The sequence below is a fragment of the Blennius ocellaris genome, assembly GCF_963422515.1.
Source record: "Blennius ocellaris genome assembly, chromosome: 1".
Taxonomy (NCBI): Eukaryota; Metazoa; Chordata; class Actinopteri; order Blenniiformes; family Blenniidae; genus Blennius; species Blennius ocellaris.
This window is the reverse complement of record NC_137650.1, coordinates 30,242,398-30,303,345: the sequence shown is the minus strand read 5'-3', so window position 1 is coordinate 30,303,345 and position 60,948 is coordinate 30,242,398. Positions and strand designations below refer to the sequence as shown.

The 60,948-nt window shown below is 42.2% G+C and overlaps 3 protein-coding genes across 3 annotated transcripts in view; 2 read left to right on the top strand and 1 right to left on the bottom strand.

Annotated features, from left to right (window-relative positions):
* Positions 1-5,605: 5,605 nt before the first annotated feature.
* tmod2 (tropomodulin 2) lies at positions 5,606-21,353 on the bottom strand. The gene is made up of 10 exons (XM_080499317.1): positions 21,249-21,353; positions 16,679-16,881; positions 15,280-15,436; positions 10,614-10,736; positions 10,201-10,275; positions 9,988-10,118; positions 9,801-9,908; positions 9,520-9,663; positions 8,465-8,609; positions 5,606-7,803 (listed from the first exon to the last, which is right to left on the bottom strand). Exons 2-10 carry the CDS (start codon positions 16,802-16,804, stop codon positions 7,772-7,774), a joined length of 1,041 nt encoding a protein of 346 aa, XP_080355443.1. The 5' UTR covers positions 16,805-16,881; positions 21,249-21,353; the 3' UTR covers positions 5,606-7,771.
* A 2,538-nt stretch (positions 21,354-23,891) lies between these two features.
* Positions 23,892-35,265, top strand: leo1 (LEO1 homolog, Paf1/RNA polymerase II complex component). Its single transcript, XM_080506498.1, has 14 exons — positions 23,892-23,964; positions 25,936-26,084; positions 26,263-26,633; positions 27,527-27,756; positions 28,486-28,590; positions 28,709-28,803; positions 29,043-29,191; positions 30,219-30,303; positions 30,438-30,532; positions 30,649-30,783; positions 32,469-32,604; positions 34,315-34,519; positions 34,613-34,710; positions 34,960-35,265. The coding sequence occupies exons 1-14, from the start codon at positions 23,907-23,909 to the stop codon at positions 35,077-35,079; spliced, it is 2,031 nt and encodes a 676-aa protein (XP_080362624.1). The 5' UTR covers positions 23,892-23,906; the 3' UTR covers positions 35,080-35,265.
* Positions 35,266-58,508: 23,243 nt separating this feature from the next.
* mapk6 (mitogen-activated protein kinase 6) overlaps positions 58,509-60,948 on the top strand; it is an 11,477-nt gene continuing 9,037 nt past the window's right edge. Inside the window, exons 1-2 of the mRNA XM_080501406.1 lie at positions 58,509-58,635; positions 60,278-60,948. The exon at positions 60,278-60,948 is cut by the window's right edge and continues 210 nt beyond it. Of these exons, the coding sequence (XP_080357532.1) occupies positions 60,922-60,948 (27 nt within the window). The 5' untranslated portion in view covers positions 58,509-58,635; positions 60,278-60,921. The remainder of the gene's footprint in view (positions 58,636-60,277) is intronic.

Sequence of the window (60,948 nt, the reverse complement as noted above, 5' to 3'; positions counted from 1 at the left end):
GAGATGAGATCCTGTGGTCCCCAAACTGGACCCCCTCCAGCCCCCGGCTGTGCCTAGAAATTCTGTCCATATAAGTAATGAACAGAACCGGTGATAAAGGACACCCCTGCCGGAGGCCAACGTGCACTGGGAACAGGTCCGACTTACTGCCGGCAATGCGGAACAAACACCTACTCCGGGAATACAAAGACCGAACAGCCCTCAACAAGGGACCCCGGACTCCATACTCCCGGAGCACCCCCCACAGGACATCTCGGGGGACGCGGTCGAACGCCCTCTCCAGATCCACAAAACACATGTGGACTGGTTGGGCGAACTCCCACGAACCCTCAAGCACCTGGTGGAGGGTATAGAGCTGGTCCAGTGTTCCACGACCAGGACGAAAACCGCATTATTCCTCTTGGATCCGAGGTTCGACTAACGGCCGGACCCTCCTCTCCAGTACCATGGAGTAGACTTTCCTGGGGAGGCATAACAATAATAAACATGAATTGAAAATAATAATAAATAAAGTGCATTTTTGACTCCGTTACACCAACTCCTTGCTAAGTGTAGGTGCCATATTAGTTGTTAAGTATTTCATGGTAATTTCAGTTCATGGTACAGTACATTTTGGATTTATATTAGTTTCATTATTTAATTGTATTTAAAAATGTTACTTTAAGTTGTAAAATATAAATATTTGCAGTACTGATGTTGCACACGAACGTTGATATTTCATGTTTTGATCTCATAATTATTTGTGTGGTGGATAAAAATAAGAGCCTGTAGCTTCAAGGAGTTAAGTTTCGTTTTGGGGCTCAGGAGTTTTAGGAGCGAAGCGATGCGGATGACTTGTGTAGAGGAGCTCACGGTTTTTCTGACCGTGTTAGGACCTTGTTAGGACCGTGTACAAAGTGTTTTGGATCGTGGAATTTCGTGTGGAACATGTGCTTGTCTTTTTGTATTTTTTGGCGAATAAATAATGTAAAAGAGAGACCACTGTGGAGGACACACTTTTTTAAAACACGTGTCAGTCATAAGCTCCGGTAGACAGAGAAAGGTTTTATTGGAAAACCTACACAAAGAGTTACTCTTAGACACTTCTTGAGTCGTTTAAAGGTAAGAATTCCTTGCTCGGGGACTTTTACGCTAAGATAAGAGTTCTCTGAGACACATGGATACATTGTTTTCAGTCTATGATGTGTTCAAAACAACCCAAAACTCGAAAGAAACTCCACTGACTTGTTAAAACCATAATGAACAGTTTTAGAGATTTAAATTCTGAGTTTTAAGTGGTCCTTGAATGCACCACATGATTACACACCTGACATAATCGTATCAATCCGACACAAAGAGTAGCCAGCGGCTGTATATTTTCAGTCACCTCTCACGTATCACCACAATATCACAATAGATAAATGAACAAGAAGGCCGTTGCTCGGCTAATCCCCCGCCGGAGGGCTTTATATTTTCTCATAAAGCCAGCTCTGAGGCAGCACACTTGGTACACTAGAGGGTGTTCCATGGGTCCTAGTAGATAATTATGTAGAATCTGAAAGGTCTTCTTCATAAGCTATGTCAAAATACGTCTCCAGAGCCCAAAAGGTGTTTTTATGCACTTAGTGACCCTGTGACCTGATATGCAAATTAGGTCATGGTCACCATGGTGCCCCTTCTCCCCAGGTGGAGTGTCCATGTGTGAAGTTTGGTGACTGTGTGCCCAGGAACTGCTGAGAAATGAGGAGAAATGTTTATATGAAAATACATGTGTTTTGCAACCATGACGAGCAAACTTCAGACCCTACCAATCTTCAAGGTCAAGGTCAAGGTCAGGTCACTTGGTATGCTGGAGGGTGTCCCCAGAGTACTAGTAGGTGTGTATAAAATTTCAGAGCCCTAGCTCAAAAACCTAGGCCTCCAGAGCCCAAAATGTGTTTTTAAGCACTTCGTGACCCTGTGACCTACTTAATATGCAAATTAGGTCAAGGTCACCATAGTATCCCTTCCCCCTCTCAGATGTATCCACATGTGAAGTTTGGTCACTGTGGGCCCAGGGGTTGCCGAGATATAGGTAGAAACGTTCGAAAGGATGGACATACGGACGTACGGACATAGATACGGAGACTGTTTCAAGATCCCCCTTCGGGGCCCATCGGCTACGGCGCGGGATAAAAATGGTTAATGATTGTGTATAGTAACTGATTGAAAACTAAAAACAGTACATTTTAGCACGTATTTATTCAAAGTGAACAGACTGCAACTGGCCATGTGCCAAGAAATAAAACATATTTTAAATGCAAATACTGACAAAATAGATTATCACACATTTTGCATTGAAGTGTAAATCAAAGGCACACAAATATAAACTTGCATAAAACTAGCTAAAAAAAAAAAACGAACAAAGGGAAAACAAACTCTTAAATTGTATAATTATCCGTATTTTTACTTGTGACAGTGTGTTATTGTAACTTGTGTCTCATCGCGCTTCTATGTGGCTTAGATAAAACTATCGGGCTGCATAAGTTTCTCATACTATGCATCATGTCGTCGTCGTCGTCCCCCCCCCTAGGTTTTCAGCCGCCCTCCCCTTCTGTACTGAGCTGGACCCGGGACTACAACAAGTTGACGAGACATGATGACATGACACGTTGACAAGGCGAACCGACAAAGACAGAGGAAGGGGGTTTAAATACACAAGTAAGGGGTGGACACAGGTGCAACACAATGATAGGAGCACACAGAGGGAGAAGGCCATTGGTTAAATGGAAACGCGAGGTGAGACACAGAGACCTGACACACAGATTGCAAAATTACACATCATTCTTTATGAGACAAAACAAGATTTCTCCAACATTCCCTCCTGTATTCTCTAAGTATTGTCAGGAGAATTGTGCTCATTTCATACGACAAGAAGAAGATTCCCTCACTCCCCCATAAACCCATCCGATCAACCATGGTGAGAAGTGTAACGCCAACTCTAATGCTAACTAACTAAATTTATTAAAGTTCTAAGCAAAACACATTGCTATAGTGCCAATCAGGAGACATTGTCTAAAACGTAATAAAATGCCAAAATAGCAGGTTCAGTCAACACCGCCGACCAAAGGCCTCTGGTCCTGCCTAAACAATCACTGGCCCTAAAAAATGTAATTCAAATTTTTTTTTCTCCTAAGCAGTTACTGCAACAGAAGTATTAACGACCCTGCCACAAAGTCCATCAGATAAGCAGGCTTCTGCTTGGCTCTCTGAGGTCGATCGTCCTGCTGGGTCACTTCTTCAGGTGGTACTTGTGATGCACCCAGCTGGATTTCCACTTCTTCACTCTCTCTCCATCCTTACTTGGTGACACCTGCACAGGCGTAACCCACAGCTTCACAAAGGATTGCATGACGCATTATCTTCTTAGCATTTCGTTCTAGAATGAGAGAAGGTCCTTACACTACCGTGTAAGGTTCCCTTTCAAACGGTGTTGACAGTTTGTTTTCCTTTTTCTGGCAGAGAAGAACTTTGTCACCAATTGTAGTGTTTTATTATGATTGCCTGTGTATATGGATACAATGATTGAAACCAAAAACAAGAAACTATTGGTAGATTTAAGAGATCAAACTAGACCGATTATTCATTGAAAAAGCAAAATGAGCCTTTATTCGTTCGAGAGCTCGATGGATTGAAGAAGGAGAGAAAAATGCGTCCTACTTTTTTGGCCTAGAGAGACATAGACAGTTAAAAACGAAAATAAATAATCGAAATGTCAATGGACACAATAAGACCAAAGTCTGATTACTAAACATATTACAGAGTTTTGTAGAGATTTGTATCAAGCTAACTACTCTCAAAGTCAAAGTCAAGGTAACTTTATTGATACCATGGGTGCCCACCAGGTGCTGCAGCTGGGAAATCAAGACGCCATGGTCCACGGGGTCAATTGCAGCGGTCAGGTCCAGCAGAACCAGAACCAAATGGTCACCACGATCATTAGCCTGGGGATTGTCATTAAAAACCCTGAGCAATGCTGACTCTGTGCTGTGCAGGGGTTTTAAAACTAGACTAGAAAAACTGTTCCGCTCCTCTAGGTAGGCCTTATAGACTGATATGAGATTATACCGTGTAACAATTTATACTGCACCGCTGGCGGTCACATCTTGGCTAATAGTTGCATGTTTCCATGAACTGTAACATGCGTTTCATCAACAGTTTTGCTGAACTGCGGATTGAAGTGTACTGTAATCTGCCTGCACTTCATAAGCTTATCACAATTAAACTTTTTTTTTTGGGGGGGGGGGGGGGGGGGGGCATTGCTATTAGAACAACATCCACTCATAAGGCTGAGGGAATATCCCAACTGTACTCTCACTCTCAGATGATTCTGGCCCGAGTTGCCTATTTTTTTTTTCTTTCTTTCTGTGAAATTATGGCCTCTAGTATGATTAACAGACATAGCATGAACCCACTGTTCTAGTTTGTTGTTTTTTTTTACTCACAGAGTGGAAACACTTGAGTCATTCTGTCCTCACCGCCCCTTTTTCACTGGAGCGGCCTCCGATCACTGCCGGCAGCTCGCCGCAGCACTCTGGCACACGAAACCCAGAGAGGGATGGAGTCATCTCCATTACATCAGCTCTCAGGCATGTGCAAACAATCTCAGAAACTGGATCTGATTAAAGGCGGCTTACGTACGCCGCCCAGAGTTCCTCTCAAACCAGAAGGCCGGTCTGTCGGTCATTACGATGCCGTTTGAACTTGATACCTGACATCTCAGTGGTTACAAGCAGAGGTGGACTTTTTTTTTTTGGGGGGGGGGGGGGTTGTTGAAATTATAGGTGCATGGCTGGCTTTTGCTCATAATTCAAAGTGGGATATTTCCTAAAGGATTAATCTTACTCACCTCAACAACCAATAGGGGTTTTCCATCCTCCTCTATTGATTGTTTGCACAATAATCTAGTAATTGCCAAACACAGTGTAGGGATCCCTTTGTATTTCTTCAAAGTGGCAATGAATTGCGGTATTTTACGCTTTAGACATTGCCTCACCCCGACATGCCTGACTATAATGAGCAGGTGTGATCAATGTTGACAGATTTACCAGACTGAGGTGTGTTGGAACATGCAGGACCAGGATTAAACCATCCCAACGCCACAATCAGACCAAACGTAATGCAAATTAAAACCTAAACAAATACATTTAATGGGCTGCAATCCAGACTCAAGCTGGAGATAGTCACTGTGAGGCGCTTTTCTTATACGATCTAAATACAATTAATGTTGTAAATGGTGAGTTCATGTATCAAATACATAAGTGTTATTTCTTATAAACTCCTCCTCCTTTTCAGCTTGTTTCTTAACTGTAAAGCACAAGCTAAACATTACCATAATCCAACAGGTAATACAATTATTAAAAGCCTTGAGTTCATGAGTAGTTACAATATTCAGATCATATTATTTTACTCAATTTCATAAAAAACAACAAAAACACACACATTCCTGTACTAATGAGCCTCAGCCGTCCTGATTATTTTCTTAAAATATAAAATCAAATTCATACTATATACAAACATACATGATCCCATTTATTGCAGGTTAATGAGCCAAAGGCTGAATAGATGAAGACAAAGTGCAAAAAGAGTAAGTAAAAAGATTTATTGTTTATTTAATATTTAGCAGTGCGTTTTACCAGTCTTGTGGTGTTACAATAATACATATTCTTTATGTTAACACCTGGGTTTTGTTTAAGGTTGCAAAAAAACACCCCAAAAAAAACCTCAGCAGTGAAGTTGTGTAGATTTATTCGGCACACAGACACTCAAGTGTCTGTGTGCACTTTAACTTTGAGATGGCAATATACATCTTATGAGACACGTGGAATTATTGTGAAGCTAATGCACAGGAGTAGGTTTTCCATTCAACAGTGATGTAAAAAATAGAACAGTTTGTGATTTACTCGGGGACATGATGATAGGAGAAGGTTCACAGATAGAAGAAAAGAAAAGAAAAAGAAAAAAAGCTCTAAGGAATGAGAGTCTGATGAGACAACCGTTTTGGTCAAAAACATGACGTTCACAAGTCAAGACCTCATGCTGGCATATTGTTTCTATTACACAGCAACAACCCATCGCTAACCAGAGGATGTACATGCAGCACGTTTTTACTGTTACATAACTATGACGGACTGCTTGCCGAGACCTAAATCAAAGTGCGGGAGGGAGGAGGGAAAAACGTTAAGTTTAAGACTTTCATGTCCGAGAAATGTTCAAATATTTCACAGGATGTTGCAACCTGAGAAAAAAAGTTTCGCACAGAGCAACTTTATTAGCTCATAAAAACCCACAAAAGAGGGGGGGGGGGGGGGATGTACACAATGGCATAACAATGCAAAAATGTCCAGATTATTAAGAGAGAGACTCCTTTACCAGATCTGTGCTGCAATGAAGCCAAAGTCTGAAGCAGGAACCGCTAGGTCCAATATTAAAAACACTGTGTGTTTTGTCTTTGGCATTGAGTATCAAAGAAAGTGTGTTGAACAAAACATTACGTCATCAATAAGAGCAGATCAAAGCAATTTCAGTTAAGACTGGGGTTAATTTCATTTATTTATTTTTTACACAGTACATGTGACTTGATCCAAAATATACCTAGAATTTCCAGTAAGAAGATAAAAGTGATCAAAACAACAGTTTGAGTCTGAACCGTATCAAAAAACGAGTGCTTTCATGAGGATAAAAGAGCAGTGAGAGGCGTGTTACTAGCAGACTCTGAAGTCAAGCACCTGATCTTAGTCTGACAACTACAAAGGCCTAATAGAGCCACAGGAAGGAAAAGAATAGACTTTTATTTTTTTCCCCCTACCATCAAGGTCAAAATCGAGTTACGAGAATAAAGACAAAATATTCTCTTTCTTTCTCTGTATTGTATTTTGACTAGAATAGAAAATAAAAACTAAAAGTCCTATTTTTTTTTGTTTCTATCTTAATGTGGGTCCAACATGCCATCATAGAGTACAGTAACAACTAGGAGACTTCCTGCACACGCTAACCGTTTGCACACACACACCAGTTCAATGGCCATGCTGGCTTTACAAGGCAACTCAAATAATCAACACCTGCAAACCACCCTGCTGTTGCAATAGAACTACAATGAACCACTCGGCAAAAACCACAGGCTCAGAATCCTGACAGCACCAGGGACAGCTGTGCATATATAGACTGACCTCATCAATACCTGAGGCTACAGTCTGGGAAAAAGCTATTCAAAATCCGTCCCCGCGCTTCACGTGACACCTGCTGGTTCAACACAAATTCCACATAAAGATTTGATATCAACGGCCAACCACCAGAATGGAGGACACAAGGGGGTTTCTAAAAGTTAGTTAGTCTGAAAGGGTCTTTTTGTTGTTGTTGTTGTTGTTGTTGTTGTTTCTGGGACTTGGTAATGTTTATGGTTAGTTCACATAATCGTATCATTGTATAAAAGGAAGAAAAGCAAGTAAAAAGTCATGACAGATCACGCAAAGGCTCGAAATAGGAGCGGCTGAAATGAAATGCCTAAAAGCTAGTGACATTTACACCTTCAACAATAACAACATGACAATAAACATTATGTAGGGGAGAGGGCAATTCCAGTTATTTCCCTTCTTCTCAGACGTCTGTTCTGGTTGAGCATGCCTTGCCCCGCAGTTTGGCACAGGACAAATAAGTTTCCACACAGTGAGATGAGACCAGGGCATTGGCTGAAATTATTCCACAAGTTGAGATGAAGAACAGGATCGGCGGGGGAACGAGGCGGGCCAGGTCCCTACACATCCCCCTCCACTCGCCTCCTGCGGACTGGAGAGGACACGTTTCGTTAAAGCGAGGGGCCGGAAGCACGACGGCGGGCATGCTTTCAACCTCCACAAGCCTGTTAGTCCGTAAAGACGCGACGTGAGTCATCATGAGCTCTGCGGGCAAAGTTCACACCCATTTACCATTTTTTTTTTTTGGTTTCATTTTGTTTTCTCTTACGGCGTGCTTCAGCATGCACGGGAAAACGAGGAGTGTGACGTCGTCGCTCCTTCAGACCGCAACCGTGTGGATGCGCATACTGTTAAAAGTTGTGAACGCTCCAGTCAAACACCGTGAGAGGAATCACTGTTATCGTTGATGCACTCACACACACACACACACACACACACACACACACACACACACACACACACACACACACACACACACACACACACACACACACACACACACACACACACACACACACACACACACACACACACCGCATGCGCCAGACCTGAGCTACCGCGGCTCTGACGGGAGGCGGGGCTAAAAGAGAGAGCAGAGGTCGTCACTGTGGAGCGAAGGAGCTCCACACCTGCTTGGGAGATTTACGTCACGGCGCTCCCACGAGGACGGTCGGAAGGTAATGTGACTGGAAACGACTCACCCACGGTTTTGCAATAATGAATAGTTTTGTGTGTGTAAGTGTGTGTCATACCCAGATCATTGTTCTTGGTGATGGCTGCAGCCGCTCTGGACCGGGGCCCTTGTTGGGTGAAGTGATAGCCAAACTTCACTATACTGTTGTTCTCTTCCAACATCTTGGCTATGTCCATCTCTACACTCGTTCCCAGCTGCTGTCTCTGAAAAACACACACACAGACACACACACACACACACGTGTCAGGATCTGCTCACTGGAGTCAAACTCTTTCCCCGATGGCAGTAAAAATTCCTTCACCACAAATATTAGGTTTTCCTTCTTCTTTTTTTTCCCCAGCAGCTCAACTTACAGTATGTTCGACTCTGCAGTGGTTTGTGTTGGTCGACTTTCAACTGCACAGAAGTTAGTTTAACGGAAGAAACCCCCCCCCCCCCCAAAAAAAAAAAAAAAAATGTAATCCCTATAATTACAACTTAAGTTCTAAAAATAATTTATTATAAATAAAGGCTGAATGCAATGTGTAAGCATTACATCAATAAGTAGAAGTGATTTATTTCATGCTTGTTTTCAATTTGATGCCAGAAAAACCATTCCGAAAATACCGGTTTTGTTTTTTGAAAACTATGGCTGACAAACTTTTACACTTTTAGAATTCAATGTGATCCAGTGCAACAGCTCTGCCATACACTCTGAGCTCACAAAGATAATATTGATCAGATTTGACTGAGATTCATTCCAGTGCATCAATTTGAAAATATCCAATTTAAAGTTATTTTGGAGGTCGTTTGCACTGGTTTTACTGGGACAGGATTCTTCTATATGGTTGCGTCTTAAAAAAAAAAAAGCAACAACATTTCACCATTGCAATAATTATTGTATTAGTACGTTACAACTCTGAATAAAAAAAAACTCAAACAGCGTTTTGGGATATTACAGGTCACGAATAAAAGATAGATAGATAGATAAATACTTTAATGATCTCCAAGAGAAATTCACAAAAGAGAGTATGTTAAGGCATGTGTGAGTCAATGTATAGGATTGTTTAGCCGCAACACAAAAAAATGACCATAAAAAGGTTAAAAAGCTCAGCATCAACAGTGTAAATGTACCTGGTTGTCTATTTTGATTTCTGTCAGCGTGTCGTTGTCCCGCAGCGCGTCCGTCAGAGCTTGAACTCCAGCCCCGGTGACGAAGTTGGACTCCAAGTTTAAACTTCTCAAAGTCTTGTTTTCTCGCAGCATGTCACTGAGTGCCTGCAGGAAGAGGAAACAAAGAGCCCCAGGGTAAATGTGGATGTTTCACAAGTCAACGGAGCTTTTAAAAGCCCACAAGCAGCTCTCTCTCTCTCTCTCTCTCTCTCTCTCTCTCTCTCTCTCGGTCGTTCTCTCACCACAGCAATGGGGTCGTTGCTCCGTGTCGCCGCCATGCTGAACTTCTTAACGTGCGTGTTCTTCTCCATGGCTTTGGCGAAGTCCTTCAGCGTGGGAATAGGAATGTTCTGTGGAAACAAAAACACGTCGCCGTCGGTGCGAGCACAATGAAGGAGACGCGATCAGAAAGCTTGGGCTTCTCTGTACCTTAATGTTGTTGAGGTTGACTTCCGTTAAGGAGCCGTCGTTGCTTTTTATCCTCTGCAGAGTTTCTTCTACGTTAGTGGGATTGGGAGGCTCATCGAACACCGGGTTCATTTTCTCCCCTTTGACCACATCTAGAAAAGACACGTCATGGTAGTTTCTCTTTGGTTTTAGGAGCAAGAAAAAAAAAAAGGACAAAATCCTTGTTATACTCACTGTTGTAAGATTCTTTACTTCCAGTCCCATCGTATGTCTGAGTACTGGTGACCAGTGTGTGAACACCCAGGATCGCTGCAAACAAGTCAAATCAGACTCAAGTGCTGTGGTCAAGTCATCAGAAACATTAGCGGAGGCCGATTAAGCCTCATATTTTCACCAGGACTTTGAAATCTTGTGACCCATCACATATACGTCTTAAACTGATTATAAGCCAATCGACGACACATGAAGGCAAGACAACAAAGCGGATAAGTAATGTGACTTTACTCAATGAGCCTTTTTCACTCGTCAACACACAAAGAAAGAACCATGAGAAAACCAGGCGGAGTGAAAGGAAGCCTGTGTTTCGGGCGGCGCATGTTTTTGGAGCCTTCTAACAAAGAGGCTCAATGGTGTGTATTCATTCTCACCTGCGAGGTCGCAAAGTTCTGTGTCTGTAGCGCTGGACAAAGCCTCCTCTAGTTCTGGATCAAGGGTCGTGACTTCTTCCTGGCGTGCTTCTATTGCCTTCTCCTTAGGGACAAAGACCTTACCTAGAAGAGTAAGAGACATTTCAGTCGCATTGTCGTTAAAACTGTCGATCTGCTTTTATGTCTTTGAGATTTTTGAATGTGATGTACGCTACAGAACGTGTTATTTTCTATTACATGAAAACAATCAGGCAACAAAGAACAGCAACGAAAGAGAAGAAGCAGGTTTAAACCGGAGGGTGAATGTTTTACAAGATGTTACGCAACCTATTTTTACACAAATGCCCAGTTGTTAATGTGACTCTCTGGTTTCCTGCAACCACTTATTTGCTCATTCAGTCACAGGACTATGAGTGCTCAAGTAAAATTGTGTTTTTCCTCAAGTGGGGTGGCAACACACACCGAGCTGTGAAACTAAAAAGAGTATTTACAGCCTTTGTTTTCTCGTATGTTTGACACTCGTGGGTGTGGAAGAAAAACGATCAATACTGGTACATTAGCCGACAGAATATACATTGACAGAAACTTTTTTTTTTTTAACATGTACATTTTCATATTCAACCATTGTTTGTCTAATGTGATGACAAATAGAACAAATTTCCAGCCTCAGTGACTTTTTCTATGAAAGGATAGATGACAACACTGCGCAAGGCAGAAAGCAGGAAGTACTTTCAAGATATTTATAAAAGCAGCCTGTTTTCTTGTTGGTTGCACAAACGGTGGTACTGTTATTAGGGAGACTGGGAAATAAAGACTCAAATATCAGAAAAATATAAGTTCAAGAGGTCCAAGACCTCAAGTCCAAGACCTCAAGAAAACAAGAAGTTCAAGACCCCCCCCCCGGCAATAAGAGATACATTTTCATTGTAGTTGTTAACCTTCTTACCTCAGAGTTGATTATGGGCTTTAAGGCCTTTAAGTGCAGAGTCTGAAAATTCGCTATTTGCATGTGTTCATTTCAGCACGGGTTCTGCCCCCCGCTCACCGTCTTAGATTATTGCATGAATTAAAATGTCTGCAAAAAAAAAAAAAAAAAAAAAAAACACTGGGATGTGTTGGCCCTGTTATGGACCAGTGACTCTTTCCAGGATGTACGCTGCATTTCCACCACTAAGATTTGATCCAGCTGGCGCAACGCTCACTTAAGCAAGAAATATTAATACTTTCACTGAAATAATTGTTGATGGGATCAAATCATGTTTTGATATATTGCATTTAACTGCTGAGCTGTGTAACATACTTTATTAACAGACTGTTTAAAGGTCTATAGTAGTTTGAAATGCATTTTTTTCTATACAACTATTAAAAAAAAATAGGTTAATTCAATTTATGGGGATGAATGGCAGAGTGCCAGAAAAGTCTGTGACTGGTGTCCTGCCATAGTTGCTTATCGGTGGGGGGGGGGGGACGGAAAGTGTAAAGGAAGCTAAGTAACAATGCCTGGAGTCTAATCGAAACTCCACTGCTGAGCTAAACAACACTTGTACCAGACAGAGAAACCATCCAGTGGCTGCCATTAGCCGCTGTCCTTTATGCCGTTCCCCCTTCAAACAAAACACCCCAAGATCAGGCCCTCCCCTCCTTCCCTCGCCCTTAAAAGTCAGCCAAGCCTCTCAAATTATTCAAACTGGCCCCTTGTGGAGGCCCTGGCACTTCCTGAAAGCCAGTAAACAGTAAATACAGTCATCAGGCTGCATCCTGTGCCAGTCCCTCTGCAGAAGAGTCTTAGCCGTCTGAAACTATGGGAGACAAGAGCTGAGAAACGAGGCCGATTATTAAACCGGGCTTCAAACCTGTAAAACTGCTGCGGCAGTTAGTTGAGCATACAAAAACACTCAAGTGATGCTACTTAACGAAAACATGATCCAGTAAAAGGAATATGAATGATAACCGTTCATCGATAAAAACGTCACGTTTCAATGCATTGAAACGGTCGACATATTAGGCCAATCAGAAGGAGCCCCACTACCGGATGGTGAACACAGCTGAGGTCACAATAAAAGTGTAATTAAGGGGCAAGACAAAGAGTAATGTCAAAGCACAAAGAAGTGAATGTTATCTGCATAACTGTTTGCAATCATCACAAATCATATCATTACTGCCACACGAAACATTCATTCAATCATTCTTCATGCAGCCCAAATCAAGACGACTGCAGCAACAACATTTAAAGAGGTGGAACCTACAAACCAGCAAACCAAAACAACAATAATGGCTCGCCGCACGGGAATATGGCCGACCTGCTCACACACTTCACTGGGAGGCAGACACACGGTTTAAGCTTTGTGTAGTCGCTGACAGGGCCCGTTCCAGGTGTTTGACTTTCTTATTTAATAAAGATGAATGACGGTCTTTCCTTGACAGGAAGGAAACATCCAGTTTAACGTGATGCTTGGCTTTCAAGATGAATCGATGCCTCCATTTATGAGCTCTTTGCTGGAGCGAAAACTGGCAGAGGCGAACAGGCCTTGTGGAAATTTAGACAAATTGCTGAGCTTGCCTTTGAATGTAATGGCGAATGAAACAGACAGTTGTTTTTTTGTTTTGTTTATTTTGTAAGTACCCAATGTTTTACGCAGTTTATTGACTGACCTTTTGAGGGTTTTTAAAAAATATATATATATTTCAGACACTTAACTGATGGTAAAATGTGATCCAATCACAAGATACTGCCAAGTACGCAGTTATTGGTATTTACAATAAACATTTGCTTGTTTCTCTTCAAAGTAACTCAAGCCGGTTGGTGTACCTCACTACCAGATCACACCAAATAAGTTGGTGAGGTAATGAGAGGAATAAAGTAAACGATACGTGATGAAACAGTCGTTCTGAGAATAACACAATTGTTCCATCTTGTGCGGAGAATATTCACGAACCCTAAAAGGCAAACGTGTGAGCTATGAATGCAATTTGAAAACAAAAAACAAAACAATAACTTTTAATTTCCTGTAAAATGAAAAAAAAAAAAAAAAAAAAAAAAAAGCCCTGAAAGCCTCCATATAGTATTGTTTTGTTTAAACACTTAAGGATCACTCTGCTGAATGAAGAGTCACAACTTTATGTTAAGGAGATGAACCACCACAGAAAACCCGGACAAACGAGGAATGAACAATAAAAAAAGGATTGTTGAGGCACAATAAGAGAGACCGCTCCAACGCAATGAATTTAATTGGCGTAAAGGCTCCAATAGTTGCTCCGACGTTTAAGCAGGCGGTTTTTTCCTCGGGAATTATGAGAGTTATTGAGGCAAGAGACACAAATACTCGTGACCACATTGTTGATCAGCAGGGGGTGAGTAGAACAAGAGGAAGAGAAGCAGCTACATTCCACAGAACCACCACAGTGATGTGAGTTTTCCACGTTGTCCTAGCGAGCACACACACTTGCGCACACACACACTGACACACACTGTGTACAATTTCCACTAGGTCACCGTCAGGTCAGAGGACGATGTCAAGTCTATATTTCCTCTCCAGTTGGAGAAATCTCTGGAGATCTCAACATGAGGAATCTCTTCCGCTGGAGAAGGATTTTCTTTTTGCAATAATACGACTACTATGCCCCCCTTTTCTGCTTTTTAAACTCCAATATTCAGTCACATCGTCATCACTGCTTATAATGCACACATTCGTGTCTTTTTTCATTCTTACTGTGCGAAAACAACCGCCTTTTAATGTGTGATTACGCAAACTTTATGAGCTTTTTTTTTTTTATTAAATGGCATTACAACTTGATCTTCAAACAGTTCACCACAAGGACATCCACTGACCCATTTAAATGAAAGCGCAAAGCCAAGCAGTCTTGACATCGCTTCCATTCAAATAACGTTAAGCTCAGATTTGCATGACTCTTCCGCAAACAACTAAAGCCTCGGCTTGGCCGTCAAATATTTACTCATCGCACTATACGCTGAACTCGATAACATTCGAATCGACTGACTAGCGTGAATAAAAACGGCGTTTTCATGGCCTTAGATCCTTAAAAACATGCCTCCTTTCTCGTATTGGCTGGTACAACCACAACTCCCCCGCGCCGCTGTGTTGCGTAAGAGCGAGCATGATTAATAATACCCGACAAAGGCAGCAGGACAGTAATCACCGAATGTATGTGCACTGCTGTGTAGATACAGACAGAAGCACACATTGAACGTCAATGCCAGCTAAATACAGCACTGCCTGAAGATCGCATCAGTCTGGTATGTCAACACTAAACATACATCATTATAAGAACTGTTATGTTGAGATGATTTCAGGTATAAAGCATGTCTATTGCATCTTTTCAGAATAGTTTGATCTCAAGTAAAATGCATAAAACTAATGTCCGCAATCAACATTTTGTTATAATGAAATAATATCATATCTACTTATTTGAATGTGGTGGGGGAAAAATTAAAATAAAAAGAGGAGCAGTCCCTATAAAAGATCCCTCTTTGAGGATGTGCTTCATCTGTAATCCTTTAGGCTTAAGTTAATAGATGTCTCCCAGTGTGCTGCTTTTAGGTCAACGAATGAGATTGAATATTGAGGAAGATTCAAATTGGAATATATGGATATTGTCCAGTCTTTTATGTGGTATGCAAAAAAACAAACAAAAAACCAAAACAGACCTTTTCTCTCTCCGGTGAATGGCACGAAATCCTCTCTGTCCTTGTACTCCATGGCTTCCTTCTCCAGGTACTTGAGCAGATTCTCCCTGTCAAACGGTCCCGTGGCTGCTTTAGCCGTATGGTCTTTTTGACGTAAACCCGCTGGGAGAAGAGCGTTCTGGGGAGACCGGACATGAGGAGTCACAAAAGGATAACGCTGCCACACTCGCAAACTAAAGGCAAATTAAATGTGTCGGTGCTGAATGTCACTGCATGCTGAGATAAGGTGTTCATAGTGCTACCAAACTGGTTCACAACATCTCTACGAGGGCTCTTTCATCATGCTGGTTCAAGATGTCTTTAAGCTAGCTATTTTAAAAGCTTTTTATATAATTATGCAGGAAGGAAACATAGGGTGAACCAGTTTAACATGATGCGTGGCTTTTCAAGATCAATGGAACAAAAGCATCCACTTATGAGCCTTTTGCTGTCGCCGAGTGAAACGTCGGCAGAGTTGAACAAGGCCTTGTGGAAATTGAGAACTATTGGAAATTGAAACATCGGCTGACAAAGGTTTAACTGTGTGCAAATGAGAGACAATTATTTGCTTGATTTTGTCGTTTTTCTTTCTATTTCGAGATGAGGACAGTTCCAGTTGGGAGAAAGGAAAATGTTGCCTCACTCTCGAAGAGCAAAATCCAAGTTAACCGTGTCCACTTTTCCTTGAGACTTACAGCTGATAAAGCAAAGAGAAGATAAATTGTTTAACTTTTTTCAAGCATTTTTTTTTTTCTCGAGGTGGCATGAACAAGAACAAAGTTAGTTGTAGCTAAAGACATTATTTACTCAGTAGTCCTTTTGATTGGGTGACCCTAAGTGACATGTTCACTTTTGAGCATATTAAAATTTCTGCCCAGATGTGGGAACAACATGCTAATTCTGAGAGAAAGATTTTCAATCTCATGAGCCACCAGGAGAGATGTTTTATCTTTAAACATTAAAAAGCTAAATGTGTTCATTGAGACACTCGTGGAAAAAAAACGTGTTGCCTTTTAAGTACTTTTTAAATAGGACTTCACTTTGGTTTTCCCTCTAGGCTTTTACCATTAATAAGGATGTTTTTCGCTTATATATTTACCTTCAGGAGTATCCTTTCCAAGTGCACAAAAAATAATAAGCTTTTCACACAGAAGCTTCAACTCCCTGCAACTTATTTTCCATGCCAAGTTATGACAAACTATAAGGAAAACGCTGGGAACTAATTTAGCCTCAGAGTGCAAAAAATATAATAAAATGTTTTTTTTTTCGTATGGACAAAGTCTTCATTAACTAATGAAACTGGGCATTTTTCACCGACTCCCGTTGCTCCTTCTTCTCCCCAAAGAGCCCTGGAGCTCCTCCAACCCTCATGACCGCTCACCTCGGGGTCCATCTCCTCGAGGGCCGACTCCAGCTGTTTGAGCTCCTCGGCAGACAGCTTGTTGAGGATTTCATCTTCGTCCACATCCTTATACTTTTCCAAATCCTTCTTGAATGGCAACGCCATGGTGTCTGGCTATAGTTCGCTAAGCAACGCTGAAGAGCAGACCACAGCCACACTGCTGCGGACCGGAGGGATGCTACCTGCAAACAGACGAGGAAAACAGATTTAGGTCGAGGCTGCGAGACGGCGTCGAAAATCCCAACAGAACAATGTTTTTTGCACACACTGGCTATAGGATGCTTGTGTTACAATGGTTGATGACAGCTGGATTGTTGAATAAGGCCATGTCATGATACAATCAGCACACAGCTGAAACAAAGAAAGAACTTTCTCAGGCCTCACACCATCTGACCTCTCCCACAAAACAAGCCTTTGTGCAAGTTTGAAAAACATCCTCACCTAAAAGGGAAGAAGCTAAGTGATCACTTCAACGTGTATATTTTCTTTTGAGACGGAAAGACTGAACGCCTGGGCATAGCAAGACACTTAGGACTAAATACATTACACACAAGTGAAAGTGTCGGGAGCGGAGTTTGTATCCTGTCAAACAAAACGCAGAGCCCTCAGTCGTCAGTTCCTTCTCCCACGCCACAGTCCGAACACAAAGTGACCTCATCGTTTCCACATTCCCAGCAGGACTCCACAGATGGTCTTCCTCACAACCACTCATGCACACCCGGTTGTGCATGCACTTTAATTTGTAAAAGTATGAATGTCTCACCTCGCAGCCAGACAGTTTCTTTCCCAAAAAGAACTTAAAGCGAGTATTTTCAAGACTTGGAATCAATGCCTGTATTTTTTCTTGTTTACCAGTGACAGAGCAAATATGCATTAGTCCTGTTGCTGCCTGGGAATGCTCTGGCGTGCAAAGACTTCAGGTTGCACAAACCAGACTCATTCACACCAGGAGCATTTTTTATTAACTCGGTGACAGCAGAGAAAATACTTGGCTTCATGGGTGAAGATTCTTGAAACATGGAGCACTACTTCCCCGGAGCCGCCTGACTGACTTCTCTGGTTGAGATCCTTCCCTCACAGGTCCCACGCCGTTTCTCTCGTGCTGTTAACGTCATTGTCCTCACAATCCCGCCTCTGTCCTGAGTTAATTCTTTTCCTTGCCTTTCTTATTAGTCGACAATGACTACACACATTTGAGAGTTGCAGGGAGCAGCAGGGATATTTGCAAGGCAGAGTGCCAGAGGATGAAGCTGCTCTCAAATGTCAGCACTGATGACTTTTATCGGAGCGTATGAATATAATGATCAACAAGTATAATCTCACCCAAATGGTGCAACTGTGCAGGACTTCAGTCTCCTACACACACACACTGGGAAACAAAGTCAGTGTGTAAATACTTTCAATGGGGGCAACAATCCAGCTGCTGAATATTATAACTGCTGACAGTGAGGAAAAGATTGCAGCCATCTGAGCTCCAGTGAGAAGGCAAAACAAAATTAGAATGAAATCGGCCCCAGATAAAAGGTTGGAAGATCGTGCCCAGAAAATACAAGATTTGGTTTAAAATCACGAGTAAAGTAAAGCAAACAGACCATTTTCAGATATACATTTCTGCTGAACGTATTAAAAATATCCCAAGCATCAAAAATCCGTGTGAAAAACAATCCTACACGTATCAGCCATCTGTGCCGCGTCACAGAAACAGCACCAGGTGTATAATTCTCCAGGCAATCATGAACATATCTCATTGGCTTGTACCCCTTTTCACTTACGACTATACAAACCAAATCTTTTCTGGCTTAAGGCAGCTCATATTCCGGCAGCTCATTCATTATCGAATATAAGTTATAATGGGACGGTCCTTCAAAGTGCTGAATGAAAAAAAAAAAAAAAAAATCTGTGTTATGGTACGTTATGTTATGGCCAGGATGTAGAAACACGAGGGACGTCACGCTGAGATAAACACAAGTCACACGTGTACGTACACATGCACACACACATACACACACACACACAAACCCACACAGACTGTATAATGCTCTTATGACAAGATCAGCTCAGAAATGACAGCGTTGGCCACAAAATCCAACTTTAGTGGAGAGTGGTAACTCTCCACTACACCGACATGTTACTCGACACATTTTCAACACCAGCCTCAGTCGTTAGCGAGGCCCCATATATCGGAACGTGCACACACGAGTAATGGAGCATGGCAGACAGGGATAACGATGGCAATGGGTGGACTCAGGCCGACGTGGAGACGCTGAGAGGATCCATTAGTCCAATCTGATAGATTCCTTTCTCCCTCTCCACTCTGCTAATCCTTGAAGACAACAACAGATGGCTCAGGGCCAATAATACGTCGAACCTGTCTGCACGTCACTCGCCCCCGAGTCATTCCGTACTGGCCTGCGCACCCAGGCTCCTGAGCAGAGCGACACATGTGATAAATTTCACCCGCCAGTCTTGATATTTTGCGTTTGTTTCTCTGTAATTGCACAAGATTCTACCAAGTTTTATACTTGATAGTGTGTGTAACCTTGACGCTCACTAATCCGACATAGTAAGTGACATGCAGGTCACAAACTACAGAATTAAAAGCTCTATTGTGACTGTAAAAAGGCTGTGTGTAAACCCACACTGGCTTATATTCTAGCTTACAAAACAATAATAGGTGCCAAATATCCTTATTTCTCAATTTAATCGCAATGCTTTCAACATTCTCTTCATTAGAAAGTGTATCCCACAGAAAGCTATCATACAGTATCTTGCAAATAATTCCAAATATCTCAGATGTATTTTACACAACTTCAGCATATCTAATCTCTGTTAAGTATAATCCATGGAGCAGATATCATGTGAAAGGAGCTGCTCAGATCACAGAGAGAGAAGTCAGAGGAATAGTAATTTGCAGCTGAGAGACCGACAGGAAGCACTGACTGGTATTACGTTATTATAGAACACTGCCTCAACCACGCACAAAAAGCCTATAGTTAGAATGACCCAGCAATGCTAGCCGTGGGACAAGACCGTGGAGTTCCTCCTCCCACCTACTCTCCTCCGGTTTTATTCTCTCCGCCCTGTTGTTACTGATCGTTCTGTGTTCAGCCTCCTGAGGTGCCTGGAAGCAAGAGAAATGATAGAAACCAGATGGAGGAAGACAGAGACACCGACTGATGAATGTTCACTGCGTTACATAAAAATAAAAGTAAAACAACTGGATAGCATAGGTGTCGTTTACCACTTTCCACTCTGGCTTTAGTGACTGAGAGAATAACATTTTTATCAATTTACCAGTCAAAACAGCTTGCTTTACCCTTCAACTGTTGTGTAAACTTGGCATGGTCCACACAGGAAGTTGGGTGTTTCTTCCAACAATCACATTCAATTTGTATATTTTTCTAAGTACACACACTTTATGATTACATAATGAGAGCAGAGTTGAAGGAGCACCCTGGCCTATTGCTCAGCAGGGTCCCGCAAAAGACCGGGGCATTAATAATACAAGTTCAAGAGAGCTTGCCACTTTCACACCTTTGTCTGAAGCTAATGTCACAGTTCCACTAACCTGGCTCTAAGCCAGGTTTCACTCCTCAAAGGAATGCATGCAAGGCAAACAAAACATATCAGAGGAGCCTGTTTATCTGCAATACTGCAGAAGGTGAGATCACCAGAAAGGCAAAGTCAGCATGCGCCACAACTCGGCACTGGGTTACAGTCCCTGGTTCTCAGCTGCAGGAAGGCCACCTGCCCTCAGGCTCAGAATGGAAAACCACACTTTTACTCACACGCCGTCCTTCCTTGGGACTTGGACCACACCCTGCATTCACTATTGGGCCCTACTGGTCACACTGCCTCTGTGAGCAAAACACGTAAGCTCTTTAAAAAAGATATGTACAGGTGTAATGACCTTGCACTTCAGTCCACAGCCCATCCCTTCCCATCCTCCCAGGGGTGAGTCAGAATGTCCCTGCAATATTCTATTGCATTAACCAAACAAACAAACAAGAGAGTATCCATGTCTGGAAGATGTACTGGCATGTTGACAGGGATGGGCACATTGGACTACAGGAGACGTACAATCGCACGTGAATCATTGAGGAACACTTGTCGATGTTAAAATGATTAACAAATACCCACATACGTGAAAGCCGTAACTTCACCTCCTACAGATCCAGCGGGCTGCGGAATGGCGTTAGCTAACTCTTCCTAGACATGTTTATAACAACCACAGATAGTAAACATGTTGATATGTAACCACAACCACCGCCCGGGAGCTGCGGGCCGGGTATTTGTTGTAAAAACTGATGACAGGGCAATCCGGTTGTGACACTCGTAATCCAGTGCGTGAGCTACATTTATCGGATGCAGCACAGCAAGTGAAAGCAGTCCGATGGAGGAGTGGAAGCTAACAGGCTAACTGCTGCAGTGGACTCATGTTAGCCGCTGAGCTAAAACCACAGTAACAGTGACAGGAAACCACACGGCACGACACGGCACTGCAGCGGTATACTGACTTGAAACCTGAGGGAGATATCTCTGTCCATACCTGAGGTGAACGCGGACCCGACTGAAGTCTCTCCAGATAACTGCAGTCTTCTCAATGAAAGCGACGTCTTGAATGCTGCTTGGTTTCTACTCAGCCCAAGGGCGGTAACACAGGAAAAGAGAAGACCAGCGCTTCCGGAGTGGCGTTCAACTTAACCAATAGGAAGCCGGCTTGTCTGGTGCGAACCAATGACGTATTTCATCCCGCCTTTCTAATGATGACGACCAATCAGAAGACAGATACGAAAAAACAAAATAAAATATATGTATTAAATTAAATTAAATTAAATTAAATTAAATTAAATTAAATTAAATTAAATTAAATTAAATTAAATTAAATTAGCCACACTATGATTTTTGGTCATATTTACGCCTGCATTATTAAAGATAATGTCAGAGTGGGTGACGGTCCAGATTTTGAACCAGATTTCCGTAATGTCAAGAGAATAATAAAATCTATGACAAAAAAAAAATGTAGTGTTAAAAAAAAAACATTGTCATAATCTGTTTTGTGATTTAAAAAAATCACTGAAGTGTTAGTGTTCATCTATTCTAGAAAACGAGATTGTCAAGCAAATAGATCAACCAAGTGCCACAAAACTCTTCAAATTATGTTGTTAACTAACAAATTGAACATATTACATTGTTAATATATCTTTTTATTTGGGATGTTGGTGGTGGTGGTGGTGGTGGTGTAGTAGTTAGTACTTTCAGATGGAATGGAAATAGAATGGAAATAACTTTGGTTTGAATCCAGATTTTGGATAGTTAGATAGATCATGTGCATGTTGCTTCTTTCAGTTAAATGCCATGGATTGGAGGTTAATTGTAATGTCCCTAAACCTGTAAGTCATTCTGACATTAGGAATTGATTGTAAAAGGTTTAATTTAAAAATGCCCATAGTCAGCTGGGATCATCTTGAGCTACTTGCAACCCTGTATTGGATAAAATGATGTGGGGTAGAAGGATATAATCTATGATTGTGTCACTAAAAACAGAACTGGCTGTCAAGAGGGTGGATTTTTGTTGTGTGTTTATCTGTAACAGGTCACAAGTTGATGAAATAATTTCAGCTGCTTAGTATTGAACGCTCATGTTTAATTTAGATTTGATCCCCCGAAAAAAGGAGGAAAAAGGCAACAGAAAATGCTTGAAAAAGTTTAAGTCAAGCCAAGTTTATTAAATGTACAGTAAATACAGAGACAGAAAGTAAATAGAAAAGTCAAACTTGTTTGATGATGTGCTTCCAGATGCGGAACAGGAAAATATCTAATGTTATCTGATTTACAGAAAAACCCTGTTTTTCGCTTGTTTGCATTTCTCTCCTTGTTCTATCAAAATACAGATGTACACATTACATGTGCACTAAAACCTTACCATTGTCGTTTACTCTAAAGAACACAGAGAACTCATCCTTCCTTTGTTTTTTTACAACACTGTGTTACACAATAGTGCAGATAGAATTTCATGTACCCTCTCTTCTCACTATATGCACTGTAACAAGATGCCTGGCCTGTGACACGGACACTCTTGGCAAAGATGTGAGTTCTCAATCATACATCCGGAGAATTCTGCTTCAATCAGATGAACATGCACCAGAGAGGATAACGACATTAACTGAAAATACAACTTATTTACTGAAGTTTTAAATTGTTCTCCACCTGTTTTATACCAAAAAATGCCTAAATTGACATTATTGCTCATCCTTCAGAATCGTTTTTCTGAGCACTTTGGATTTGATGTCGTGTTTTTCACACAAGGTCAAAACATCTTTTAAAGCTCTGGTTCACCTTAGAAACATTGGCGAGATTAATGCAGACTTTTCCTGAAAGAAAGAAAAGGATCTTGCTCGTTCAGCATTTGGCAAATGAAACACCTATTCTGCAGTTTCCACCTGAAGTGAGATGGCTTCCAACAACAAAACTGGTGAAGTGAATGTAATCATGGGGGGAAGGCCAAGTCAAAAACCAGAGATTTCAAAATGTTAATTTCAAGCACAAAACATATAAAAGAGAAAGGGAAAAAAGAAAGAAAGAAAAAGGAAACTTTTAAATGTATTAAAGAAAAACAAAGAAACAACACAATCTACTTGATCTACCTTTGCATGATCAAAAAGGAGTATTGCAGCAACGCATCATCAATAGGGTAAAACTTACCTGCTCTCACGACGGTCTAATCTCAGCTCACATCTTCTATTAGTGGGTGAACAATCCAGCGCTTGGTGAATTCTGCTTCACAATTATAGGAAGAATGAGGTTTAAGGCCCACGCTCCTGCCGTACTGCCGGTACTTGTCAATACTTCATTTTGTTGAACAAAAAAACAAATAATGGAAAACATCAGGATGCTTTTAAAAATGTATACATTATTACTGATTTATTATTTTTTCCATGTTTATTTATTTACAACACCCCATTATTCTATTTTATTTTATTGTTCTTGTTCTTGTACCACGTGGAGCTCGGGCCCATATCGATGCTCGGGCCCAAAAGACACTTTTGCTTGGTGACCAGCTGAGCCTTATGTGTTACAGCGCTCTCTGGTGTCTGATGGGAGTCACTGCAGCAGCAGCAGGGCGCCTTCATGTCGACCCGGAAGTTTTCATTTCGACGCCGGTGACACTTTCCTGCGGGTCACGCTTCCTTGCAGTTTGGAAGAAATGGCGGACATGGATGAATTGTTCGGTAGTGATGGAGACAGCGACAATGAACAGCGAGGTAACGAAGGCTTTTCCTGAATTAATATTTCGCATTGCTGTTTTTCTAGTTTAGTGGGACACCGTTTCTTCTAATCATCTTGTCCTGAACGATGGCGGAGAAAAGAGGTCCGTGAACACGTCACGCCGCTGTTAATAACATTACGAGTAATATTCTCCGTTTCCTGCACAGCGATTCTCGCAGAAACGATTATTCGACTACGGCTCAATTAGTTTGTAGCTCAAGTGAAGAATTAACAGATCTGAAACCCCACGTGGGAGAAAAACCTTTTTCGTTCATGTTGTGTGTCTGAGTCGGAAGTTGTAAATATGACTCTTTGGCCTTATTGTGTCACCTGCATAGATTCACCATGAATGCATTATTATACAGAACTCTACATTTTGTTTGCAAGTTTGACTTTTTTTAAGAGATAAACAAGACTCAACAATCGGTTTATACTCATCAAAAGCTCTTCACATTTCCCGACTTCACGCAAATTAAACAGCATTCTCGCAAATTCAGTTCTTAAGGAACATTTTAGTTACAAATAAATCACTAATTACAGTCTCGTTGCAAACCTCATTTACATGATTTGTTAATTAAAAGATACAGTTTCTCCTCAATGATCTGACAGTGTTTGAGACTTGAGAAGCAGAATTGTATTTCTTTATTTCTGACTCTACTGTGGAAAAGCCTATTACAGTCATCTATGTACATAAAGTCATATGTTCTCTGCAGCTATGCAATAAAGTATGATTTGCAGCACAGGAAAAACATGCAAACTCTTCAGGAAAAGACAAAAAAAAAAAAAAACTTGACTTGAACAAATAATAGTTAACTTTCCTGATAAGTCAGAAAATATAATGCAAATGAAATCATGCTCAGTGTAAATAAAGCAAGTAAAAATATTGACTCCTTTCAGGCCAGTATTTAGTAGAAGCACCTTTGGCTGCAATCTCAGCACCAAGTCTGTGAGGATGTGTCTCAAGCAGCCTGACCTGCGGTTTTTCTACATTTTTCATGGCAAAGCAGCTCAGGCTCTGTCCGGGATTTAGTCAGGGATCAGGTGTGAACAGCTTCTTTCATGTCCAGCCACAAATCCCCGCTGAAATTGAAGTCTGCGGTTAAACTTGGCCGCTCTGGAACATTTCACCACGTTGTCTTTGATCCATTTCCCTGAAGCTTTTTTGCTGTATGCCTGGGGCCAAAATAAATCTTCTCTATAGTAGTAGTTCTCTTGTAGACTGAGTCAGATTATCCTCCCAAGATTTGATAATATATATTTTTTTTTACTTTCATGCTACACACTAGGCCTTTACAAGTCATTTGGGTTCTATGTTGGGAAACGTTCTCAACGCATGATGCTGCCACCACCGTGCTTGACGGTGGATTTTGTGTTTGGTTTGATGTGCAGTGTTGGGTATATTCACCAAACAAAGAAACCGCTCTCGTGTCCCAAAAACTCTTAATTTCTGTTTCATCGAACCAAGGAACCTGCTTTTTATATTATTCTACCACAGTCACTTGCCACACATCAACTGCGCTCAGTCAATTGTCATTTCACTAATTGTGACAGTGCTGGCGCCGGCTCACTTGACTTTTATTGAATAATGTCAGAATCAAGAGGGCGGATTTACGTGATGCGCCTGAACGCATCCCGCCAGTCGAAATTTCTTCTTGTTCTCATGGCTTCTAAATGGAAGTATTCAGTGGCCTTATGTGACATGAAATCACTTAGTATTATTGACCAAACATTTTTCTAGTATTGTACACTGGCACTTGACAAAAAAGCACTGTTTGAGTACTTTACACAAAATAATTGATAAATGGTTAACATATAATTGAATTTGAGTTTTTTTTAAAAAGTGCACATTGTACACTGATAAGCTACATATTGTGCCAAGATATGCTGTTAAATGTTTGCAGCCACTTGCCGCAGCTGGAAGGTGGTAAAGCACAAACGAAGACAAACTTTGCTTTAATGGTTTGCAGAGTCTGGCTCCGGCTCCGCCTCCGACTCAGAGCATGAGAGACCTCGATCTGCCAGCAACGCCTCGGGCAGCGGCAGCGACAGCGAGAGAGAGCGGGACGACGATGACGAGGAAGAAGGGCAGGAAGCTGGAAAACCCAGCATGAATAAGGTACGTATGCGAGTCTGTTAGTCTGAACTGCTCCGTCCTGAGGATATGAGTATATATATCTGTATATATTGTATTTGGCGATGTCCATTTAGTCATTAAATATCATTAATATTCTGAATAGAATTCAGTCATACGACAATTCCAATGTGTGAAGTTGTCGAACGCCGCGGTGTCACAGGAGCTATTTGGAGATGACAGTGAAGATGAGCAGCACAGTCAGCACAGCGGCAGCGACAACCAGTCGGAGCGCTCCGGGAACCATTCGGACGCCAGCATGCACTCCGACCAGGCGGACAACGACCACTCGGACGCGGAGCAGCACAGCGGCTCGGAGCGCGGCCACCGCGACGAGGACGAAGACGAGGACGACGGGGGTCACCGGTCCGAGGCGGGGAGCCCGGCGGGGAGCCCGGGGGGGAGCCCGGCGGGGAGCCCGGCGGGGAGCCCGGCGGGGAGCCCGGCGGGCAGCGGGATCTCGGGCGGCGGAAGCCCTCGCTCAGAGCGAGGAAGCCCTCGCTCTGAGCGAGGCAGCCCTCGTTCAGACCGGAGGTACGACGACGGAGGAAAAGCTCCGTCTCTGTGAAAACTTGACATGATGTGGAATATGATGGAGGTTTTTATTAATTAATTGTAATCAATGAACAGTTTTGGGTTTTTTTTCTTCTTTTCATCCAAAGTCACATTTGTTTTATTTATTTTTGTGTCTGTGTATAGTTTTTGGTTGTGAAGCTATAGAGCTCTTACAGCTATTGCGCAAAATGCTGTAGAATTGGAAAAATAAAACAAATTTTAAATTCACTTATATTAAAGCTTCAGCATTGAAATGCTGCGTAGAAATAAAATGGGATGTAATTTTTAAAATTACCTGACATTGAAGGGGGGCTTTTTATTTTATTTTTTTTCAAGTTGAGGCTTCCTAACCAGGAGAAACTATTATTATTATAATAATAGAGTTTCTGAGTATTATTGTTACTGGGCTATGTATAAGAGGTTAGCTGGAGCAGAGAAGGACGTAACAGAATTCTGGGGAGGGAGAAAAAAACCCACAACACACAGAATAAGTCCACTAAAACAAACATAATGACGTAACGTAATATACAAAAAACACACTCCACCATAAAAATAAAAAAAATACATATCAACACTATTAGTAAATTACTGTTACATCAATTCAAAAATAATTTGTGAATTTCAGATTATGCATTTGCAGGGAGGTGAACCTCGATTAGAAAGATCATTTATATATATATGTATTATACTTTACCTTTAGAGAAGAAAGTTGCAAATGAACCATTGAGATTAAAGCTGATGAACTGGTTGATATCATCTAGTTGATAAATGATTGATTTCAGCACAACGTGTGTGTGTGTGTTTGTCATGCTGGAGCGTAAAAGAACCAGATGTTAATTTTCTGCCCCTGTCCCTCGTTTGCTCTGAGCCAGTGTGCACAGCGATGCCGGGACTCCTCAGTCGGGGCTGGGCACCCCACGTTCAGACGGGGAGGCGTCCGGCAGGGAGAACCAGTCGGACGACGAGAAGTGGGAGGGAGGACGGGGCGGAGGAGGAGGAGGAGCGAAGAGCGACCAGTCGGAGGACGAGGAGGAGAAACGCCATTACTCCGATGACGAGCGGGAGAACTCGGACGACGAGGGCCCAAGAAACAGGAAATCAGGTGTCTAAAGAGAGATTTAAGAGGCAATTCGTACGCTTGCGGGATTATGAGCCCCATTAATCTTTACACGTTAGATTCTGTGGATTAAACGTGAGCATTTCATCCCGAGCTGTGAGGTTTAGCTCCGAACTGTGAGGTTAATATGAGATTAAATTTCCGGTTTGACTTTTCGCTCCAACATATTAAACCTTTTTCCTCCACAGTCAAATGTGTTCATGTTATGCACCTTTGTTTTGTTTTGTTTTTATTTAGTTAGTTGGAGTCTCTTTAACAACAAATGCAAAACTTTCATCTTAAAATTGATTAAAAGTGATCCCTTTTCTTTTTTTTTTAAAATAAAGTAGAATGACTAACACAAATGGAGAACATACACAACAGAGTGTTTTACACTGCATGAAAAAGAGGAATATAGGGGTTGCGCAATGCGTTCTTTACAAATAAAGCAAATACAAAAAATGAGCAATCTAAGTGGAATATATTACAACAACAAAAAAACAACGGAAAATAAATTCAACGAAAGATGGTCGTTTTAGGGAAATTATCTTTTCCCACTCTTTCCAGACTTTGTTAATTCTTGCTTTCTGTAGCTTTATTGAGAAAGTGATTCTCTCCATTACAAAGATTTCATCGGTGCCATTCACTAACGGATGGGCCGTCTGGGCCGTCTTTGGTTTTGTAACCTATGTGGAACGTTTACTGATCGGCGCCTCTTGTGATTTTGTTCGTCAGAGTCGGCAAAGGGAAGCGACAGCGAGGACGATTTCATCAGACAGAAAACCAAAGCAAAGGCCACGTCCGATTCCGATTCAGACAGTGACATCGGGTCGAAGAAAAGTAAGAACCACTTTCGCCTCGAGTTGAAATTTGTTTGGTGACGACTGTGGCCTTCACCTGATATAACGTCCTTATGACGGAGGATCATTGAGCCCCTCTTTTCCTCTGTGATCCCCAGAAACCAAGGCGGCAGCAGACGACCTGTTCGGAGAGGCAGACGACATCTCTTCAGACAGCGATGCGGAGAAGCCTCCGACTCCGGGACAGCCGCTGGTACGAGTCTGTCATCCGCCTCTCCGTCCTGTTCCTGTGCTGATCATCATCATCATCGTCATCATCCCTCTTTAATTGCACAGATTTCTTTTTATACAAGTTCGCCAAATCTCTTTTTCCCGGAGCCGCTCGTTAAGCCTCTCTGAGCTGATCCTTATTATCATGGCTCGTTGAATCATGGAGTGTTTGTTGAAATGTTCTTTTTCTCTCTCTCTCTCTCTCTCTCTGTCTTTCATCAGGATACAGAAGATGGGATGGAGGGGGAGCATGCAGAAGAGGAACCGGCCCCTGAAACTCGTATTGAAGTCGAGATCCCCAAAGTCAGCACCGACCTGGGATCCGACCTTTATTTTGTCAAGCTGCCTAACTTCTTGTCTGTGGAGCCCAGGTCAGCATGTCAGCACGGTCAAATAAGAACACATACACCTTCTAAAACGCTTTCAAAATGTGGCACAGTGGCTCGTGGCTATTGTCAGTATCGCATTGATTCAAGCTTTTTATTTCAGCCTTCTTTCCAAACAGCGAGCTGATTCGGTTAAGGTGTTAGTACTCTTGGAATAGTTTCTTGTTTCCCCTCACAAAACCATAACTCTTAAACAATTTTGGATGTTTACTCTTTACTGTATCCGACAAGACAAGAAAACATTCACAAGTCTGTCAAACATTTATAACCTCAGCGTCCCCGTCAAAAACAGTATATCATAAACACTGCAAGATACTGAAAGTTGAGCTCATCCGGGGGAAATCAGGCAGAAATAATCACTCTTTGTACATTAAAAAAAAAAATTCAACAGCCATAAAGTCCAAAGAAATCCACGCGTCCTGATCATAGATCTTGTCATGAAACTGTTTAAATCCAGGTGTAGTACATAAATAAACAATTACCGTACTTTCCGGAGATAAGCCACTACTTTTTTTTATGCTTTGAACCCTGCACTGATGATGCGTTCAGGTGCATCACGTAACTCCGACATTTCTTTCCTTTTTAAATTTGGTGGGTGCAGCTTGTTTTCCGATGCGCGCAATAGTCCGGAAATCACAATATTTGTCATATCCAATAACTTTGACCTGCTGTATCCAATTAAAATAAAAGAACAGTTTTTGTGATTTAAATATTTATTTACCCTTTAATTTGCCTCGGGTTGAATTTTATAAGTTGCACAAAAAGCTGATGTTTCCCAACTTTATTTTATTGGTATTATGTATATGAATAATATTTTTAACTTACTTTTACGCATAAAAAAAAATCTTGATTTCCCCCTCTGGTACTCAAAGTAGGGAAAACCACTAAATCATTTGAGAAATAAACAAAAGGAGATGGAAAAGCGTAAAAGGAGTGGGAACATATTTAATCTAAATTCTTGCGGTTTTCTTAAAAATTTCCTTTAATCTCCTGGTCATTGTGATTTTTACAGACCCTTTGACCCTCAGTATTATGAGGATGAGTTTGAGGATGAAGAGATGTTGGATGAGGAGGGACGAACCAGGCTCAAGCTGAAGGTAAAAGTGACCTGTGTGGGCTTGTAATGACTTCGGCTGACGTTGCAGTCCCCCGGTGAATTATAACAAATCTGCCGTGATGCTTGTCAGAATGTCTGAAAAAACCAAAACAAGTGATATCTGTTATTTGCCAGGTGGAGAATACGATCCGGTGGAGGGTGAAGCGCGACGAGGAGGGAATTGAAACCAGAGAGAGCAACGCCCGCATCGTCAAATGGTCTGACGGCAGGTGTGTGTGTGTGTGTGTGTGATGTCCGGGGCCGGGCCGCCGTGCTTGTCGAAGCTGCGAACGGGAACATACCGTTGGTGCCTGGCACGCTTCTAACTTTCCTATTCCCATCGCAGCATGTCTCTCCACCTGGGGAACGAGGTGTTTGATGTTTACAAAGCCCCTCTCCAGGGAGACCACAACCACCTGTTCATCCGACAGGGCACGGGACTGCAGGGACAGGCTGTGTTCAAAACCAAGCTCACCTTCAGGTAACGCACCCAACATGCCAGCGCGGTAATTGGCGACAGGCCGCAGCGAGTCCCGCGCAGAGACGCGGCGTTCTTCCAGGAGCGCGGCCTCTTAATTCCAAACAAAAACAATGGCACCCTTCATTCCGAAATGTAATTCATCCTGTAAGTCGCCGAATCACCTTGTGCGTTAAGCCTCTTAAGGCCTCTGAGTCCACCTCAATGTTCTGTCTGCTCAGACCACATGTGTCTCCGAGGACTCCAGCCAAGAGTCCTGCTTCAGTGTGGAGCAGGCCTGCATTGTTTTCAGAGACAAATCTGGCCACTGCCTTTTGTTTTTTCAATAGGAGCTGAACCATTTTGTTTTCAAGCCCCAAACAAGTCGAGTCAATACTGAAGCAAAACATAACCAGGTTAAAAAAACAAAAACAAAGCGAGTTTGGATTATGCATGTAGTGTCGTTTGTTGTGAAAACACAACACATACAGGCAGAGACTAGACAAAATGCTGATTTCACTCAAACCAGTGGTACCAAAACATGAAACTGGCAGATTCAGGAGAATAATAGAGGATGAGGATCTTGTCTGAGTCTGTGTGTAACAACAAAACCACAGCATGTTTGCTTTTGCTGAAACAAATTTGTCACGCTACCGATTAAAAGACATATTTTGAGCGTGAGGCTTTATTGTTAACGATAATAATGGTGATGGGGAAGTTGCTTTCTGCCACGTCAGCATGGAAAGACTGGAATTCTTGTTTGTCAGAAGCGAGCCACTGCGCTGATGTGATGTTTTCTGTCGCAGAGGAGAAAATTCGTACAAACTGTTAGTGTCGCCGTTCAAAATCTGACACTACAAGCTGTTCCAGCCATTCGTGCTTCTCAGGAGCCTGTGTGAAGTTGATAAACTTGGCTGAGATAAGACTGTTGCAACTTAAATCGGACCTTCAAGAAATACTGTGAAATTTCAGTCGTGCTACTTTTGTACAATGGGTGGCAGTGTTGAGTCACTTTTACTGGATTTAACAGATATGGCTGTTTTGTTTGGGTGTAAAGCTGGACCACAGCAACCACTTCAGTCATTGTGTTATTGATTTCCGTGAAAATTATATGTTGAACAATTTTCATTCTATTAAATATACAAACCGCGCTGTTTGATCTTGAGCAGGGCAGAACAACAACAAAAAGAGATGGCATATAAGGGAAACTTTAAGTACTTTCATTTATATCAGTGCAAGAAGCACTTTTTTTTTTTTTTTTAATGAATGACATTTGACTCGATGTCCTTTCACAAAACGTGAGAAATTAGACCTGGGAGAAAAATGTGTGCAATTTTCCAAAATATCTGCTTTTGCAGCCTATTCACAGATCAGTACAATTTTGAGCTGAGAAAATGGAAACCGCAGTTCATTTTTGTTAAAAACTTTAAGATAAGGTTTTCTTTGTAAGAATGAGTCCTCCATATATATATATATATATATATATCGGATATATAGGCTAAAGGCTAAAACTGGTGAAAAGTGACAAAAACGACTCTTTTGATATGAACGTTTTCAGACCCCAGGGCTATACCATTAAAAAAAAAAAAAAAACTGTTCTCCAGATGTTTTTCCTCATTCTGCTGATTATCTTGTGCTTTTCTTTACTTGTTTCACCAGAAATGTTCCATATTGAAACCTCTGACCGTGTCTCATTGCCGTCTTTTTAGACCCCACTCCACAGACAGCGCCACCCACAGGAAGATGACGCTGTCGCTGGCCGACCGCTGCTCCAAGACCCAGAAAATCCGAATCCTTCCCATGGCCGGGCGCGATCCGGAGTCACAGCGCAACGAGATGATCAAGGTACCACACATCCCGGTCTGCCTGCGCCGCGCCGTTTATCTTCCCCGGGTCTCGTCCGGGAATGCTTTTGTCACCAAGAAGAAGTTCGCCCGAGGCATCATGTCCACCCCCGTTATATAAAGTCGTAACCTGACATGCTTACATAATGAGGTCATGCGGTGGTCACTGAAGTGGAAACAGTATCAGCACGGCTGTGAGGCTGCTTGTGGATTTACTTTCAGCCCAAACATGTGTGTGTGTGTATGCGTGTGTGTGTGATAGCACTGTTTATAGTGTCACCATTCCCAGTGCCCACCTGCCGCAGCACGTACCCAAAGAGGATGTGAAACTCTATAGTGGAAATGAAGACACGGCTTTGTACCTTCCATTCTTTTCCTCTGTGCGTTCTTTAGTTCAAGGTTGTTTTCTAAAACACTGACACTTGGATATGTCAGCCTGAATTCTCCATGCAGGTTCCTTTTTCTAGATTGACAGTCACTGTCGTCAGGTTAGAGCTGACAAACCAGCTTTTGCTTCAGAAGTACGGCTCGTCCAAACAAAAGGATGCTCCGCGTCGAAGCTTCCCATCTGCTTCTGGCCCTTAAAGACCTGACGAGTACAGAATGAGAAATCTCCAATGAAGCAATTGGACTTTCTCTTTCATTTCCCCCCTCTCGACCTTGAACAGTCTGTTTCATGTAGATTGATTTCAGACTTCATCTGAAGAACATCACGGGCTGGATTTTCATCGTTGCCGCTGCCGTTTTGCATTAGTCACAAAACAATGAGCAGCGCGAGAGTTCTCAAGGAGGTAGAGAATAATAAAGGGCCGCAACATGTATAGATAAAGACTAAAATGGGACACTGTTCTGTTTTATTATGTATTCAGAACACAGCAAAGGCAGCTCAGACAGTAAATGTTTTGTGTCTGACATTAAAATGTATTAGAAACACATTAAAAAGCCTCTTTTCTCGGGGGAAGCACCCAGTTGGGTTATTGATAACTATTTATAAAAAATCTAAATCTTTTTTTTTTCCTCTTTTATATGTAAATTCAACCCTAAGGTGTCATTGAAGAATATTCCTGTACTTCAAGACTTATCAAATCTCTTATGAAGTGACATAACACTGACCAGAATCATGCTTATTTAATCTTTTCTACTTATTGTATGCACGTTTATAATAGATCACAAGGTTTTGTGCATGTGATGTTTAGGAGCAGTAATCATATTTGGAGATGAAGGCTTCATTCAGTTAATTAGATGGAGAATAGGACATACTTTGTGAAAGCAAAGGGGTTCTGATTTTGTCAGGAAAAGTAAAAAATGTCTCAAAAGTTACTCTAACTTTTTCCCATATTTTGGTATTTTCTCCAAAATACCGTTATTGTTATATTTCTTTGGAGAGGGGGGCTGAAATAATGTCTTCTATGGGTCAAGACCGATTCCATCAAATGCAAGAATGGGTTTATATATTGAAGATGTCTGTTGTTACGTCTGTGTTGATAGATTTGATAAGAAGTTGAGCGAGATCAGTCAGTCAGCACCTTCCCTTGAAAAGTTTACCAACATTTGTTGGAGAAACCAAGTCGTCTGATGTCAATCAGAGCTGACCTATGTCATGTAAAACTCCTATTATACCAGCGCCGTCTCCATCAACGGGTCCCAAACCCGTCGTGGGAAGACGCGTACCTTTACTTGAAACACTAATCATCTCAACCTTTGGCGACAGAAAGAAGAGGAGCGCCTGCGGGCGTCTATTCGCCGAGAGTCCCAGCAGCGGAGGATGAGGGAGAAGCAGCACCAGAGGGGCCTGAGCAGCGGCTACCTGGAGCCCGACCGCTACGACGACGAGGAGGAGGGCGAGGAGGCCATCAGCCTGGCGGCCATCAAGAGCAAGTACAAGGGAGGAGGAGGAGGTGGAGGAGGCCTGAGAGGTGAATCGATAGCGCGTTCTGTCCCAAAGACGTTTCGGGAACGTGACGCAAAGTTCTGATGGCAAAAAACTTCTTTGTGTGCATCCATTGCAGAGGAGCGAGCGAGGATCTACTCGTCAGACAGCGACGAAGGCTCCGATGATGACAAGGCCCAAAGGCTGATGAAGGCCAAGAAGTTGGACAGTGACGAGGTAAGTGCAATGCCCGGGTGGAGAGACAGGGGGCAGTGTGAGACAGGACACTCTGGGGGGTTAACCAGCCCAACTTTTTGTATTATCCTTGAGTGAACCTGTAGTTCTTCCAAATTCCCAGAAAGAGAAAGGAAAAAAAAAAAAAGAAAAAAGTGAAAGAAAAGCAGCTGAACATGCAGAAACACTGTACAGAAAGTGTGCTGACGTGCTTCTCCACGGTTCATCTCTCTTGTGCTCCGACTTGCACAGGAGGGCGAGGGATCGGGGAAGAGGAAGGCAGACGATGACGACGACGACGACGATGAAACAACCACCAAAAAGGCTAAAAAATATGTCATCAGCGATGAAGAGGATGAAGATGATGAATAATTTTTTTTTTTTTTTTTATCATTCCACTGTACTATCAGTGCTTCAGCCCATATGGCATATAAACAGCCATATTGTGTTTTGTATATTTTCCTATGAGCAATGTGTGTGTGTGTGGGTGAATGCGTGTATTTTGTCGTGTACAGCAGAGGTGAAAAATAAAGAATTTTGTGGACTTATGTAACCGAAGCTCCTGAACGCCCCTTTGTCTTTTTCCAACATTATGAATCACATGTCTGGATCACACTGTGGTGATATTATGAAACGTACCCGTTCGGCTCGGTTTTCAAGCAGAAACACAAAAGCATTAACGGGAGAGGTGCTGCAAGGTGATGAAGCTTTTAATAATAAGGTTGAGCATTTCTGTTAATCTCTCACCGCTGGCTGATGTTTCACCAGCATGCTGGATTATCTTTGAAGGTTTCTGCAGTTCATGTGGACGGACCAAAATGCCGCCGAGGAAAACGCACAGATCTCAACTGCAGCGGAGAGAAAGAATTGAAAAAAACCCATCTGACAGGAGAGGATGAGAGTAAAGGAATTGGGGAAAGCGAGATAAATGAGAGCGGATCCTCTTTACGCTGCCAGCCGATCACCTGGAAGAGTCCGGAGAAGGGGCATAACGCTTTATATTGGCCAAAGCTTCTCTGGTGTCTCCTTTGGAGTGTAAATAAGTCAGAGAGAGGTTCAAAAGTGAAAATCCTGCAGCTTTGAACGGAATCACAACCTTAACTGAGTGGCCTTTCTCTGATTCTCTTCTGTTCACCGAGATATCACACAGATGGAGTTAAAAAAAAACAAAAAAAATGCTGATCAGACTTGATATCCATCAGAGTGACTATTGCTCAGTTAAGATTTTGTCTTCCAGGTAGTTCAACCCCAAATCTTGCCTCCATCATGTCCTAATGGCACTTGAACACGTTGCTGTGTGACACTCCACAAGTGTTAAAATGTGCTATATGAGTGAATTCCACATATTGTGGGTGATCTACCACCATGAAAATCAGCACAGTGGGGCTGCTGACAGTGTGAATCAGTCATGGAAATGCTTGAATATTTGTAATAGATTATATCAAAGTCACTAACCAGAACCAATTTCACGGCACGGTTTGAGCAACTGTTAATGCTGTCAACACATTTGAATTCATATTCAAATGGGGATCTTTGGGTGGAGTTTTACAGGCACCTCAGCTCCCTCCCACAATCCAGAGACTCGTGAGGCGAATCTGTAGTAGATAGAACTCTGTAGGTGTCTGTGTATGTATGTATGATCCTCTCGATGTGTTACCGCGTGTCGCTTACTTTTCAGCTTGCGTTGGTTGAGATTCACGCAAAACGGAGATAAAGCTATTGTATTTACATTTTGGCCTGGATTTACATTAATCTCTCTGAAAATTAAGGTGAAATAGACTAATGTACATTATAATGGTCAATTCAGCTGCTCCCCTTTACAAATGCAAACCGGTGGCATGTTTTTTCAACTTATTCTGGAGACTTGGCTAGTTAATCTGGTCCCACCATGCTCAAGGTCAGGGCTCGACCTGATGCACCATAATTATTTAAATAATCTGTCGTTACTTTATTAGTATTTCTTCCAAAGGCACGTTTGTTCGGCGAGTTGTTGAGTCTATTCTCCTTGGACAGTATTGTTTTCCATTATTAATACTCTGCCCTTTGCCCAATGCCAGCTGGGATAGGCTCCAGCTTCCTGTTACCTTGGCCTGGATTAATGAACTGTTGCGTAATGATAAATGTACGCAATATTTTGAGCGAGGACCCAAGATAGACATTTTTTCTTATTATTCGGACATTCAATGGGTAATAATTCCCTTCATGAAGCAACAGAAGGAGCTCGAAATGCCTTCAGTTAGGTGCACAGTGCTCCAGCTGGTTGAGGCCAAATGTATTGGGGGGGTGGGGGGTGGGGGGTGTTGTGACCTGATCCCAGGAGGCAACAACAGGCCTGGTCACTGATTCCTGTTCATCCGCCGGAATGACGCACAGCGTCACACTCGGAAGCATTTCGGCGGGTTCCCAGAGACAGATAACAACCCTCCAAATGCAACCCCAACCACCCCCACCCCAGTCCTGTCCAGACAGGACTGGCTGAAGCCACCTAGACAAACAGAACTGGTAAAAGTGAGTAAGTAAGAACGGTTACATAAAATGGCTGCATTCTCTTTTCCGGACAACGGCCTCTGGGTGCTGCGAGCACAGCCGTTGTTTGGAACGTGGCTGAAGACGGTGTAAGATGAAAGACTGGAGTGTTGTTCAGGCTCGTGGAGGACAGGGGTTCAGAAAGGTTCCGTCAGGACAGCTGTGTTTTGGAGAAGAGTGTGAGAATCAGTGCACACACCCCCCTTTTTTTTTTTTACTAACGCAAAGTTGCTCTTTCTTATGTGACGAAAAAAACCCTGCATACGGGCTGTTGCACCCGACAGCGTCTTCATCAGACAATCCAAGCAGGCCTGTGTGTGCAGACGCTCCGTATTTAGACGGCGGACAGCAGCAGAACCTGAACTGCTCGGTGCAGAACATGCTAATCTATGTATAGTACACACAATGAATGATTAATGCAGCTTGATGCAAATGCTGTGAGTCTTTGTTACCTTTCGAGAGGAGGTGTTGTCAGCTGCGGTGTGCTGCGTTATCTCAGACTGCAGTAGGTTATGTAAACCCGATTCCACACAGTAAGGAGAGGCGAAAGGAGGGAAGGGGGGGGGGGCACTGCTACAGTCAGCACTGGCTGAAGGGTGGATGGGACTGAGGGGGGGGGGGGTCTGCAGCATTTTACCCTCTTTTTGGGTTTCTGATCCTTCCACCTTCTCTCTTTATTCTGTCTGTATAATTTTTTATTTTTTATTGGCACCATAATCCCAACCCCACTGTCCATCCTCTCTACTGTACTCTAGATCATAATATTGTCTGAAGAAATACACAACAGAGAAGGAATGGTTTGTTTTATTTTTTAAATAGTTTGGGGTTTTTTTTGCCGGCACACTCACTGAACCGAGGCTCCATCAGAGGGAGGAGCTCCAATGGTGATTTAAGAGTAAATTGGTCATCGCTCTGTCAATTATTGCCAATCGAAGAACACGACTGGGTCAATATCAGTGCAGAAGCTCCTTAAAGTAAAAGGCGATGTGTGTGTTTTGCTTTTTTTAACCTCTCTGATGTTTTGCTGCACTTAAGATCCAGTTGACATGACTTCAGTTACGTTCAGATACAAAACGGGCCCTTGTGCAACGTTTGTTTTTATTCTAAAGTAAATTCTTGGCATTGCTTTTGATGAAATCAACTCATGCATATAAACTATAGGGGGACTTTTCTATGTTGGTCCCACATAAGAAGGGACAGTTTTTGACCACTGAGTGAGTTTTGGATATTAATGAAGGAGCAAAGTGTTTAATTGTAAATTAAGACTTAAGGCATTCATTCATCCGACACACTAACAGGCAGCATGTCTCAACTACCTAATCCTGATGTGACATCGCGGTGGCTTAAAGCATTGGCTTGACCTCGGCATATGTTGAAAATCATTTATTTTTGTGCAAAATTATAAGGAAAACACGCGAGAGTAATCAGGGCCACACTGTGGAGTAACGGTCAGCACCCTCTAGTCATAGCTAGAATTCTTCTGGTTTGAGTCCAGTATTGAGGGCCTTTCTCTGCATGTTTTCCATGTGCATGCATGTCTCCATGCTGCCCCTGCTTGAATTTGAGGTTGCATTGCTGCAAATTCTGTGATGTAGATCTGATGAACCAAAAATCAGAAAAGGTTTTCTACGAGAAAGTCAAATGCCAGAAATTTCAGAATAAATGCATGTTCTAATACCCTGCTGAATTCAATCTATCTGCAAGAACAAGCCAATAAACTATTTTATATTTATTTTTTGCCATCTCAAGAAGTGTTCCCTTTCTGAAAGTGGTCGTCGCTGCAACTCGCAGTGACTTGGTAAGCTTTCACACCAGACGCTCCTAAAGCAACATAGGTTCTTCACCAACTCGATATTTTAAATGAAAATAAATAATAATCACGGGTTGTTGTTTTTGTTTTTAATAGATATTTTTTTCTCGAAGCCATGAGGCGTTTGTACATGCCTGGAATCTTTGTGTTTTCACCTGATCGCATGCATTTTGTACATGACCTGAAGAACAGTCTTACTCTGTCTACGCCCGATTGTGTTTCGCGGCTCGGTGCCCTTTACCCCCATCTCAGTGTGTCCCATTCCCCTGCTGGTGCTTATATAAGAGGCTAATAAATAAAATAGAAACACAATACTCTACTCTCACAACAGGATCCTCAAACACTAACACATGAGCCGGCTCCAAAGACTGCAGCGAGGTGCTCAGCGGGAACGTTTTCCCCTTTCACACAAGCAGGTGTGCGTTATCCGCACACACACGACTGTAACACTCCAGTGTCATCCTTTTTTCTTTTTCTCTCACTCTCTCTGTTCTGACCTTAACAATTTAGGTCAGGCTGTTCTGCCAAAGGAACGGTGCTTAATCTGTAAACAACTCGTTACCTTCAACTGTGAGCTGCTCTGTGTTGATTACATTTGGGATTTATCAAAAAGAAAGAAAAACAAACCAGGGGAAAGACAAAGGTGACCCATTGTGTTACATATTCTCCAGAAACCAGATCAATCTTGAAGTACCAACGAGACAAATAATAGTCTGTCTCCCTAAAAAACACTGTTAATAACTCTTTGTATAAAGCCCCAGTCTTTAGAATCTGTGAATAGTGGGAACGGCAGGGTTGGTGCCAAATTCACATCCATCCTCTACACCCCTTCATGTGATTTATTGTTGCAGGGTGGTGGTGGGCCCACGGAGCAAATAACGCTGGGCAATGTGCAAAGGCAGCATGCACATCTCGCCAGTATCTTGGAGCAAACAGTCACACCCATACATTCATGCCTACGGCCAATCCTGAATCGACGTTTCATCTCAGATCCATGCTTTTGAAAAAAAAAACTAACAAACAAACAAAGTGGTTGTTTGTTTGCATGCAGGCCGCATGTTCAACCATTAGGATTTCAACAACAATTCCTACATAACACGAGTCAATAAAAAAGGTTGGAAGATCAATTCCATGTGTCGGAATGCACACGGATGTGGCGAAATGTCAAGATTTTTGTTGAAACTTGAGGATTTTCGTTGTTTTTTTTTGACATTACTTTTTCAAAACAGTATCACAGCAGCAGCAGTGAGCTCTGATTAGATTAGGATTCAGAAAACAAAGCGATGCAGTCTGAATGTTCTTGCAGACTTTGCAAGCTGGTTTATCTATCTACCTATGCTTCAGACATCTCTGTCATTTCCTTTCCTTCTCACATGATGTCATTTAAATACCAGTTTTAATTAATTTGTACGCTCATATGCCAAACAGAGCAAGTTATTTTCCAACCGGTTATGAGGCATCCTGTAATAGGAGACATCTGATAACACACCCAACAGACGATGGTGCGACACTTATTGACCTGCATCCCAGTGAACAGGTTCATATACGGGATAATATGGGACATTAGATTTGGCATGACAGTGACCTAGAATGCCACAGCGGTGCAGAAGTCTCGACTCACTGGGATAATATTCCCCGTCTGTGTCTGCATGGAGTTTGCATGTTTCCCCCTGCAAGCTTGCATCAGTCATTTGGGTTTGATACTAAAATATTTTCACCCATTTTACAATAATCTGTGCAGAAGCAGTATATTCTATATGGTGCAGAAGACCTTGTTAATTTTGCACTAAACTCTTGTCTTTCGGTCAGTGATTTCTCTACGCTGTTTTGTTGCTGCTTCCTCTTGCACAGGACTAATCATGTATGTTTACGCAAATTTGGGGCTTTAAGGCACATCGGTGACCTTTAAAGAGATAGTTGACCTTTAAGATTTGTGTTTCACCGAGTCCTGATCGAAAGGTGCATATGTCTTCCTCGTGGGGTAAAGAGGCGGTGACAGAGAGAAGGAGTTGTGGAGGACGGGAGAAAGTTGCCGAGGTCAGGTGTGGGCCGAGGCTTCACCCAATCTCCCCGGCCTACGGTATTTCAGAGCCTGCTGCGACTCACAGCACAGTACACTCTGCTTCTGACCTCCTGTTATCTAACCAGCAAAACTCTGTCTCTCTCTCTTTTGCCTCTTGACTCATCGACTGTGTTCTCTCTCTGTCCCACCACTGTGGTTAGATAAGCCTAGTGCATGTAGGGGAGGATAATAGATGACTAATGAATTATCTCTGCATTTGTCGGTTTGAGTGATCAGTTTAGTTAAATAGCTCCTGGATTGGAAGGAAACCAGCTTTACTTCTGTTCATAGACAGATTAAAGGTTTTTTTGACTTTCTTTTTTTCTGCTTTGACCCAGTGCCCCACTACTTCTCATAACAGTCATGGTGCGGATTATTGAAGTGTTTCATGTGAAGGCAACACAGTATAAAAGGCAGAAAGAGTTACTTTCTTCACTACAATGATAATTACTCCAGCATTGGATAGCTTCTTTTTTTTTTTAAACGTTGCAGTGACCTGATGAACTCAGTCATGTGGCACAAACTTGCAGCCGTAAAGTATCAAAGCAAAAACCACACAACATTATGGGTGTAATTTAAAACTCTCAGGGACTCTGTTATTTGCTCATAATTGGATGTCTGGTATTTTACTTTTCTTTTCTTTTCTTTTCTTTTCTTTTCTTTTCTTTTCTTTTCTTTTCTTTTCTTTTCTTTTCTTTTCTTTTCTTTTCTTTTCTTTTCTTTTCCTTTCTTTTCTTTTCCTTTCTTTTCTGGACTGCAGTTCTGAAATCACTCTGCTGTAAAATTTCTGCGGCAGTGGGAGAAGAGCCGACTCCTGCTGAAGCGAAACCCCTTTCCCTGCTCACAACAAGCTGTTCAGAGAGGGATTTATAGCGGTGTTGTTATAATCTAAAGTGTGTGTATGTACCATATACTTATTCCCAGTCTTTTAAACATTTGATTTGTGCTAATTACCTGTTACTCCACTTTCTCTCTTTATCGTCCCTCTTATCAGTGTCAGTAATGCAAAGTCAGTCATAAAGATAGTCACCTTTAAAAAAAAAAAAAGAAAAACCCTGATAGATTCTTTGCAAATTACCAGTGTGTTTCCACCGTGAAGGCAATGTTCTCTTTACTGAAATTGTAAACGCCATCATCACCGCCTTAAGCTGCTGGTTATGCAACTGCTTATACTGTAGAAAAGCAAGGAAAGCAAAATGCGGCAGCTTCAGTCATGCTGGGAATGTACAGTGACATGTCTCTCTGCACACCCAAATCACCCCTGGGGCCTAACTGGAGCTCTGTCAGCCATTTGTTCCTGTCATAACTCCCTAACGTCTCTATGCTCCTCTTTTTCTGTCTCTTCATACTTCATCCACCATGATTTTTCTGGGAACTTTCATCCGCCTTCGCCCCGCACACTTCTTATCGAACTCAGGCCAACTGTTGTTTGGAAAGGTAAATAAAGTGGCAGGGACAGCAGTGATCTTAGCCACGTGTGCCAAAAAGGACTTATCCACTTGTCCATCCGCCTTTTCTTTTTTTCCCCACGACTGCAAATCATTATCACCATGGATACTTCCACAAATAGAGCATCAGTTGAATGAGAACAGCCAGTGTATTAGGGAGAGGCCAAACATGCACTCACACACTCTTCATACCTGGAGTGGACGGGAACAATTGTCTCGCCAACTGGGCCGCCTCGCTTCAGGGCCCCTCCGATGTCCTAATATTTGGCCTGACCCACTTTTGGTCTCCTTAGCTGTTACATAGCAGATGAGTGTGGACAAATAGAGGATCGAATCATGTGTCTCAACTGGGACGAGAGTGAAGTGCAATTTGAAATCTTTTACATCAGGTCTTCGTTTCTTTTAGTGCCATGGGGCTGAAGCTGAAAACAAAAACAAAAAAAAAGTTTGTTTGATTCAATTCTACATGCGAATCGATCCAATGTGCTCAAGAATAACTTCGTAAATCGCTAATGGCCGTGCTTTTCTTATAGCTGCTGGTGCAAAGATAGCTTCATATGTAATGATCCTAATTAGGGTTGAGCCGAGTTTGTTCCATAGCTGCAGGCAGCTGACCTGTGGATGGCTGCAGGGAGTGAAACCTCTGGTACAGCTTTAATCATTTAAGCGGATTGATCTGTGAGGTTACATACCTTTGCGTGGGGATTTTCTCTTTCAGCATCATATTAACAGTCATGCCTCAGCACATTCAGATATGAACCCACAAACACACCGGAGAACAAAATCTGTCAAGGAGTATAAAGAAGCCAGAAATCTGTCTCCAGAGTGGCAAACGGTAACCTTTGAAAAGTAAACTTACACAAGAAACCCAAACAGGGTCATATGAAAAAATGTACAATTAGAATGGAGTCGTGAGGAAGTGCTTGGTGGGAAAGATCCCATTTCCCAGTGGGAAAAAATGCCTTCTAACATGATCAAACCGGAAGCTACAAAAAACACATCTGGCGTCACACAACACGGGGACAGTCTTGGTGAGTGTTAAAATATATACTCCCCCAATGCACAAATCAAGTCTTTTGTTCATCTTATTTTTGCTTGCCCTCATAAATTACACTTCCTCTCTTGCCTTTTTAGTTAAAGGCGACTCTGTATATAAGTATCATAAGCAACAAAATAAACCAAAAACAAAGCAATGACCAGGAAGTACAGTATTTGAGTTTAAATGCAGTGTGGAACAAACCGAACCTCCTGAGTTTTATGTCATCATGTTTTTGATGAAAAGATTGAATTTGAAATTATAAGAAGCATCCCTGGTCGTAATGTTTATTATTGTCATGTGAAGGTTGTAAATGAGATCATTCTGTTAATCATCCCAGTTCCTCTCTGCAATAAAGCAACACGAGATACATTTTTTTCAGAATTTCTTAAGAATGATTGTGAAAGTGAGAAAAAAAAAACATGTAAGTTGACGTTTGAATCTTATGAATGAAACTTGACTTGTTAATGATCAATACCATGTATGGGTGCATGTCATTTATTTGGTAACATGTTGCCTATTATTGAAAAACGCATCAAGTTTTCTCATACTTTCTTCCTTTTTGAACATAGATTTTCAAAGATTCTGAAACAATATCCTGAAACAAAGATTGAGGTTTTCGCTCAGCATGCACAGCAGTTCAAATTTGTTTTTAACGCTACTGATTTAAAAAAAATTTTTTTTGAGTACATCACTCTAGAGAGGATGTCTGAGTGAGTGACTCGGTAAACAAATGCCAGCGGACTCTGTTGCACGCTGGGAGGTCTTGCCTCCATCTTAATGGGGAATCTCCATGGCGAGCCGAATGGGGATGAGCAGCACATATTGTTGAGAACTCAGATTCCTCCCAGAGTTGAAGACTTCCACTTACTCAGCTAAACCCACTGAACCCAAACTGCACCCTGTACTTCATCTATTGCTCAATTATTCCTCTGAGAGGCAGTCTAATTTTTTATTTTTTTTACAAATTCCCGTTCATTTACAGCTTCTCAGAGTGTGAGATAAAAAAAAAAAAATACATTGGACTCTGCAACACTGTGCAGGGAAGAATCAATGGAGACGTCAGATGTCCTGTGCACTGCTTTGACTTCCTCGATATCTATAGACTCCATTCATGATGATGCAGATATCGTGACGGGATGCAGGCCACCTCCCCCAGTATACACTGACAGCATAGCACAAATGGAAAGTAGCTAAATATAGGCAGTACCATATATGTGGTTTTAATTCTTAGAACAGATGTTACGAAATACTCACATGTGCATACATGCATGGGATGATTCTCTTTACTTTCTATGTTTTCTCATGTTGGTTTTCAAGTGTTCAAGTTTTCAAGTTTTCAATTCGCTGAGAGTCCCCCACCGAACTCCTTTCCCCACTGCTGTTTTTCTTGGCCGGCAACCAGATTAATCAGACGGACTGCATTCTTGTTAGCCGTGACATGTCTCCCTGGGGAAAACCTAGTCTCCCCCTCTACAAGCCCCCTCATTACTTTCTCCAGGTCTTTCTCTCTTTGCTGCCCCCCCCTCTGTTGTCTAGATTGCTTTTGTGTCAATCTGTCTGACCGACGTCGGGGTGATTGTGCTTTACCTTATTCCTCAGAATAACTCGCCTCCTCCGGTTCTCATGGAATGTAGGTTAAAGGTCCTCGTGCACTGAGCCTGCAAGTGGAGTAAAGTCACGCTGCAGCGACTCGGGGAGTCGATGGGTTGAATGGCTTGTGACGGAAAAGAGGACAAAGGTGCCCGCTGTATCAGCACTCACAGGACAGGAAGAAATGAGTTTCATAGATTTGCATTTCCCGTCATAGATTCGCTTTGTTGGTAGAGTCCGCATACTTGAATAGGATGTTTCCGAAGCGGCATCTGCAAAGGTCAGTGTGGAGGCATGTGAAGACAGTCCGCACAGCCCAGCCCGCCATGCGTGCGCGGCACGTTTCACTATATATGAGTAACATGTGGGAGAGATGGGAATTCTGCTCGGCTGCACTCATCGGCCAGAGAGGATGCTGAAGGCTTTGAAGCTGACAGGCCGCCGCCGCCGCCGCAGCTGCACTCTCCCTCCGCCCTCAACATCAGCGAGCGCGTTGTATTCACCTGTTCATTCCCCCGATTGCCTACCTGTGAACTTTCACTGCGGCAAGTGAAACACAAGCCATTCTGCAAGGAAGGAGGGTGTTTGTCTGCATCGTCTCAGACGAAGGAGAAAACAGCGTCTCTGTTGACTCCCGTTGTTTCCTCTGTTTGGCCCTCAGGAGCTCATTAGGACTCCAGAGGAGCTTCAGACGACACAAAGAACATGATTCAACTCACTGAATGATGGGAACACATTATATTCTTGTTGTAGTGAAGGAGACAATGGGCAAATATTGTTATGGATGGATGGATAGATGGATGTATGGATAGATATTCCATGATGGCTGGATGTGGTTCCTCACCTCTTTGCAGGATTAAGCCACAGTTTATTGTTAGAAAAACACTGTAAAGTCCTGGTGGGTAGAGTGTTGTATAAAATCATTTCTCTCTGTCAACCATTATTTGGGTTTTAGCTCAACTCAGCATATCAAGGGTTATTTTTTTTATTGATTTCGTTCATTGAATCCACGATATTCAATAAAAACATATTACTTGAAATACAAGAACATATGCGATGAAGATGCACTGCAAAGTTGAGAACATGCCGTTTGAACAATCTCAATTTTGCAATGATAATGACATGTGTACCTGAAAATTAGTCGTCCATAGTTATTTCTATCGGAGGAAATGGCAACATGTGTCTTTCTAAATCTCCAAACAATGCAAGATCTCTTTGTACGTTTGTTGCTCTGAAAATTTCAACCTTTTCCACTTTGCGTTCTGTTCTGTGTTTCACGGACCTCAGTACATGGTCATTATAGTTCCTTTTTGGGCTATTTTCTCCAATAATGTTTGGATTACAGAGAACAGGACATGAAATCGGATTGTACAATAATAAAATTTGCCTCAGCGACCTCCTCTAAAACCTTATTTTGGCTTGTGTACCGCAGATTAGCATCTTCCCACTACAGTCGTCTAATTCCAATTCATTTTGTGCAGAACAATTATTCAGACGTCAACATCTGAACCACAGACAGTCACATGGATGGCTCAGAGAAGAAGCAAAGCTTCAGGCCATCACAAAAACAAACAAAAAAAAACTAAATAGAGATGCTTCATTGCTTTTTACTTTTATTTTGATACTATTATATAAGGTTTAAGAGTTTAGATGATGCTTTTATGGAGCTGCAAATGTAGGTAAAACATTAACCAGCTGTCCAAACATAGCAAGAAATACAGTAAAGTCAAACGAGAGATGATTTTAATACTATCAGCACAGAACTCACAAGAGAATACTGAAACACAAACACTATCCCAAACAATTTGCAGAGCAACCTGACAAAGTGCAAAAAAAAAAAAAAAAAGAAGATGATTATTCATAACTTTCCTTCCTTATTTAGTCTTTGTGCAGTAAACTCAGACATTTCTCTCTGTCTTCTGTGCTTTGCAGTTGGAACAGGAACACAGCCTCCAGGGTTCAACACCTCATGCATGATCGAAATAAGTTATGTAATTATGAAAACTATCCCAGACGACTTGCTATTTATATTGCACAAGTTTCATACGTTGCACTGTGATTATCTAGTCATTTACTTTTTTGGATTTACTGTTTTTTTGGGGTGTACAAATCAATATTGCACTTTGAGCACTGCAAGAGAAGTTAGGTTTATTAACTGCATTTTTCCAAAGCAAGTATGATTTAAAAGAGAAACATTCCAGTTTAGCTACTATTTTTATCAAAACATTTGTATTGTTGTGGTCATATTTTTGCAAATATTATGTGAATATTGAGATTTTCATGTGGTACATGCTGCATTTTGTTTATGAGCCCACCGCTTTTCAGCTAAATATACCCTAAATGAGCACAGCAGAGAAACATATCAAGGGTATTTATAACTTCTTGTATCAAAACATTTCAAATGTTTCCTAAGCAGTGTCTATATTTTTTGTGTTTTTAATTACAAAAACAAGTTGAGCTGTGACAAAAACTCACTAGTTGTCAGAGATGGTCAGAGTAGTGAACCTTAAGGCAGACTCATACACAAAAATAGAGTTTTAACAGTTTATTGAGATTGAATCTGAGGTGGCTGGGTAATCCAAAAGGTAAGTCTAAAACACCCACATCCATTATTTGTGCAAAGAATCGTCGATCATGCTGCTTAATGCTGAACGTTAACACGAACCGTAACCATGACCCTAACCTGCAGCACTATGCGATCGGCCAATATGTGCACTAATTAAGGATTTATTATTTGCGCAGTGGATAGATTGCACCCATATACCAAAAGACTGGACATACATACTGGGCGACACAGGTGACTCATATTAATGAATGAGACGCATGAAGGTTCCGCAGACAGGAAGGACACGCATGCATTAGTGAGTGTCACGTTAAAAAGGGAAGCAATATGGCTCGCAGACTTTACACAGACGCAGAAGGAGACGTGACAATAACGTGGAGGACGTTTTGCGTCACATTACTGCGTTTGTACAGGTATTTAACGGTGGATGATGGATTCAGTCTATCTGCTTCAGCACTTGATTTGTCTGTGGGACTTGATTTATCTGCCCCATTCATTCGCAGCTCTAAATATAGCGTGCGCATGCACGCACACACACGCACACACACACACACACACACACACACACACACACACACACACACACACACACACACACACACACACACACACACACACACACACACACTAAAAGCCAACCAACCCTGTTATTGATCTGTTATCATTACTCTTTGACATCAGAGGGGGGGCTGTCATATCTGTCATGAGGGAAAAAAAAACAGCTCAGCAAAAAAGGGAGCGGCAGCATGGCTGTCTCTGTCGTCTACGGTTATGTAACCACCCCAGTGTAATAGAGTCTCGCCATCCCAATTTCTGATGTGCTCTTAAAGGGATTTCATGGTGAACCTTGCACCACTTAATCGCCAAATCTAATCCTTCCTGATAAAGGTTATATGCGCTGCAATATATGAACCCCAATCCCATTTCATTAGCTTTTTTTTTTTATTATTATTATTATTATTCTGCAATATATTTCACAGCACTGCAGAGGAGAACAGATGAACTGAATGACACTGACCCATCCACTGAAAAACTTTCCACAAACCCATCAGCCCACACCGGGGTGTATTGTGGAGCTTGTAATGCAGCAGGGAAAATATATGCACATCTACACACACTCCCACAAGCTTCAAGATTATCCAATGAACACACACCTCAGTGGGTCCACGAGCTGCAGCATTCCAGGGTACAGGATTACATATTATTGCAAAACAAACTCGAGTTCAGTGTGCTCGGTTAGGATGTGGTGCATAGGGTCTGCAACAACAGCAAGGTGGTTTTTTTTTTGGTTTTTTTTCCACCCTCCAATCACATCCTGCAAGTTAATGATTGATGCTCTACACGGGCCGCTTGGCGTACTATCGCAGACCTGCTTTTGGTGTGACTGGAAAGTCTCATTTCGCCCATCGTGTTTACGGTCACTGGAGACGGAAGTTGCATTGACTTGTTAAAACCCCAGTGTAGCTTTGGAGGATTTGTCTCAGATGAGCGCCTTTGACATTTTTTGCTGCACTTGGCCTGCGATGTCACCCTGGAGATGGCGATAGCCAATCCGAGCGGAGTATCGCGTAACCCTTTTATCCAGTAATTTGTATGCTCGGGCGGGCCAATGCCAGCGACAGCTTGGCGAGGTCAAGCAAAGAGTGGCCAGACAGGCTCCCCATTAGACCTGCCGCACAGCCGACGGCCCTGGACACAGTGTGCTCTCCCCCTGCTTGAGTGCTGCATTGATCCGCGGTGACAGCCGCACAGAGCCCAGAGCGGGGAGACTAAAGAAGCGGGGCAGTAAGAGCAGCTGCGGCGGTATTCACCGACTTCTGCCGCTCTTGGACGACATGGCCGATCTCCTGCTGGTATTCTTAATGCTGTTGGCTGGCTGGGCCCGACACAAGTCCACTTCTACTCTTTGTCAATGAGCCATCCGCTCTTTTCCCCCCTCCCAACACACACACACACACACACATACACACACACGCCTTGAGTGATGGCAAACTGAAAAAGGATGAAGGCCAAAGCAATGAGCAATCTGTGTGAGTTTCAGGCTCTGCTGTGATGGGCCTGTGATTTACGGAGAGTGCCACTGTGACACAAACACTCCAAGAGAAGAGGCCAATCAGTCCTAAACAACCTGCTGTTGTGACCCAAAGTGTGATAAGGGGCTCGACGCTACAAATGGAGCTGCCAGGTAGCAAGTCAAAATGTGTCCGTGTGAAATCTTATGTAATTATTGAAATTTAAGTCACAGTACAGGCCTTATGTACCGAAACGGCCCCCTACATGCATAAACAAACACACACTTTCAAGCACCTACATACAAACATATAAACAAGCCGTTTATTGATGTAACACAGACTGACGCAGCTGAGGGAGACAAAAGCCGGAGTTATGAAATATGCTCAGACAGAAAGGTACTGCTGATGGTGATACAGGATGTTCTTGATCTTATTTGAAACCCAAATATTATGAGTAATAAGACCTTGCAGACGACAAAAGGAAAAGAATAAAGGGCAGAATAGTTGGTTTCTTCTCTGTAGAAGTGCCTACCGATGATTTTTGTGTTTGAAAATTGAATTGAATTGAATTGTAATGTCATGAAAAGCATTGACATACTGTAGATCTATCGATCCATCTTTGATATCACTTTATCCAATTTAGGATCTGAGGCCGATCCTCAAGGTGAAGGCAGGTCTGTGTGTGTGTGTGTGTGTGTGTGTGTGTGTGTGTGTGTGTGTGTGTGTGTGTGTGTGTGTGCGTGTGCGTGTGCGCGTGCGTGTGCGCGTGCGTGTGTGTGTGTGCGTGTGTGTGTGTGTGTGTGTGTGTGTGTTGTGGACATCATGTCCCAGGTGTAATTATCTCAGTTTTATGGTCTTTCCCAGACATTGAACGCTGAACTTCCCGGGCGGGATTAGTCCGGTTAATTCTGTGGAAGAAAGCCTTTACCTGTGACCTTGTTTCTAATCTTTATGGGTTTAAAACTGTGAGAGGGCCAAAAAAGATTTCCATTCAAGTGCGTCATTAAAATTTGGGGAAAGGTCTGATTAATAAGTGTTATATTTTCTTCCTTATCTCAGTCCTTCGGGGTTCATTTCACTTGAGATGACGATCATCATCTTTTTTTATCTAATCAATATAATAATAACAGTGGCTGGTTCACGAAAATGACTTATGCAGACATAGTTTTTTAATCGAAACCTGTTGCATAGATGTAATCACATGAGCACCTATAACAGTGTAAGGTTTTCTTGTATTAGTGCTGTTAGGAAATCTCCAGATTCCAAAGCTTCTGATCCTCTTACATCACCACCAAACAACCAGTTTTATCTCTGACCCCATACAAACAAATCCAATCACATCAAACACACTCACACAATACACCCCATGTACCTGCCAGATCCCTTAATCATTTCTTTTCGGAATATCCCGGGTGTAGAGAATCTAAACGGGTTACGTCACGTCTCAGGGAGGACAGTTCGTACCCCAACACACACACACACACACACAGACACACACACACACACACACACACACACACACACACACACACACACACACACACACACACACACACACACACACACACACACACACATACACACACACACACACACACACACACACACACACACACGCACACACACACACACGCACACACACACACATAGCCCGTAGGTCTTGGGATGCTACACTCACAGATGGTGAGAGGATAGCAAAGCGAAGTGACGGCAGATGGTCCTCTCCTCTCCTCTCTCACTTTTCTTGCTTCCAAAAAGTAAAAAAAGAAAAGCCTGTAATTTAAGGCGAAGCAGGTCAATAGACGAAAGATCTGCAACCCCGGGATGATGATGTTCTTTAAGAGCAGTGGTACTACTAATGCAAAGCATTTTCCTCCTGGGTGATTTGATCACTCTGTTTATTTACACTGTCATTTTTCATTGAAAATGAATACAATTTTGTAATCTTTGATTTCAAAATTGATCAGTGGGCGGAGAAAAAAGCAAACTTGTTGCTCCGACATCTGTTTGCATAATAGGCCTGTTAACAAACGAGCACGCTCTCCGCAGATATTGGCCATGCCTGTATTCTGAAGCGAACAATGCATCACCCAGTAAACAAACCGACCAGACCCAGTTCTCGGACAGTGGCGGTGGCAGCAGCACTTTTGTGCATTGCATAATCCCACGAACACTCTTCTCATGCTGTGCAGCGGTCAAACCGCTCTATGTTCATCCACCTGCCTCGTTCATGCCTTTAACTTTAACTGCGGAGTTGTTGCTTCACAAACTCATCGCGCTCTACCTTTGAGCCCGCTGGTGCATTGACATCCCCCCCCCCGGGAATGACGCAGGTAGAGTATGAAACATCCCGGTACAAAACCACTGACGCGAGACACCCAATCCTCTTTGAGTTAATGGGTATGAGAGGGAGAGCTCTAGAAACAATGTACTCATGTATAGGCCATGGCAGACTGGGAACGTTTCTACAGATTTTCGAGATCGCCCTGTGACTTAACACCAACGTGAAGGATGTAAACATGTGCAAGCAGATGGTGCAATCACAGAGGGGACATGTCCCGATACTTTCCGTGTGCTCGGCCTCTTTCACAACGCTGTGAAATACCCGAATGACGTGAACAGGGTGTGTATGGATAACACAGCTCCAGCACAGGTCAAATAGTCACTCACAAAGGGGGCAAGAGTTTGTGTCCCCCGTTGGGATGGTTCTGCACCTTGGCTCTGGGTCCGTTGAGATAAACTTGTTGTGTAAGAGAAAAGCAGAAAAAAGCCTCAAAGATTACAACCCGTCTGCCCGAGGCCTGATAGAGAGGAGGCCTCAGCCTGTCTGCAAACTGTATTATGTAATGCTCTTCGAGAGTTCTCATTTAGGGTAATCAGTCATTAATCGATTAATGGAATTAAACTGGGTCCGGCATCTCTGGAGTGTTAATTACGGCTGATTCTCACGGCAGCGCTACATATAAATCACACAGATTCCCGCAGTGTAAGTACCACAGATCACGGTATTAATCAGGAGGAAAGCAGTGATAAGGAGAATATTCCAGAGGAAATTTTGTGTGCCTGCCTCTCCTTTGATCACCTTCCATCTCCATGTGTATGTGTGTGTGTGTGTGTGTGTATGTGTGTGTATATATGTGTGTGTGTGTGTGTGTGTGTGTGTGCATGTGTATATATATATATATATATATATATATTATTTTATTTTATTTTATTTTATTTTTTCTTTTTTCTTTTCAAAAACAGTTATCCGAATCATTAACAAAAGCCTCAGGAACCTATTTCCAAACATTCCGCATGTTTTGACATGCTTTTTGAGTCGATCGGTGCAGGACTAGTTACCCTCAGGAAAAACAAAAACTGCAGAAAAATAATAATAATAATGATAAAAATTAAACAACCGCCGAGGGTAGCAATCTTTACGTCTTGCCATTACGGCGGGAACAAGAATACGCAGTCAGGCTCCAACTCCAACCAACTATCTCACCCTCATGTCCTCATATGTGCAATATTTTGATAACATACAGCTGGTCCCAACCCTGCAGCAGTCTGGTTTGGATATCAAACAAATACACGTTTCCTTACAATGCAAACATGGCAGCCAATGTAGGCGCCAAAATCCACCATAAGACTAAGCGATCTCACCGGAAGAAAGCAGAATTAAGTCTCTATAAAGATCTATGAAGAAAGAGCTCATGTTTTGTTTTGTTTTTTCCCAAAGAGGTAAAATCCTGTTGGTGCTGCAGAAGGTAAACATGCAACAGCTGTTCTCTGGAGAAATTAGCAGTAACACCTCTGACATTTATAAAGCACAACATCATTAAGCCCTCGTTGATTTCATCTATTAAAATAAACACTGGAGCCGCGAGATTGAGAAAGTGTAAACTCGCAAACCGAAGGTGAAAAATGAACAATAATGTAATATATATAAAAAAAAAAAAAAAACATTATGTAAAGTGTTCATTTTCATGTTATTAGAATATGTTTTGAAATGATTTTTTTTTGTCCCTCTCAAATCGAAATACCAAAATCCTACCCTTTGATTTACTCTGACATATAAAGATGATTAAAGATAAATCTGGGCTCACAAGGGTCTGGCAGAAATGTCAGCGTCTATTTCAGCCAGACAAAGATGATCTCTGTTTTGTTCTTAGACAACACAAGAAGAGATCTGCAAATAAGACAAAATGTAAAAAAAAAAAAAAAAAAAGAGCGAGAGCGGGACTAACAGTGTCACAGTGAGACAGGGAGACGCTGTGGCAGTGGACTGTAGTGAGTCTGACACACTGACAGGGCCATACTCGGAGCAGTCTCCTCCCCTCACTGCTCCGGCCTATATTAACTTTCCACGGAGCTCCACCTCACAACCAGAGGCACATGGAGTAGGATAACACACCGCCAACTCTCTGGGTTTACGTTCAGATACCCACACAAACACAGAAGGTGGACTGCACCGCATCTCCTTATCTGTCTCACATTTGGTGCAGCAGTGTTGGATATACAGTATTTTTCCCCTTCAATGGACTACTAACTTCTCCACCATGTTGCTCCGGTCCATTCAGGAGAATGTCAGCGCCGGTAAGTGACCTGAAGACCTTTGGGTTGAAAAGGGAACAAGCAGGTATTGAGTGAGAGTCATGTTATGCTGACAGATTTAAGTATTTTCTATTTAAATTGTGATTCAAAGAAGGTGAAACAAGGAGAGACCCGGTGTTAAGTCTTGTGTTGTATTGAGAAGTAAAGGTCATCAAGAGAGCTGAGAAACTCAGATGCTCCAAAAAAACAAAAAAACAAAAGAGTGACACCACCAACAGAGGTGACCAGCATGTCCACAACTTGAAGTGTTTATGAGCTACCGATCATAATATAATCGATGTTTGTGATGACAAGTGGCACAATTATTTAATCGGTTTAAGACTTGATGTCTGCCTCATGATGTAACATAGCAGGCATGCAACTCAGACTGTAATGATGTGTATTTAGACTCACTGTTTTAAATAGAAATATGAAGTTCATTTTATAATTTATCCCAGAAATATCTACACATGAATGTTATTGTGCTTTGCCAGAAAACACATCTTGCCTTACCTTATGACCTCAGTTTGTGGGTTTATTACACAAAGCAAATAACTAATAATCTGTCGTTATTCTGAATATTAATCATTAGCTATTACAGCAAGCAATCAGTGAGAACATTGGGGTCATATTGATAATGACGTAAAAAGGGTGATGGGGAATTGTAGGCCGTGCTTCTTCCGTCCTGATTTGTGGGCAATGTCAGGTCCCTCGGCTGGACGGAGGAGCTCCAGTTCAGCTCCCAGCAGGAGGTCATATGTTGAAAAAATCATGCGAAAACATCTCCTCAAGTGAACGTGCCTCAGAGCAAGGAAGGTGACGCTGCTGCCCCGACCTCTGGCCTCGGCGAGGACATGTTTTTGAGATTAAAATGTGCTACAGTTACCATTTAGTTGTGTCTTATGACATTCCTTTGGTCATTGTGAACCTTTTCTTGGGCAAGTGACCATTTCTGGTAACTTCAGCATTCCTTCCATGTTTTAGCCAAACGAAATGTACACTGATGGCAATCATATATAGCATGATCAAATTGTTACGTATTGCCACGTTGCTGTGGCGAAGCATCTTTTCTTGTCAGTCACTTTACCTGATTGATGTTTTTCAACTTGACAAATATCATGGATAAATTAAAAACATGTGATTTTTTGAACATTCTATATAGTGGGACAGTGGCGCTCAATGGCTTGTAGCACGTCTTTTGCAGGAGTAAAGCCAGGATTTTACCCAATTTGGAGACTTTTGAAGCATGAATAGAATAGAATAGAATAGAATAGAATAGAATAGAATGAAATAGAATAGAATAGAATAGAATAGATATACTTTATTAATCCCAGGGGAAATCCTCTCACAGTTGCTCTACAATATTATTGCTCTGTTTGTTAGAGTGGGTCATTTCTCAGTGGGAATGCTATAAGTTCGATTCCCCACCAGCCCATGTGTCAAAATGTCCTTGAGAAAGATTCTTTACCCCAAACTGCTCCCGATGCATGTGGAGAATCTAAACAGGTTACGACAGCACATTACATGGCAGCGGCCTGCGTTGGTGTGTGAGTGGGTGAACGTGGCAATGGAAAGGGTGTTCAGGAAAACCCATTAAAATATGTTCAATGTGTGTGATTTGGTCTGTGTAGCCTTGTAAATCCATATATCATTGAACATAAATTAGTTTTAACACCGACTTTCATGTACTGAAATGTGCTCAACAATCCTTTTTTTTTTTTTTTTTTTTACCTTTGTATGCAACATTGTTAAGATATGGTCAATTATCAGTTTTAAATTATTTGATTACTTTATTTTTAAATATATCGTTGTTAATCATAAATTATTGATGGGTGGACATCTACTTCATTACTTTAGTATTATTAGCGTAAAACGCTGAAGGATAAAACAAAAAAAAACAATGCATGTGATGCAGTACAGCGGTATAGTGCGGTGTTACATAACTTCCTTGTCTTTGGGCTTTGGGGAAAGAGAGAGAGAGAGAGAGAGAGAGAGAGAGAGAGAGAGAGAGAGAGAGAGAGAGAGAGAGAGAGAGAGAGAGAGAGAGAGAGAGAGAGAGAGAGAGAGAGAGAGAGACTCTGTCGCATCACGCTGGGTCCGCATGCAGTTGCAGCCTGACGCTCACCATCGCAGAGCCCATCCCGGCCAGTGAGCAGCATCTGCATTCCCGGGCTCTCACATGGGCTCCCACATGGTCTGCCTGCGGATGCTGATGTAGGCTGCTGCGGCTCTGATGCTGCTGCATCCATCCATCCATCCATTCACAGCATCCAAGAGGGAAGGGGAGAGGACCACAGCCGCAGTCAGTCAGAAGGAGGGACCTGCACACACAGTTTATTTTGGATGTGGACGCTGCGTGGAGATGTGATGTGAGGAGGGCGGATCGTAAACAGAGAAAACACCCTGCGCATGCAGCTCCGTGCCAGATGGACTTTCTAAACCTGCAAGCCGCAGTGAGTGACCTGTTCAGAGGGATTGGGGTTTTTTGTGTGTTGTTTTTTTTTAACTCACTGGCACGACTAATTCCATGCGACGTGCCATAATCCGACAAACAACCTTAATTCCCCCATCAAAGAAGGGAAATAAACAAATAGCCTAATGCACCAATCCTGAAACAACAGCTTATCTGCAAGTGAGGGACAAGCAGTGAGAGACGATGAGAACAAACTGCTCCTGAAACGGTCAATAAATGTAGACACCCCAGTCTAAAATTAAGGTAAACCGAGTCCCCGCAATGTGCATTTTATGGCAATCTGCGTTTTCTTCTGATGGCTAATAAAACACGATAGGTACACCCTCGTCACCTGGTGGCAGGCAGGAGACCGGGGAATATGACATTTACAAAAATAGTGCGCATGAAGATCAACGTGATCTGAAACTTTGGACGTAAATTGTCAAAAATAGCTCTTTATTTCAGTCAGTACTTGGAAGGGGCTTTCACTTTTAAAAGCTAAATGACACTTGGTACTGAGTGTAACTAACTCTTACTTATTGTCTTATAAATTATATATTGCCTATCAGTTACGGCTTTTTTTTATACTGGGATTTATTTCTTTTCTTTTCTTTTTTTTAACCTCACTTTTTAATTGCGATATGGCGAAAGACATACAGGTGGTGACCTGCTTTACTATGGGGAAATCTTTTCTTGTAAAGTTGTGAACTCTGTAAAGTTGTGTACTTTGTATTTTGAACGTGCCGCTGTCGCGTGATCTCCCCCGTTCAAACTAATGTTTTGAATGACTCCTGCTGCGTTCAATGGCAGCTCGGAGCGTCGACCTCTACACTGAGAAAGCGTTCAACTCCAGACCGCTATGCTAAGATTCTTTCTTTTTTTTTTTTTTTATCTAATTGTGTTATCCATATCAGTCTACTATTATCTATTGATGCTGATATATTCCTTTATTCCTTTATCTATACATTCCTTGACAACGTTTTGTAACTTAAGATATACAGAAGTCATGCATGTCCACAAAATGAGCAAACACAATTGCAAAGTAACATAAAAAGACCACAAAGTGTTGCACAACAACCACAAAGCTGGACACACCTCACTGGATTGGTGTAAGAAGCATCGTAAGACATTAGCTCCAGGAAGCTATTTGACATGACACAGTCAAAGAGGGAGAAAAAGAGGAAAATGTGACAGTCTTGCACATGGGTGTCAAACTCAATTTACGAGAAAGGCCACAAACCGCCCTGTTTGATCTTGAGCAGGGCAGAACAACAACAAAAAGAGATAGCATATAAGGAAAACATTAAGTACTTTCATTTAAATCAGTACAAGAAGTAAAAAAAAAAAAAAGGATGACATTTGACTCAATGTCCTTTCACAAAACGTGAGAAATTAGACCTGGGAGAAAAATGTGTGCAATTTTCCAAAATCTGCTTTTGCAGCTTATTCACAGATCAGTACAATTTTGAGCTGAGAAAATGGAAATTGCAGTTCATTTAAAAACTTTAAGATAAGGTTTTCTTTGTAAGAATGAGCCCTCCATAATAATAATAATAACAATAATAATAATAATAATAATAATAATAACAATAATAATAATAATAATACACAGAGCTATAAGCATGGCCGTAAATAACACAGCCATTCATGAATGACTCTGTTTTCCGGCAGCCCTTGAAGGCGTCCTTGTAACGTCACACCCGCCTTCGGTCTCTCTGGCAGCCCAAATGGCGATTGCAACAGATCCGCAGAGCTCCGGGAGCGGAGCGTACTCAAACCTCACCTGGGCTTGATTGGGTTTTTTTCATTTTTTTTTTACATTTTACTGATCCGATGACACGAATGAGAACAGTAAGTAATCCGTCCTGCGTCGATGTGTGTCGTTCCGCAGCGGTTTCTCCGTCGTCGGCTTTGTGCCGCTGTACCACGTAGTCAGAAAGGCTCCGCCAACAACGGCTCCTTTGTTCGCGCTATCGGCGGATTTCTCCTCAACACCGGGTCGTAGATACTCGCGAACCCGGGATTGAACCGATCGCGTCTGTATCCCCCCTATTTGGTTGATGTGGATGTTTTGGTGTTTCGTGGTTTTGTGATAAATGAAGAGCGGGTTGGTCTGTGAGGAGCTGCCCGCCGTCATGCTTCCATTCTGTTTTTTTTTTTTTTTTCCGGTCCTGAGCCACAGACTCGAGAAGGCCAGACAAACACTCGGGTTCAGATTGAAATGAATGAAGACGGTTTTTTTTTTATTATTATTGTGTAAACGTGTGTTTGGATGTTATTGTTGGCCAGGTCTCTGTTAGGTTAACGTAATTTCCCCGATACCTGGAAACCGGACCAGCGAGCCTGGAGCGGGCGGAGGAGGAGGAGGGAGGGACTAGTTCAATGACTCCTCGTTTAAACTCAAGCCGGTGATGAAGACCGGTTGTTGTTCTAGGTGGAAACCCCCCACACACACATAAATCAGCTCTAATCAGGGCTAGGATCTCTCTCTCTCATTTACTCTCAAATAACCTTTAGTGGAATGACTAACCCGAAACACTTGACTGTTCTGTTGCTCACATTTTACAGGAGCCCCAATAACAAGTCATTGTAACTTTCCCCTTAAAGGATCCCCTAATATGCAAAATTCACTTTATAATGGGTTTTCCGACAGCATTATGTCCCGATGGCTGGCGTATTACGACCCACAAGTGAAAGAAAGTCTTGTCATCTCCTGCACTTGCTTGCTCTACTTTTTAGCTTGTGCTTTTACAGGGATACAGAGTTTGTTCCCTTAGTGGTGTCACACAGGGAAATAGCCACTCCCTCTGTTGGTGGAGCTTTGTTTTACTGATACAGCGGTTAAATTTAGCTCGTAGGAGCTAGCGTTGGCTTAGTAACTGTAAAAACACAAACTAAAATATTCAGACGAACAATATATTTAACTCGCCATCTTCGGGAGTCTCTCCTTCTGGGTCAAATTCTGGTTCAAACTGGTTTGGTTGAACGACAACATTTACACTAGTCATGGTGATAAATCCACTTTAAACAGCACATGGCACCAGTGTTTCAGGTTAACTGGTTTCCCTGGTTAAATGGTGACAGACTGCCTTTTGGTGTCCATGGTTGCTGCCATTACCAGCATGTATTGAAATAAGACTGTCAAAGAGTGTTACACTTGGAAATTGAATTGTGAATGCTGTTAAACACCACTTTTCAGGACAGCTATGGGTTTCTGGCTGGTTTATTACAGCTGTTATTGACAAGAAGGGACCTTAAGGGGTCACCAGTTAACAGGGAAACCACTTAATCTATAACACTGGAAAGGCTGTAGTCTTGGACATCTGGGTCTCAGTAGAGGGACTTTTAGATTTTGGGAAATACACATTGAATACAGTGTTGTTGGACCTCTGACGCCTTTGTGAAATTGTTGCAAAAGTGTATATTATGGCCTCTTTAACGTCCAGTTTTCACGTTATTTTGATGTTCTGTTTATTTTTCTCTTGTCTTTCAGGTTACATCCAAATAAAATGGAGGATAGTTTTGATTGCGACTGTGGCGAGCTTGAGCCACCTGATCATTGAGGGTGAAAGCTTACTTTAAAGACTTGAAGGCCAGACTCATTTCAGTTTTGTAGATCAGGTGAATTGATACACAAAAAAAAAAAAAAAAAAAAATTTGAATCAGGATTAAAACAATTAAATATAGTGTGTTTAGGCACATTTCATATGAAGCTGCTCAGGACCAGTCATACACTGAATGTATCTGCACTGTGAGGATGCAACTACGTGCTTTTATAGTTTAACCCAAACTCAGTGCTTATCAATTGGCCCCCACTTCATTCCATTGCAGTCGAACGACACAAGTTTACTCTGATCTGAGATCCACATACACAAATTTATAAATTTGTGCAGTTTTTTTTTTTGTCCTTTTTCAAAATGGAGAGGGAGTTAGATGACACATTTGTGCCCCGCATTTGACAGTGACGGCTATACAGGGGGACTTGGTGGTCGTCTATACAGGGGTTAGTTCAGCCTCTGAAACATCGGAGGAATAGTCAGACTCTTCTGTTGGTGTTAAAGTCGGGTCTAGAACAAACCTTAGACCCAGCAGAAGCTTGGTGTGAAGGCGGCAAAAAAATAAAATAAACCAATCATCATGGCAGAAAAATTTGAGTCCCTGATG

Bases quoted from the DNA above. Each gene is read 5' to 3' on its own strand.
- leo1 (XM_080506498.1), top strand. From the start codon at position 23,907: ATGGCGGACATGGATGAATTGTTCGGTAGTGATGGAGACAGCGACAAT. The intron at 26,634-27,526 runs GTACGACGACGG...GCTCTGAGCCAG, and splicing joins AGCCCTCGTTCAGACCGGAG to TGTGCACAGCGATGCCGGGA. The intron at 30,533-30,648 runs GTGTGTGTGTGT...TTCCCATCGCAG, and splicing joins GTCAAATGGTCTGACGGCAG to CATGTCTCTCCACCTGGGGA.
- tmod2 (XM_080499317.1), bottom strand. From the start codon at position 16,804: ATGGCGTTGCCATTCAAGAAGGATTTGGAAAAGTATAAGGATGTGGAC. The intron at 10,119-10,200 runs GTGAGTATAACA...TGTCTTTTCTAG, and splicing joins AAGTAAAGAATCTTACAACA to ATGTGGTCAAAGGGGAGAAA. The intron at 8,610-9,519 runs GTACATTTACAC...TGTGTTTTTCAG, and splicing joins AAATCAAAATAGACAACCAG to AGACAGCAGCTGGGAACGAG.